The following is a 53,125-nucleotide window of genomic DNA, read 5'->3' on the forward strand; positions in this document are numbered from 1 at the left end:
CCCCGCGGAGAGTATCGTTGTTAACCTTGTCTTAAGTCATACCATAACCACCATTTGTATAAAACCTATGGAAACAACGCAAGTGTACATAGCATTATAATTTATTGCATTATTAATATGAAAAAAATAAACATTTGATAACATGTACAAAATAATACATCTCTATACCAAAATCATATTTTGGAAACCCTGCTATTTTGATTACTCTTGCAGTGATTGATTAATTATTACATTAATGTTGTACAAGAGCACCACCATTGAATGACGTAAACTGTCAAATCTCAAAAAGAAAACCATATTGTAAAAAAAAGTTCACTTCGCTTGCTGATGTTTCTGCAGAATTTAAGTTTAATAGCCTGGAACGCAACTACTCAAATTGTCGGATGAGTACCAAGAAGATTCTATTTAATACCCTTTATACTTTATTTATGATACATTACTATAGTAACCCAGCTTGTTCCACTCACTCTAATATCAAACCCAGTGGGGCTATTGGATTACCAAGTTATAGAGAAAAGGGAACTTTTAAACAAATTTGCTGATGAATAGCAATGATAAAATAATGTGATGACTAGGTTTTTTTTTTAAAAGATGATATAAAAGCTGCAATGCTCAGGCAAAAGTAAGAATTTCTGTGGTGAATTCAGGGGGACCCCACCCCCCCCCCAACACTCTTAAAATACACTTATTAAAAACAAAATGAATAAAATATGAAGATTATTCAAATTTAAGTTTGAGGGTGCCATTGACAGGCATCTAGAGGTGCTATAATCTTATTTTTTTATTTTTACTTCCATCCCAATCATGTTTGGGATGATGTGGTCTAGATCATCATCTATGAAAGAAGTCCCTCTGTGGGCCCCCTCGATTTTACATTTCTGGATCCACCACTGAATAACAACCACATTATGTAATTACTTTAGAGTTTATAAATAAAAATGTCAACAATTGATAATTTGTACCGTTAATTGGCGTGAATTTTCGACATGCGACGTGTTGGTCGGTGATTAACGTTTGACCCAGTACTCTACCGTATTAGTTAACCATAGTCTGATTGCAACACTACCCCAAAATTAAGCAAAGTATATAACATTGAATCAGAGGTTTTGCAGTTAATTTAAGTGCGTCAGTTGGTCATGTGACCACCATTTGACCAACACGTAACATCATATCCTATATTATTTTTAAGGAAGACTAGTATAGCAACGATGTGTATAGTCAGTCCTATGCATATTATTAAACTCCTGCACCTATTTGGAAGACATGTATTAATAGCAATGAACAAAATATGTATGGACCAGGTCTTAAGTCTGGTTTTAATAAAAAAAAAAAAACATTTTCACTTGCATTTTTATATTTTAACAATTAGAAACAACATAATAGTTTTTACTGATAATAAAAATTATGGAATACAAATATTATGTGTATTATGTTTATTATTTACACATATACAAAAGTCAAAAGGAATTTACTTAAATTTCTATTATTGCATGAGCACCATATTTACAAAGGTCATGTATATAATGTTATATACTGTACATAAATACTAGCAGCAGCCATGGGATGGTAAAAAAATTATATCTAAATGCTAATATAATGTGTTCAGGTACCGAACGTCATCAGGAGATACTAAAGGCGCGGCAGGCTTCCACGAACTTAGGTCATGGACCATGGCCACGTCATCTTGAAGTCTGCGTTGTCTTTCCTTCACAACATAAGGCTCTCTAAATAGAAATAAAATGGTGACTTGTTGATAGTAAGAAGAAAGTAACTGTGTAGTTGAAAATACACTACTTCCAACCTCTATTCAGAAGACAGCCTTATTAAGAGGACATTTTTTTTGCCCCAAAGGTGTCCCCACCACAATAGGGGTTCTACTGTAATCTTGATTTTATACATGATGGAAGTATATTTCATATAAGATGATGAAAAAATAGTATTTTATACAATGTCTGGGTGTAGGATGCACCTACTCCCCCATGGTAGCAAATTAGTTCCACTAAGTGACTTAAAATACTAAAACCATTAAGTTTTCATTGGAATAGGGATTTTGTTTTGCATTCTCGATTTTCGCACCCCTCAGTTTCGTATCCTCAATTTTTGCACCCCTGAAAAAACCAGCCTATGCTTCTGCAATGTATGTCGGGCATCCAAAGTTTAAGCCATACACGACGAAGACATAAAATAAACTTCAAAGTTTCCTATACATAGCCACCAAAAGTTTTAATGTAATACTGAGAAGAATGTAGTTTTACTGTACCTTGTGATTTCTGGCAATTTTTGAAGAGGAACGAATGTGTCTGGCTTCTTGGTAGGTGGCCCACTATTAACATAAAAGTAAAGTCAATCAGTTTTTGTTTTTGTAACAAATAAACCTGGACATGTTGCAATATTAAATTGGACAATCCTTGGACACCTAAAATGTTTGTCATCTCTGGCGTCACGACTCTCCAACAGGGCTTTTTCCATGGACCTCACTGACATTTGTTGGGAACTGTCAGCCACCCTGTTGGATAGCTTAGTGTTGCCCTCGAAAATTCCTAAAGGTGCTGCTGCTAAACAAATATGCCTCTCACACAATAATTGTTAAAAAAATAATGCCTGTAAACTCACCCAAAGTTGACAATAGGCCTGCATGATCCCCTCTTGTGAAAGTTAGGAGAGTACTCAACTACCTGGTAGTTTTTATCCCCAGGGGATGCATATGGAAATTCCCTTTTCTGCCATATTGAATTGTCTATGGAATAAACAACAAAATCAGTAAATCTAATAGAAGACATTTAAATATGCTTCAAGGTACCTCTAAAAGGTAGTAGATTTTAGATTTTGAAATCAGGAGTGTGCAGGGGCAGATCCACAGATGTCCGAAAGGTGGAGGTGGGGGGCGAAAGAAGGACCAAAAGGGGGTCGAAAGTCGAGATAAATTAACATTACTCTAGGGGGTCCGAAATTTTTTTTTTTGACACCCGAAAATAACCTCTGAGGCATTTTGGACGATCAATTATTTTTTTTTTTTTTTTTTTTTTTCTTTCCAAAAGGGGAGACCAGAGCCAGTCTCCCCCCCCCCCCAAATCCATCCCTGAGCAAAGCTATGGCTTGGAAAATCTAACAGTAATCAGAATATTCATACAGTCAAACCAAAGATTGGGGTGTAGTCGGGGAAGCATACCATGTGTTCCTGGATCCGCTAACTGACATTATAAGACACTATAAGAAAGTCACATGCATTAGTCTCAGAACCGTTACTTGGTTTTAAAAGACCATGATAATTAATTATTATGGAGGACCCATATTAATCATAATGAATTTACAGGACTACGTACATTTCCGCCTTTTACCATATAACATTGAATGAGTTATTTCATTGGCCGATGTTAAGTTGTTTATATGCTGAATTTCTCCACTGCTGCCTGTAAAGAAACACTTCTTCCCTATTGTGTTGTCAGGATAGTAGGTCCACTCTCCATATGTTTGTCTTGTCATGTCTAAAAATAAACATGAATGTGGGTGTAAACATTTAGAATAATAAACACATGGATACTGTATACTCTATTGCAAAGCATTTTGTAAAATCAGGGGGTTGTTTCATGGTTGTCAGGGGTGGATTTAGGGAGGGCCGGGCTGGCTATTTTTGGGCACCTACAACACAAACGTTTTGGAACAGGGGTTTCACGGTCTTTACCAGCTTTGGTCTTTAATTAGAAAAAATTAATCTTATAAAAATAAAAAGATAGACAGCCACTCGGGGGTCGCAGAAACATTGGGGCCTGGGTATTTCATTAGAGTGAGGCATGTAATGAACTTACCTGGGAATGACCTTTGTCCTATTGGAAGGCATTGTGGATGTTTAGCCTCCGGGTCTGATGGATGTGGTATATAGCTAATTCTCGATTCCCAGTCTGGTCCATTGCTGAAATTAGTTTGAAAACATGGTATGTATTATAGTACTGTAATGTAATGTTTTAAAATAATCTTTAGAAGGTTTATTCCAAAGTGACAAGTAGTTTGAGAAATATTTTATGTGCATAATATACAATAAAATTTGATATTTCAATTTTTTATTATATATTTAAATACGTTTTTAAGCTAATTAAATTAGGAAATACTTTCTTGAATGGGCCTATTAAAAAAAAAAAACAACAATGATAAGTAAATATCTAATTAGCAAAATACAGTAATACCATTCTTGTATATTTCATCTCCTTGTTAACCATGAAAAAGTAACTTACTTATACTGATGTTATATAAAAACTGATTTTTTTTTTCTCTTAATAATCTGTGTTTTATGTAAAGTTGTAAGACTATATTTTTATCATCAATGTATTGGCTGGAAGTTTATCTTTAAATAATATTAAGTCTGTATTAATTACTAAAACTAAACTGATTTATGTCTCAGACTCTCGTTGGGAGTTGAAAACTTATTCAATTCTTTGATTTTAATGTTGGTCACTTTTATTTTATATTTAGGCCTAAGTGTTGATTTTTTCATGTAAGCCCCTAATTGTCTACACTATCAAATTTGATATGACAAAAAAATGTGATGTGTCCATATAGGGCCTATGAGCATGATGACGTAGGCCTTATCAAATTGTATCAAAAAAAGTTGAACATGTTCAACTCTATGTTCCATCAAATTTTATGTGACGCTTTTTTATGATGAAATTTGATAGTGTAGACAAAGCTTAATATTTTTTAAGAGGTCCAGGCTCTCATCCAGCTGATTGGCTTTGTCTAGGACAGTTTACAGGGATGGGTATAGGGATACACTTTCATAATAAATAAATTTAGATTAAGAAATTATATATTTTGATTGATTTTTCTTAACTTTAAAACACAGTACAGTTTAACTCATAGGCCTAATTATATGCATGACTTATCAACAATGAATGAGAAGCCTAATATTACTATATAAAGAAGGCTAAAACAGAGAATTTTGTCTGATTTAAGGGCAAATAGAAAAATGTATTAGATTATCACTCAAGCCCGCGTCAAAAATTCGGGAGATAGGCCTATTGATGCGGGAATAAAAAAATTTCCGCATCAATTATTTCAACAGCATAAAAATAACAATACAATTTTGTGACTTCAAATACAATTTCTTTAAGAAAATATAAAATTAAACCAATTTTTATACAATATTTACTATTACAGACCAAATATAAACAGCCCCTCTTGTCGATAAAAACAAAAGCGAAATAATCTATTGTTCGGAAAAAAAAAAACCAAAAAAAAAAAAACCGCCCTCCCTCATCAATTTAAAAAAAAAAGAGTGATAATCTAATATTAATAATTTTTTCTATGTGCCCTAAATATAATATTAATAGAATGTTCATAAATATGAATGAACCACCTGGAATACTTGACTTTTATAGACTTTCCATGTGGTTTCCAATCTGGCTGAGTTCCGTAACCGGGATGAATATAAACACGCCCACTTGGTTTAATCTTTGTTTTGCCTTTTTCCTCTTGAAAATGTCGCCTTTCTCTTTCTAAAGAACCAAGAAAAAGAAGTAAAAATAAGGTTAATATTTCCAGTAATACTAATAATAGGCCTATTTCTATTATTAGGCCCTATGTAAAAGTCAAGTTCAAGTGTTTTTGTCAAGTTCTGTGTTTTTAATTAGGGATTAAAACCACAGGAAACGCCCTTAAATGTTGAGGTAACGGGGTGACTAGATCGATGGAGTGTTGTTACTAAGTGCACTGTGCTGTGTCTTTTTAAGTATCGCTGTACCGTTTACGTACGTACAACTTACTAGTTTATAGATGTATTTACACTTCAAAAATGTTGCTTACCTTTCTTTCCAGGAACCCCAACTTCTGTTATAATATGTTGAGCCATTCAACTACTCAATTCGTAGTATACTCTCTTCACTTGTGGAAATGTTTATACCTTTGTTACTTCTAATACATGTTTAGTACTTAGTTTTTCGAGTTTGTTCTCATTCATGCTTATTCAATAATATGCTTCATGTTACCTAGCAACGCTTGGCTCGTTCATAGCTATACAATTTGCATTACTCTAAATTTCTTATATGAATGTTTAATTAATACATTTGCTATATTAAAACGTTTAATCCTCAATGGTAAATTATTAAATACGTTTCATTTTAATATAATGTTTTATAAAAAAAAAAATAATGATATTATAACCTGAACATTTGGACATTAATTACTTCCACAACATCAACAACAAAGTTTCCTGCTGTAGCTCTGTGAATGAGAGAGTCGCGTGTCGTTTCACTTCATACCTCCCTGCAATATGTAAGGAATATTTACAAATATTACTAATTTATCTGAGTTCAGTATGTTTTCTTTCAGTTATATAGGCCCACGTAACTATCGGTAGTGTAGTAAGCAGCCCCGGCTGGTGTAAAATGGCTAGACTGAGGGCCCTTCCTGCGTGCGGTCACCCATCAGGCCGGATGCGATCCATTCCTGGCAGGCTAGGCACAGGCCTAGGCTTAGTAAATAGGCCTAGGCCTAGATAGTAGAATAACTAAACATATATTTTGTAAATAAATGTCTAAAACACCGTGACTTACTGTGTACATGAATTCCTCCTTTTTCAGCTTACTATTCTATTTGGTAAGAACCACCAATTTGGTGACCAAAGATTAGAAGTAAGGAAGATTGTCAGTGACAGTGTTGTTGATATTGATTATTATTAGTTAATTAGCAAGTATTATCACTGAAAAGTGCCTAGGCCTAGGCCTATTTTGTTTTTAAGAAAAAAAATACTATATAGTATTATGCTGAATAATAATGAGGAACTCTCAGCTTCATTTGTGATGATCTATCACATTTAACTAACACATGATAACTTTTAAAAAGGGCAAATAGAAAAATTTATTTTAGAATAGATTATCACTCCCGCTCGGGAAATATTGATGCGGGAGTAAAAGCAAAACATTTTTTTTTTTGCCACATCAATTATTTCAACAGCATAAAATAACAATGCAATTTTGTGACTTCAAATACATTTTCTTTAAAAAACTATAATATTAAACCAGTTTTTATACAAAGTCCATATTTAAAGGCCCGGTACAGGCCAAAATATAAACAGTCCCTCCCTCATCGATAAAAACAAAAGCGAAATAATTTATTGTAGCGATTAAAAAAAAACGAAAAAAAATATAATTTTGATTGTTGTTTAAGGTGATTGTGATATTTTTGTGATAGTGGTTAATTGCCCTCAATCGCTCAAGTAGCAATGCATAATTGAATTTTGAATCTTGAACCTCTTGAATATTAGGCCTATAACCTACCAACAACAAATTGCAGTTTCTAATTTAACGGTTATTGCTGATGTTTGTTTTTTTTTTCCCCAGAGATTATGGTGCGCCTGTTGATTAAGAAAGCTGATGAAACCCAATTCCTGTTTGAGACAACAGTGACTGTTGTAGTACAAGACCTTCTCAATGAATTGACAGAAATTTATAATGCTAGACTTAAAGTTGATAGGATATGCACAGGTAAATATCTCAAGAGCATCAAGTTTATTCCACAGGTGTCATAATATTTAAATCAAGACTATCCAGGTTACCTATAATTGAATCCAAGGACACCAGTGTTAAACACTCAGTACTTATCCTTGATAATGTGTTAATCCAATTAATATAGTGAGATAACGTAACATTAGTTTATCGAGGGCGGGTTGAGCTAATGATAACCAATATGGCTACGTCATCCCCTAATGTAACATATCTGTCAAAATGTAGTCCATCCATGCCTTTTACACGAATCAATGATCATATTCATCTATTTTCAAGGAATGTGTTACGCACAAATGACAATAATGTAGATGACTTATTTGTATTCGTTACTGTTTTCGTAAGGGTATGCAACTCGCTATTATATAATACTTAAGTAGTTTCCTCCATCAAAACACATCTTTACCAAGAGTTTAATATTGGTTTTCTTACTATATTGTTAGAACTTGGTGAACTTGCAAAACATGGCATATCGTTACCCCCAAATATGCAAGGCCTGGCTGATGAACAGATTGCTGATTTGAAACTGAAAGATGAATGGGCAGATAAATGTATTCCAAGTGGTGGCGCTATTGTAAATCTAGACCCAATCGGAAGACGGAATGGTCAAGGTACAGTACACTTTGCTATCTCATTTTATTTGTTATATTTAAATATACATGGGGTTGAGTTGACTTGGGGTCGAGTTGACTGGAGCCGAGTTGACTTGGGGCAGTGTTGACCTGCTTTCTCCTGACTACTTGAGACCGATTTGACTACATGGGGCTGAGTTGATAGAGTATATGGGGTCGAGTTGGCTTGGGGCTGAGTTGACTTGAGGCTGATTTAACTTGGGGCCGAGTTGAATTCAGTGTTGAGGAAGTCAAATATTTTATATTTTCATTGCCCACCATGGATAGATAATTAAATGTTTGCATGGTTTTTTTTCCAGATTTTATCAGAAGAGAAATAATAAAACTATTAACCTTTAATAATAAAGCCAGGTTTTCTACTGTGATTGTAATAGGTCTTTATACCAAAGTCTCAAAAACGCTTGTGCTGTGGACTAGCTCGTACAGTAACTATTGCCCTATGGGTCACTTTGTGTCTGAGCTACCCGGTAAACTGTTACAAGCTACTCTAGTCTGTCTACAACAGGGGCTGTGTGGACCAGTGCCCCAAAGTAACACCTGCTTATCTTGAAGGATGTACTGTACTGGGTTCTGCAATGTGCACAAGAGTCAGTTTGTGTACACATGGGGGTGGGCATATAAAAATCGGTTGGAGGGCCAAAGTGAATTTTTGATTTTACACTGAGGGGACACACCCAAATTTTGATGTTTACAGTGCACTTCCAAAAGCCACCAAGCATTGCTTTTATACCACTTTATTCAAAGTTTTAATATTACTTTTTACAGATGATCGGTGTCGGGCCATGAAAAAACAAGGTGTTTTCTAGCAAATGTTGCTTGGTGCGCACATATATTGTTTTTAATTCATTTTCGCGTGCCGCACAAAAGTCACTGTCGGGCCGCACTTTGCCCACATGTGGTGTACATTGGGTCTATGGGTAGTCCTTATCTGAGAAAACGAGTGTGGCATTCGAACCATTGCCGATATGGCTGTACATATAGCAGCCCCCTGCCTTAAACCCTCGACCATTCAAACTCACCACTGTCACACACTTTAAAGAAAAAAACTAAATCTCAATAATTGATTGTTCTAATGTCTTGAGTTATACAGTATCTCTTTTATTTTTAATTATTTAGTTATTTAATTTAGTTTTTTTTGTAGAGTATGTAAGCTAACAGATAAATACAATTTTGATTCATATTCGTTTTTTAGCACCAAACGAGAAGATGGCTGATGTCATTTCCAGAACTGTCAGTGAAGCCAAGAAGATAATATCAAATGTAAGTTTTTTTTTTTATAAATTATTGATAATTATAAATTTTGGATTGTAATTAATTTTTCTATCATTTTTGTATTAATTTTTTTTTTAAATACTATTAGTATATTCAGGGCGTAGGCTGATATTGGCCAGAAGGGTTGCAAAAATTCAGAATTCGGATCTTATAATCCCTATTCCAATGAAAACTTAATGGTCATTTTTGAGTACTTTAACCCATGTAGTGCAACTAATTTGCCACTATGAGTGAACCCCTCCACCCTTAGCCTACGCCCATATTATTATGGATATTGTTACTGTATAATTATTAACATGGCTAAATATAATTTTTTAAATAAGTAATGATGATATTATTATTATTATTATTAGTGTTATAAAGGAGAAGTTTACCAATTGTCCACCCCCTGGATATTGTTGCTAAAGTCATGCTTGTAATACACTCCCATATTCCTGGGCCTGTTTCTGATCGGTCAGTTGTTAAGTTTGATTGACACTTCGGAAAGGTCCATTACTAAAATGGGGTGTTTGAGTATAGTTCCAGTGTTTAGTATTAGAACTGTGTTAAATCTTACAGAAGCAAGCTTCAGCCAATGTTTGCATGACAAAGCAGATGGTACAAGATGCCTTGGATCAGCTGCGTGGTGCCGTCATGATTGTCTATCCTATGGGACTACCTCCTCATGACCCTATCCAGATGGAAATTGAAAACCAGGAAGATCTGCAAGGCCAACAGGTAAAGTTTCCTTACAAGGCTATGTTTTTTATTTAGATTGAGTTCTTTAAGATGATCAGTGTATAGTTGTTTTCGTTATTATGTGCAATAATTTTATGTTCCTAATTTTACTAATTTTCAATTTATAAAAGTCTATGTTTTTAATTAAGATTGATTTCCTTAAGATGATCAGTGTATGGTTGTTTTCGTTATTATGTGCAATAATTTTGTGTTCCTAATTCTATTACTTTTTCAATTTATAAAAGTCTGTGTTTTTAAATAAGATTTGAGTTCCTTTGATCAATGTGAGGTTGTTTTTGTTATATGTGCAATTGATCGAGTTCCTACTCCACATATCAAGCACCCTGAGCATCTTACATTAGATGGATATGTGCGCTATATAAAACTACACTGTTATTATTATTGTTATAATTTTATGTTTCTAATTTTATAAAATAATATTTCAATTTTATAAGTCTTTGTTTTTTGTTAAGATTGAGTCCCTTAAAATAATTAGTGTGTGGTTGTTTTTGTTATTATGTGCAATAATGTTATGTTCCGAACTTTAATAATATTTTAATCAATTAATTTAAGAATAATTAATTCAAATATTTTTATAGTGCATCACAATTTGTTGTAATCAATGAAATAGTTGGTGTGTAATTTTTGAAGTGATATTACTGTTTATGTTTTTCTTGTTAATGTTTGTCTACATGTTTTTTTTTTGTTTCCATTTTTAAAATTGTATTTTTGTGTTTGTGTGTGCAATATTTTCTTTTTCATTTTAGATAATTTCATTATTATTAATATTTTATTTTTATATTCCTATTCTACTAATTTTAATGTTTTGTCCATTTTTATTGTAATTTTTAAATTTTGTATAACAATGTATAATGTTTCAAGGATGTACTGTTTATATATTTTATATATTTTTGTAAATGCAATTATTTCAGCACTGGCTGCCTTTTGTAATTTTTTTTTGCTTTGATTATACCAAATAAATAAAAAAAATAATATATTTTGTTGATATCAGATTTATTTATATCATAAATAAATCTGACCAAACATTTTTTTAACTACTATTCTGGTGTCTATAGTTTTTTGTAAATTGATTTTTGCACTGTTAACATCAATGCATATATTCATCTACTGTGTTTTAGGCATCCTTACAAGTTCTTGAAACACCAAATACTTCACTCTGGTTCTCTGGAAAAGAAATGAAAGGAGATAAGAAACTGCAAGACTATGTTGGAAAGAATGAAAAAACAAAGATTATTGCAAAGTTACAGAAGGTAAACCCAGTTTCAAATTGATTGGAATTCACAAAAGTATCATAATGACTAAAACTTTATTTACGTTGAAGCAATGAACTGTTCAAGTGAACCCCACCCTCTTGGGTATTGATGCTAAAGGTCCCAAAAATGACTGTGTAAACACATATTCATGGCCAAGTTCGGATTAGTAAGTTGTTCAGTTTGAGTGACTTGCCAAAAATGTTTTTATTCAGAAGTTTTTACTGTATTATTATTATTTTTATGGTGTATTTATTTGAACAAAAACATTAACAGTGCATTATGAGATTAAACTATGAAGACAGAATGTCAAGGCAGAAACCCAGAAAGCAAAGTTTATTGTTAAAATGATACTTCCGGTTGAGACTACCATCTGCGGTAGAAGCCTGCTCCGAAGCCTTCATTTTGAAGTTGGCGCTAAATCCTGAAGAAGAAGAAGAAATTAATAGTAATGGTAGACTTACATACAGGGCAGTTTTGCGGGAGAGGGCCAAGCCAGCCCAAGCTGCCCTTTCCCTTTCGGAAATAAAAAAATATAAAGAAAGAAAAAGAAATTATTGAATGCCAAAAGGCCTCAGAGGTTATTTCTGGGCATCTAGAAAACAAAAATTTCCCCCTAGGGTTCTTTTACTGCTACTTCTACAGTAATACTGGAACAGGGCTCGACTGGGTGTACTGGGGTATTGTTGTTCTTTTACCACCCTCCCCCCCCCCTCTCTTTGGATATCTCTGGGACCGCCCCTGCATAGTACATAATGCTAAACTTGTGAAATGTGAAATCTTGTCAATGTTATTTTTACAGAAGGGCCAAGGGCCTCCAGGGAGGGAGCGGATATTTTCAGAAGAGGAACAAAAGGCAATGATGGCCCATGCATACAAAAAGCAAGAAGAATTCAAGGTACAGTTAAATAATAATATATTATAAATATAATGAAATTAATTAGTATTATTCAAAATTGTGGTGATAATGGTGATGATGAGATGGCGCTGTGGAAGAGTGGCAGACAGTGGTGCAGATGACAATGATGATGAAGAAGATAATAGAGAGTGTAAAGATGGTGAAGATTATAAAGATTATGATGATTATATTGTTGATGATAATGAAGATAATTGGTGATGATGGTGATGATGAGGATAAGGACAGTGACAGCGACAGTGACAGCAGCAGTAATGATGTTGGGATGATGATGAAGATGATGGCGACTATAATAGCGATTGGGGAGGTGATGGCAATGGTGATGGGGGGGGGGCGTGATTGTCATGGTAATGGTTGTGGTTGTTGGTTGATGAAGATGGCAATGATGATTATAAGGATAATGAATATTATGATAGAATGCTCTAATAGCCTACATCAGTGAATTAGGAAAACCGGTCTTAAAGATATATATATACTGTATATATATATATATATATATATATATATATAAAACACTGTCAGTGTAATAATAATATAACGTTTATAATATGCATATAATATAAAAATGGTAATAAATTTACTTTCAGCTCTGTTGCAACTATCAAGCTTTCTTTGACAAAAACTGTTGTGTGCCCTTATATAGTCATGATATGCCCATTTATGGTCATGATGACATCAGAATTTGATAGTGTGGACAGGGTGTTACTTGGCAGAGGAAATATATTCTGCTTCTATTTGGCAATTGAAAGCTATTAACTTTCTGAAGCCCTCTCCAGATTTAATTTAACAAAACATGTTGTATGCCCATATATAGTCATAATGTTGCCTAATAGTCACGATGTGATGTCATCATGATGATGGGCTTTAGTTGACAGTGGAAATATATTCAATATATAATAAAGATAATAACTTTCCTAAATGTACAAAGATATTAAGATATTCAGATATTGAATTTTATTGATCTAGTAGTTTATTAGGATCAACCAGGGAGTTGTTATCATCATTCTAACAACTCCCTGGTTCAGCATACAGTTTGCTGTATCGTTTTAAGGAGCTTGGAAATTTGTCAGCTTTGTGTATTTATGTGCTCGTTATTTCTTTTTTTCATCCAGAAACTAGAACAAGATAACGATGATGCCTATTTGAACTCCCAGTGGGCAGATTCAAGTTCTTTAAAGAAGCAGTTCCACGGTTTAAAGAACATCAAATGGTGACAAAGTTTCAGCAATCGACGGTGCAACGACACATAGACACACGATCATAGACTCAGAGGAATGACGGACCCATAAACAGATGGCAGACCCACAGACAAATGACAGAACCAGAAACTAATTTTATTTTATTTTATTTGGAATCTCTAATAACACATTCACATAAATATACATGTATAAATTATTACATTAATTTATTTATTTATTCACTATATTTGAATAAGTAACCCTTGCAGATTAAATCAAAATACAGGGGCCCGCTTAAAAATTCATAGTATAATACAAATTTTAAAATATGTTACTTCTTTAATGCACTTTTAACTTAAAATACAGCAGTAAATCTTGCCTTGAATAAAATAAACTGAAAAAAAGTCAATGTCAAATGAGTAAGGTCACAACATTTAGTTTTTGACTAATGATTTTATTTATTGAATTTTACCAATACTGACATATATATATATATATATATACGGTAAAGTTGGAATATTAAGAAAGTGTATGTCAAAAAAATACTCTAAAATACATAAAGACTTAAGATTGTTGATGGTAAATATAATTTTTTTTGGAGTGTTCACCGAATTATGAAATAATTCTGGTTTTTTTGAGATGCATATCATGAATTTTGAGTGTTTCTAGCTTTGTGGAAGCGATTTGGCGCAGTGGGATCGGTTTGGTTTCTCCAACCTCGAGGTCGGGGTTTCAATCTCTCACTGTGCATTTTACTTGTGTCCTTAAGCAAGGCACCGTCTTTATCTGCATTGCTTCCCTCCACACAGGAGTATAAATGGGTACCTGGTCAGGTTGCCGGGTACCTGGTCAGGTTGCCGGCTCCTGCGTTGATTACCAGCAGCACATAAAAGCCTGTGGAACCAATAACCAGGGAAAAGAACTTCGCTATATAACCTCATGGAAGAGGCCCATTATAGTGCCTATTCCACTACCATTAACAGTAATATAATTATTATGTGTGAAAATGTATTATTCTAGTTTCTCCAGCATAAGTCCACTTCCCTTGAACATAAAATTGGGCAAGTTTTCGGAAGTGGGTTAATCCCCATTTTTTTTTTTTCAAATGCTATTTTCTCAGCACTATATGTCTAATTTAAAGACAGTATTTAATTTTTTTTTTTCTAAGAATATCTGTAAAAGCCATAGCCTGCGTTTTTAAAGAGGTGGGATTTTAGCCGACGTGGGCTTATACCGAGGAAATACGGTAATTGGCTGAAATAGATAATTGAAATATGTATTTAAAAAGTTCCATTTTGTGTTAATATAAATCGACACTATAGTATTTTTAAATTGCGGTTGAGAGCTTTGTATTCCAGCTTTGGAAGAACACTTTTTCTCCATTGTTGGAAAATTAGTTCCAAAGGAGTTATTATTGCAAAATATTAAAAGTAGTACTGGAATTTGATGGGAAAATTTTTTTGATTGTCGAAAGATGATGATATGATTGTTTTATATAATTTGTAAATTTTGTATGGTTTTGACAAAATCCGTAATATGCAGATATTTTAGACATCAGAATTCACGGTCTAAAAGTACAGTACCGTACTCGCGCGAATAAGCGCCCGGGCGCTTAAAATATTTTGTTGCACTTTCTCAGGGGCGCTTATTTAAACGGGGCGCTTATTTAAATGGAGCGCTTATGAAAACAGAGTGGAAATTGAGGGGTTCTTATAGGAAATTATTAAATTCAAGAGGCACCTTTTGAATGAAAAAAGATTATATATAAGGACATTACGAATGGTGGTTAGAAAAGATAATCGTCCAGACATGGCACATGACAAAAATGAGTGAAAATTTACATAACAGCAAAATAGCAGATGCAATTAGTGGTGGTGGGTAGTGGTTAGCTTGTTGGCCATCGGCCGATTGAGATGAGCAGGATCGTTGTATTGTTTTCTTGAAAACTCAGATGAGAATGTGCTAAAGGTCGGAAAAAGAAGAGGAGTAGGGCTAGGCATAGACAAATAGTGTAAAAAGAGTAAAGTTGGAAATATACTGTCTGTCCGGGGATCGGAGCTCTCATCTGTCCAAGAGAAATATCCTCATTTTGATATCGACCGAGAAGAATGTTATCCAATCTACAGCTCAAATCATCCCAACAACCACAGTCCCAGGATTGATTGGATTATTGACTTGCTAAAAAGAAAATCTTATGAGGGAGCGCTTATTCAAATTAGAAACGGCGCTTATTCAAACGGGGCGCTTATTCGCATGAGTACGGTATACAGAGTAGTGTTTTGTATTTCTGTAATAAAGTTAGCAGGTGAGATGCAGAGTGTTTCTGTAATAGTCTGTTGCACTTTCTTCAAATAAATAAATGAAAGATAAGTATTCTATTCTATGTGTTGTGTGTCTATTCATAGTTAATACAGTATTTGAATCATTCATGTTAATACTGTACCAATGAGAAATTGATTGATTGAATGATCATGGATCAATTGGATCATTTCACTCTATGTTCAACCATTAAAGTTTTTTATTGAACAGCATAGCATGGCCTTTTATCTGAGATTGGTTAAAAATTTTTCAGGGGTGGCGCCTACGGGGTGGATGAATTAGTTTTTAAATGAATGGTTTGATTTTTGATTAGATGATTTGGTTTTTGTATGGGCTTCTTTTCGATTCTACTTTGCTGGGGGACTTCAATTAGAGAGTGGCTTCTTCTCGAGATATTTTATGGGGGTTCTATTCGAGGTTTTACGGTGTTTCTTGTCAATTGCATTAGTTGTTCTCCATCTCTTCATTCACTTTTCTCAAATTTCTGTTTCGTCGTCATTGGCTATAAACATTGTATCAATCCCCCAAACATTTTATATAGTGGGATGATAAAGCTTTTTTAAAGTGATCTACTAGTACACCGGGCTTTTCGTTGCCCAGTCCGACTCCTACTAGCATACAACTTGTGCGTGATTATTATGATTACGGTGGGCCTATTATTATTGTAGGCCACCTAATATTTATCAGGGTCTTATGAGTTTAACTTACAAATAGTACATTATTTATACACAATTCAATACACCCACAAACACACGCACACAACAAGCGTTAAAATGGATCAAGATTGTAATACTAATCGACACAGCTTATAGTAGAGAATTTTGAGTCTTAACATGGTTAATCATATAGGTATTCATTTTATATTTTATTTTATTTATTATTCCTCCATGGGTTTAAGTTTATTTATTTATTATACCTCCATGGGTTAACAAGTTTATTACGGCGACTCAACAATTACGGTACTTAGTTATCAATCATTTGCACGGCACTATTCAACTTATGTTGGTTTGTTCAGGAATCCTTGATTGTTTGTTTTGTTTTTTTAAATTTTTTTTTTGTTTTTTGTTTTTTTTTTCCAAATAGAATTAAGTCTGCATTGCTAGATTTGGATTGTCATGCAAATGGCTCACTTTAGGTCACCTCTCCGATCCCTTACAAGGCCAGGCTCCATCCCTCTTTTTTTGAGATTTACTACTATTGATGATACATGATTCCATTGTGTTTGCTTCGATGGTTTCATAGGTTTCATGTATGTATGTATGTAACGTATGTTTTATGTATATTTTTTAAATGTTAACGCATCCTGTAATCGGCTATCATGGATGTATTCATATAGTTGTGATGTAAGCTAAAAATAAAATACAATACAATAAAAATAGTAATAAATCATTTTATTCATTCTTAATATCAAATGTAAAATATAGGATCTACGCAAAATATCAAGGTCAGTATTTGCAAGCTATAATGAAGGATAAAAATATACAAAATAAACAAGTTTTATTTTTCTTTATTGCCGTTTGTTTTATAGGATTACTTTAGAGGCTAATACATAATAAAAATACAAAACGACGAAGTTCCATTATCATTTATTATTGCCATTAGTTTTTATAGGCCTAACAATGTTACTTGGAGATTTACTCCTATAAATGGTATAGGATTCCAGTGTGTTTGCTTCGATGGTTTCGTAGGTTTCATGTTTGTACCATAAAACCTCGAATTAAAGCCCTGGGCTTTTTGTTTTTGTAACCTTTGGATGGGCTTCTTTTCGAGATTGGCCACTTTTCGAGATGGGGCTCTTCTCAAAATACAAATTCAAAAACCGACTTACTTGCAACTTGCAACGAAAACATAGGAACGACCATTATAATAATAATAATAATAATAATAATAATAATAATAATAATAATAATAATAATAATAATAATAATAATAATAATAATAATAATAATAATAATAATAATAATCATAATCATAATCATAATCATAATCATAATCATAATCATAATCATAATCATAATCATAATCATAATCATAATCATCATAATCATAATCATAATAATAATAATCATAATCATAATCATAATAATAATAATAATAATAATAATCATAATAATAATAATCATACGGTAAGAACTTATATAGCGCCATTTAAAAAACCGAAGTAATTATTCAGCCAAACATATCACAGTACATTTACAAACAATGAAAATTGGACAAGCAAAACGTATGTCATCAAAACTGTTGCGTTCTATACAGTAATACACTAATTTGTTAATTAATTTATCTATTGGTTGCCCAAGCGTGACCAATGGGACCACGCGCGCGCATGAGTGATATGGATGAATGGCCTTGGGGTTGTCTGTGAAAAGACTCTCGATGAATAGTCAACAAAAGACCTTGGAATTGAAATCTTGATTTTCTTGAAGACGGGAGAAACAGATTGTCTTCAAAACACGAAGGACCGACTCCAAAAATACTATGTGTCTAAGCCCTAAATCTATCAATGTTTAGGCCCCGTGTTTGACAACAAGGTAAGTAATAAATCCGCGTATTATCTAATTGTGTTTGTTAAAAAGTGCATCCATGAGGCCCACTGCACATTGATCGATTGACAGTGCTGCTAGGCCAGTGGTCAATCATATCATTGTATTCAGAGATACGACGGAGATATCTGTTTTTGGCAGCCTTGTCGGATTGAACTGGGCTAGGCCTAGGTTTCACTCAGACCAGGCAGGGACCAAGTAAGGCCAAACCCCATCCATATACGTGATCTTTACGACGATGCTTATTTAAAAAAATCCTATCAGCCAGGCTGTCTGATTTGTCAAAAATTGCGAGGAGTCATTCAAAGAACATCTTCCGTACCGTACAAAGCTAGGCCAGGCCTACTGTTAGGACAGACGCCCCCCCCCCCCAAACCTAAGATGACATGGGAGGTGCTGTATGCTTCTGATGCCAAGCCTGCATTGTATAGAAATTTATTGGCCCAGCTGTAGCAGCATAAGTTCAAAGAACAAAAACATAATTTTAAAGAAGTAGGCACTGCTGAATGAACAAATTAAAAGATACAGTATATATTACTATACTATTAACAAAAACAGATTGATGATGATTAAATTAATATTATCATCCATTACATTATCATCATCATCTTGTGACTGTTAAATTGTGTTTATATGTCAGTATTTAATAATATAACATTTGAAGACTTTGTGTGTAAACACATGTTTATTATTTAAGGCTGTTACTGCGTTTCAGTTTCATTTGTTGATGGGGTCTAAAGATCCGGAAGTGGATTTTGACCAATCGCAAAACAAAGCGCATCTGTTAAGCGATATTATATGGTGTGCTGTATATCACTCAACAGTCTCCATGTGCCAATCGCAAACCTTGCAATGTATGGACTTCTTCCAGAAGCTACAGTGTTTTTATTATCAAATTCAATTTCAAATTTTAGTAGTTGTTCACTTAAACATGATAAGCATGAAAATTTATGACAATAATAATGACCTGGTTTTATATAAAGGTTTTACAACTGATTTTTCCTTAGACATATAATGGGTGTTTGAAGAATAAAATCTTGGGAACAGTCAATGAGATATAGATTTTAATATTTAAATTGAGGGAAAAAGGTGAAAAACGCTGGTTGCACCTTCCCCCCTGTTATATCTCATTGACCATTTCTAAGTTTTTCCTCAATGTTATCAATCATTTTTCTATCTGCATGTTTTTTTTCCTTATCCCAGTGATTATCAAAATTTGGTACCTCAAATAATTATTTAAAAATAAATTCAATCTATTATGTATTGAATTTCAATCAACTCTTTTTTTCAATTTTTGCGGTGTCTTTTTATTTTTTAAAAGAAATATTCTGTTTTTTTTTTTGTGTGGGTATTATGTTATTTTATAACAAAACATTTTGAGGCAAGATTTGTTAAGTTTATTATTGCAGTAAAATTAGTATATTCAAATATAATTATAAATTAATGGAAGTAAAAATGGAAAACTAAGAAAAGCATACAGTGTATTTTCATGAAAAGTCTAATATCTGAACAAAATTCTTGTTTTTCACATTTTTTGTTTGTTTTAACTTTGCTTCTACTGGTCCAATATTTGTATTGTTCTGTCATTTTAACTTTATACAATACTGTAACACTACTCAGCACCCTACCTCCCTCCCCACTTTTGAATATCCAACCAGTGTTTAGGGTAAGACTATGAGTGATGGTTATTTTTACACCTCCCTGGTTGGACCTGAAGCCACCAACCAAATCAATATTTCACAACCTTACAGTAGTGCCTGACCATCACTTGACCCATCAAAATTGTCTTGCAGGTGCCAAGAGCATACTAATCTGTAGGCCTATTTTCCTTCGTATGTTGGAATTTTTTGTAAAAGGAAAATGAAATTTATTTGTCATATCATAATCTTTGCTCGGACATTCACTCGCTATACTTCCTCGGCGTGGTTTAACACAGGTTATGGCTTTTAAAGTTAATGGAGGCTGGTGTATTATGGGATTTTGTTCATAAAGATTAGTCAATCAAAAAAAAAAGACATGGATAATACTTATATTATATAATGATCCAAATATAATATATTATGACCCAAAGTATGCTTTTTGCAAGTATACAAAGTATGATTATTCAGGAAAATCGCATAAAATAAACCTTCAATTATGTTGCTACAATCATGCACATGTTACTACAAGCATCCACTGCTTGGAAATGTGTCAGTACAGTATACAGCAGATTGCAGATCTATATGTTTTGTATTAATTGAAGTTTACTAAATGGTGATATTTAATATACACACTCATTTATTGATACTGTAAATAAATATTATCTTATCAAACAAACCAATGTACCCACCTCCTTGTACTAATATAGAGTGGTAATAAGGTGGACCCGCTGGGATTGCAAATTGAGAAATCGTAATTAGCCTCAGTGTCAATAAAAACAAATTGATGTTTTGTATAAATCTTTAGTCTGTTTTCATGGTCAATAAATGTGCCATAAAAAATCAAGTATAAGATGTACCCTAGAAGATTGTATATTCCATCTTATATGATTTTAGTAGATTTCACAGTAACTTGGTTGAAATAGAATACAATGTACAACATATTACTTCACCATATACTGTAACTACAGTACAAATTGGTTCTGGTAATCAATCTGAATTTTTTTGATGACGATCTTAATAATTTAAAATTGCAAATGCCACAAAAAAGAGGAAATCATCTGTAGCTACATCATGTGGAAGCAGTTTGGCACAGCGCGAATGGTTTGGTTCCCAACTTTTGAGTCGAGGTTTCAATCCTTCGCTGCATGCAGATCGCCTGTACTGAATCCTTGAGCAAGGCACTTTATCTGCGTTGTTTCTGTCCACCCAGGATTACAAATGAGTACCTGGTGGGGTTTCCTGTATCGTGCTGATATAGCAGCAACATTTTGCTAGTGAACCAGGGAAAACATAGCACTTTCTAACTTAGAGGAATAGGCACTTTATAAATACCAAGTAACAATAACGAAAAAAAAAAAAAAAAAAAATTTACCATCTGTACTACTGTTGTTTACAACACATTGGACCTTTCCACTATGTCCCACTCCTTGGATATATTGCTGCAGTGGTGGTGCCAGCGGGAGGAAGGGGCTTACCCCCCCCCATCGGTTTGGTCAACCCCTTATATCGGCCTAAGGTTGTCGGTCAGTCGGACCAAAAGAAAACAAAATAGGCCTAGTTTTACCATCCCAGCCACTTCCGGCCATCTACTGTAGAAGTCCCAAATTAAAAAAAGAATAATCTTGTTTTGGGAAGGAGGACACCCCCTCCCATACCCACCCGCGCGGCTCGGGGCTTCGCTGTGCGCTATAATTACACCCATAAATACTTAGCCCCCCCCCCCAGTCAGCACGTTTGTTTGTAGGACACTGTGTATTGCAGGGGCTGTTCGGATTGGTTGATTGTTAGTTTGATTGACACTCCGAAAAGTTCCATTCAGACAGTTTGTTAGAATACGAAAGTCACGATACCACTAGTATTTCATTAAATAGCAATGGCTGTATTCAACTGGTCGTTCTTCGCTAAACCACGCCCACTGCGCAGTGATTAAATCCCACTTAACGAAGACGACCAGTCGAATAGAAAACTGGTAAATACTCGACAAAACAAAATGTCTGCATAGTTACCGCGATACATGCTGCATAATCAAGGCTGCTTCGGATTGTTTCATTAAAAAAAAAATTTCATCTAGTTTTTTTATTCTGTCTCTACAATTATTTTTTAACTTCAATGTGGGTAAATATTATAATTTTTATTTTCTGAAATTTAATCTAAATTATATTAACGCAGATGTTGTAGCTAAACTGACCAATCGATCATTTTTTTTTTTTGTTCATGTGGATAACTTAACGCTGATTAATGCATTGTAGTTACGTTGAATGAAAGTACAACTCAGCAAAAATTGAAATGAACCAGTCTAATGAAATGAACCAGTCAATGAAATGAACCAGTCTAATAAAAGCCCAATAGTCTTCCAAGCAAATATCCCAGTGTTATTGAATTAACATTGGTTTTGAGCAAAAAACTTGAGATAAGCCCCCAAAAAATTGTTTGTTTGCCCTTTAACGCTGAAAATTGTATCTTTTTTTTTCTCCTGCACTGAAACCAAAATTAACATATTAAATCGCAATGCTTGCAATTAAGCCTGTCTCACTAATTTGTTTTTCAAAGGTTATTCATCAGACTGAATAAAAATAACCCATAATCAATATTTTGTAATGAATATTAGGCCTAGAATGGTGAGACCTTACATCAGATACCAAATTTATCCAACTTGCATGCGTAAAATGGAGAAAAATAAAGATCACTTTTCTTTATATTTTGTGAACAAAAAAATCGAAAAAAAAAACAATACCTCTTTTAAAAACGCTGCCTTTATTTTTCAGTGAGCTAGGGGATGGCCGCTGGAGTGCAGACAAACAATTTTTTTTTAGGCCTTAGGAGGCAAGGAGCTTGAGGCCAAGCCTTAGTAGGAGGCTATAGTAGAGTTGTTTGTAGGGCATGGTAGTGAATATAATTCTGATCTATTTTTACCTGTATTTAAAAAGTTCCGCATCTTGATTAATACCAGAAACACCTAAAATAAAAGCCCAGAGAAGAAGCACATTTCAAATTCGCGCCCCACCTCTTTAATTTCCAAAATTATCCTCGAAAACAAGCCCAGGGTCTTCTTTTCAAGATAGCATGGGCTCCTTTTGCGATAGTCACTGTATACACTGTACAGTACATGAATTTGAAAGAAACAAAATAAATTAAATCATGCTTGGTTTATACAATAGTTTTGGTGATTTAACATAAATACACTCTCGTGATATAGAGACTAATGTTGTAGTGGCCCTATTTATGGTTCCCGAAATTTACAGCATTCATTTTTTTAAAAGAGCCCCTCTCTTCAGTTTACTTTGCAAAAGTAGCCTCGAAAAGAAGTTTATTTCAAAAAGAAGACCATCTGAAAAAGAAGCCCATCCAAGTTCACAAGAAAAGAAGCCCGTCAGAGTTTACAAAGTTCATTAATGAGTCTTCCGATATGAACTGCAATTTGTTTTTTGTTGAATAGCGAGAGAAAAAAAATCTTGGCCTTTCTGTATATATGGAACTGTAAGATTTACCATCGTCATAGGATTTGAAGATGGAACGTCATGCTTTATAAATGGCTTGATAGAATTTAGAATTTGGCAGAATAGAGGATCATTATTAAAGTATTACCATTAATAATTATCATCAACATCGCCATCATCGTCTTTAAAATTTAGAATTGTATTTTAGTATTAAGTAAAAACATTCTTTAATTGTGTATACTTGAACCAGACTGAGATTGTAAATAAAAGTAATGATGAAGATGAAGATGATGATGGGGATGTTGATTATAATTATCAATTATTAATAATATTTATAATAATAATAATTATTAGTAATATTTAATGATGATGTTGCACAAAATTGCAGTGAACTGCCTCTATGGTGCATATTAAAACTAGTCACTGGGCAGGCATCCTCTTGTGCTTTAGGGGTGGGAGGGGGATAGGGTATGGTTTCCAATGCAGCAAAAATGTGTCTGTATAGAAGGACCCCACAATGTAATTGTACACTTGGATGGAGAGAAAAAAGTGTTTGAAGTGCCCAATTACCCAAGGAGTAGTTAAAACATTTTGCAAAGCAAAAAAATTCAGGATCTACTGTAAAGCCTCATTTTAAAACATGCAGTAGAAAATTATTTCATTTTCTGGCATTGAATTTCTGAACCATGACCTTAGAATTGTGAGGCAGGCAATTTTAAACCAGCAAGACATCTTGGTGTTTATAATGTTTGGTGTTTGATGTTTTATTATATATTTTTATTTTGTTCATTTTGTAAACCCAAAAGTATTTCAACCTTTGTTGCAGTTAGAGTATTTTATACCAAATAAATAAAAAAAAATAAATATAAAAAAAATAAGTCTATCCATGGTGATGTGGCATGCACTACAATCATAATTTTGTAACCATCTCTGTCATAAAATTTATTTTATGATCATTTGGTTTCTTGAGTCTCCTATCCAATTATTGTCAGTATCAGTTATTGTGTCAATGAGATGTTCTTGTACGTCTATTGCAGTGATAATACAAATATTAAGATGTTTAAAGCCTTAGAAAATATGAAGATGACGAATTAGTCATTTTCATGAGACGAGAACACAGTTAGCGGTAGAGAAGCCAATCAGTAGGTTGGATTGGTTGAATACAGAATAGCATTGTTGATTATCAACAAAGAGCCCTTCATCATTATGTTAGATCGTACACACACATTACAGTTTATTGTGTATAGAATTATGAGTACAGACCTTATTATTATTGTGCTTTAGTTGCTATGGTTACCCTTGAGTTGTTGAGTAATAATTTGCCGTCATACAAAAGTCAATGTTTTGATTTCAGAAATTATGTGAAAAAATATGAATATAAACTTACAAATTGGTGCTTATATTACTGGCATACATTGAATATATTTTTCCCTTCTGTACTATTCGGCAGTATTCAGTCTGTAGATATTTTCATTTTTATTCTTATCGCATACAATTTATATATAATGTAATTTTTAAAATTATAAATTATTTTATAAATTGTAAGACAATCTTTTTAATACGTGCAGAATTTATAAGGTACAGGAGAACTTTGTAAAAAGGAAAACATGTAAAATATGACATTTTTGTTTTGCCTGCTTTAAGATGTGGTACACTGATTCTTGACTTAAAGCCTGGTTTCCTGTCGACGTAAGAAGGCAGATTTACTTACGACTACGTCGTTTTATCGTAACAATGTAAAATATGACATTTTTGTTTTGCCTGCTTTAAGATGTGGTACACTGATTCTTGACTTAAGTTGATTATTCCAGGAAGAAGCCAGACTTCAAGCAGACAGGAGTCTGTGGTTTTATATACAGCACAGTAATTAAAAGTTGATTCCAAATACTATCTAAACAAAACACACTGTAAAGCAACACAATGAATAAAAACATAATTTTTTCATTTATTATATTATCAAGGAACAAGTTCATTTAGTACAGTAGTTAGAAATAAAAAAAATATTTTGATTCTAATATGAACATGCTAGAATATCAGTAACCATAACAAACTCTACCTGAGGAAGATAAACATTTTTTTCACCAATCTTGCCAAGAAATAATTTTCTGCACACAGCTGAAGTAACCCCTCCTACCGCCACAAACCAATGCTAACTGGACAGTTCAAATCAAGACAAAACCCATCTTTTTGTTTCCGTCTTTGGTGAAAACTAAATTCTCATTCTTACTTTCTCTCTGACTTTTAAATACTGTACACATGTGACTGCTCTGCCATCGTGGGTTTCGAGTGCTAAAGCAAGTAGTGCCTAGGTATACTCCCCAGGGAGCAGAGAAGGTTTCACTTTGCTATTGTATGTTATCCAGTGACCAGGTGTAATAACGTTCAGCACCTTTGATCATTCAATTTGGAATTGGCGCTATATAATTTCAGTATTATATTATTATCATTATTATTAAATAGATGTACAGTACAGTACTGTAGCTTAATTCAATAGCTCTTTAGATCTTTTTATTGATCCTTTTTATTTGCATTATATTGTTTTTTTTTGAGCTGGCTAAATTATTGTCTACTGTATATCTCTTCTTCTTGAATTTCCAGATAGAATTGGGGCATTTTTTTTTTTTGACGATATTGATTTTCTCATGGTGCAGGTACTTCATTCAGCCTATAGAGAAATAGTTTGACAGGAAACATACATTTGTCTACATGGCCCATAAAAGGTAGGTGTCATGTTGTTTTTGTGTACAAGTTTATGTGTTGTGCTATGAGTGGATGGTCTGTCACGAAACCGTGTTTTACTGAAAATGTGTCAATACGTGAATATTTTACATACTGAAGTGGGATGAGTGAACTCTGGCATGTTTTAATTCTGCGCTGTACTCAAAATTTTGGCATTCGCTACCTAGATCTATATATTCCATCGTGAAACCTCTCAAATTATGCACTGACCAACTTATTTTATTTAAATTTATATTGAATTTTATTTTTTAACGGTGATTAGAGAGGACGAGTGAATGTGGCCAGCTTTAAATTTATATTGAATTTTATTTTTTTACGGTGATTAGAGAGGACGAGTGAACGTGGCCAGCTTTAAATTTATATTGAATTTTATTTTTTTACGGTGATTAGAGAGGACGAGTGAACGTGGCCAGCTTTTTTCTAAAACAACTGTCAAAGCAAATCCACCAAGAATGAAGGGTGTAATAGCTGACATTGATGCTGATAAAGGAGACTTCCCATTGGCCATTCAGCAGATGTGAGGGTGTAATTTGTACATGCCATCTGTTTAACTAATTATTGATAAGCTATGTTATAGCACTACCATGATATCCCTCCACACATCTAGTGCAAACTATATTTGTTATACAGTATTATGTAAACTTGATTTATTGCCATATTTCATTTATGATAATAATGATTATAATTAATTATTAATTATTTAGATTTATAATGTTTGATTTACTATTATCACGCTGAGCGGATTAATTCCTTTTGCGAACTGCGTCAGAGAATGCTAGGGTTTGGTATGCTTGCCCTCTTTCTCTCTCTCTGGACCAGTTAAACTGTCAAGACGTGATATGTTAATTGTCTGATGTTCATTGCTTTAGATAGTGTTATTTTCATCGTTTTACGTCATAAGGGTGAAATTAAATGTATATTTAAAACAGATGTTTTTGTTGTACCAGTAAACATATTTGCAAGAAACACTGAGCTTTTCAAGTGAAAAAAGATGGAAAAAAAGACCGTTTGAACTAAAAATATATGTTGATTGAAGGAAAAAAAAAAAAAAAAAAAAAAAAGGTTTTCCCCAAAAGTGATGAGGGAGCGGGTGATAAACTAATAATTTTTTTTATTTGGCCTAATGCAGATGTAAACTGTCTTGTTCCTGTCTCGTTGTGGCAATAGATGCAGTGTTGTGTTGGGTTTCACCTCCTTTTATGATGGTGAAACATTGATTTGATGTTAGGTTTATAAATAAACACAATCGTGACAATAATTGGATTTCTGTCTCCGGGTGCCTTATATGTGTTTTATGAGTTTGCTCTCCCACTCTCTATTTCGTACTCAATACCTACGGACACGTTCCGAAGGTCACACATACTGATAGCCATACCTGGTCGATGGTATGCTGTAGTGTAAAAAAGTTACCAATTTTGAAAGTTGGCGAGCTGTCGTTCCGAAATTCAGTTGAAAATCACTAAAAAAAAAAGGCTACTGAATATAATATATTGAAACCGCGAACTTTTAAGGGCTGCGAAAAAAAAGAGCTGTAGCTGTATTATCCAGATAGGCTACACAACACTATGAATATTTAAGCAAAAAATAAAAAGAAAGATAAATAAATAAAATAAAAAGAAAGATAAATAATAAATAATAATAATATTCTGTACTAAACTACAGTATCACTTAATCATAACATTTTTTTATGTGAAAATAATCGAAAGAAGTATTTTCTGTGTTGAGAATATTAAATGAAGTGCCCATTGTAAAGTTGAAAATTACTAAAAAATAAAGGCTGTTGAATATAATATATTGAAACTGCGAACTTTTAAGGGCTGCGAAAAAAAAGAGCTGTATCTGTATTATCCAGATAGGCTACACTATGAATATATATAAGCAAAAAATAAAAAGAAAGATAAATAATAATAATAATAATAATAATAATAATAATATTCTGTACTAAACTACAGTATCACTTATAACAATTTTTTTATGTGAAAATAATTGAAAGAAGTATTTTCTGTGTCAAGAAATAAATGAAGTGCCCATTGTAAAGTATTTAAATTGGTATTAAGGTATTTGTTTTTTTAATTTTGAAAATGTCTTCATCAGCACAGATGCATATTATATACAATCATTAATTCATTTCTCTATTTTCTCTGTAAACTCAGTTTATTAATTTAAAGATTTTAGTAAAATGTTTTGTAAATCATTGCTTTGATTTTTTTTGTCTCATTGAACAGAATATTTGTATGTTCTCTTATATGGATTAGCAATTTAATGTTTTGATTTAATTTTATGAGGTTTTCAATTGATAATAAACATAATTTATTTCTTTCAACAGAATGAATTAGTGATTATCAACCATTAAATGTCTGGAGCAAATTGTTGGCATGGCTAGAAGCCTGTTTCCACTTAGGTATCAAAATGAAGTACCAGAGATTATTAAAGTAAATCATTGCCAAAGGTCATCCTAGGAATACATATCAGCCCTGGACAATGAAGTACTTTAAAATATTAATTGGTTATGCACAGTAATATGTATGATATTCAGCATAATGGATTTCGAAGTGATGAACCAATGTATTAAATGCAATTTCCCATCAGCAGCATGACCTATGGCCCCACAGTTAAGAAGTGTGTAAATGTCAGTATGATATAAGATGGTTGTGTTGAGGTAGAATGGAATGGAGAACTCTACAACAAATCTAACAACAAAGGAGTCGGAACTTAACAATTTTCCTTTAGACGTTATTGTACCTGTTTCAGTTACCATGGTTTTAATCATGGTGATCTGTCTCCTTGGCAACAGTATTGTGTGCTTGATCGTTTACCAAAAGCCAGCAATGCGTTCAGCTATCAACCTTCTCCTGGCTAATCTCGCATTTGCAAACATTGTTATTTCCGCCGTTTGTACGCCATTTTTTATCCTGTTCCTTTGTAGTGTAAGGACGCCAGTCATTGCATGTAAAATTCATGCATTTATATATTATGTATTTAGCATGGAGGCTACATTCATTCTCACAGCTATAAGCGTTGATCGATACTTTATTATTGTACACCGTAAAGACAAATTGAACCCGCGATTGACTAAGATTGTGATTGGAATAACGTGGGTGGTAAGCATTGTCTTATGTTTCCCGCCAGTTTTCGACGGTTTTTCCAGTTACACGTTCAGTAACGTACACTGCTTTCCTCGTACATCGAAGGGCATTGCTGATACAATTTACCTCTCAATACTAGCTTTAACACTGTTTGTCGTACCAATAATCATTATGCTTTGCACATATTTAAGAATCTTGGACACCGTACGTCGAAACACATGTCGTGTGCAAAACTTTCCTGAGTCGTTAAGTGTCAGTCAAGCCAGTAAGCTAGGACTGAGGCGTATAGTCTCGCCTAAACCAATGGTTGATATGGCATTCAAGACCAGAGCTTTTACAACAATTCTCTTAATTTTCTTTGTTTACCTTGCTTGTTGGTTGCCATATTGTTTAGCAACGACCATATATTGGTTTGATGAAACTAAAACGTTGACACCAACGAAGGAAATTATTTTTGTTGGGCTGACGTATTTGAACCCCGCGATAAATCCAATCATTTACTGTTTGCGGATTAAAAAATTCCGTGAAGCGTGTCTGGAAATCGCTCCAAAATTGTGCAGTTTGTTTCCTAAAGCTCCTCATCGAACAAAACGACGAGTAAAACCAAGTGCTATTTATGAGTGTACTGACAAAGTTCAGTCTTCAACTGTTCTTTAGTAGAGTCGGCCAAGTGCTTTCGGAAGGAAGACAAGTCGAAAATGTGTAGAAAAATATTGCTTTTATTCTATGAATATTATAAAGAAAATAATGTGAATTTATAATGCTTGAAACCATGTATTATCAAGTGTATAGCATTGTTGACTCATTCATAATTCTTTTTTGGTATATTGTTGTGGTTGTTAATTTTAATTCTATTAATTATTTTTTAAATTTTAGTATTATTAATTCTAGGTTTTTATACGCTAGAGAGGTAATAGCCAGTCAGCCTATTCTCAGCTAAAACAAATGACTAATAACCATTAGCCAGTTTTTGATCCGTGAGTTTGAAATAGAGTGGCCCCCAGGAGGGACTTTCTCAGATAGATTGTCCACCCACCTTTTCCCCCAACAATGGTGGGAAAAAAAAAGAAATATTGTTATGGCTGGAAATTGGAAACTGACTCTCCCAATTTCCTCCATATAAAAAAAAAAAATTTCGAAAAATTTAGGTGCCACTGTGCAAAGTTTGCATCCATTGCAAAGTAAAACAATGTAACTGCACAAAAATATAATCAGTTACGTTGTTTTGCCATTGGACAGCCGTGGGCTCTCCTTGAATTGGCCGCTGAAAACATATCTGTTGCTCAACCGAGCACACAACGTTTTGTTATTCATACTTCATCAGCGATGACAATAAAATTTCACTGTTTTGTTTTTCTCATCCTGTTCTTAATGGAATTAACTACGGCAACCAATTGTTTCGAAAACTAACTGGATATTTTATGATTATTAGAACATCATTTGTAAAACGCATCATGGCATTATTCCATCTTCAACACCATTTTCGTGTCATATTTTTTTCACTTATTTACACATTGCATGCTATGCGTGGCCTTATATCCCATTCAGTTCGACAAAGCAGCTACCAATTTTGTGTTTAGCTCGCGGTGTTTATTACATATGCCTGCCCTCTTGGCGTCTTTACCGTGCATTGTTTACACTAAGTAGATACATTTAAAATAGCTTTTGTATACTGTAGCAACAATCGATGTTGGAATACGAACAAACTTGCAATTTATTGCCTTGAATTTTGATATAAAAAAATTCATAGTGGTCTAAAAATCAGTAGGCTTGCATTATTTTCTGCATTTTGAACATTAAGTGAAGAAATGATTGAAATTTGAATGTTTAAAGGCAAAGTCTTGGGATTTGAATAGAAATGAAAAGGAAATTTCTGAAATTTCCAAAAATAAAAAAAATGAAATGTCAAGGATTTTAGGGAATAGAAATATTGAGAAATTGTGAAAGAAAAAATGAAAGGGAAAGCTCTATAATTAAAAGAAAAAAAAAACTTTTAATAAACAAAGTAGAAAGAAAATTTGAGAAGATAGGAATATGTAAATGAAATGTAATTTTTTAAAAGTGCAATGAAAAAAGTGTTACTGTATATAAAAGTGAAATTAAAAAGATGCTCAGGTGCTGAAATTGTGTTTTAAATTAAAGGCTATATATTTATACACAAGTTAGTAACGAGTGTTAATTAAGTGAACGTATAACATAATGCAATATTAAGTAATGAATTATGTGACCGGCTTGGAAAAAGGCCCGCCATTTGTCGCATTTTATAATTTCGAACAAACACCCAAAACGTTATAAGATTCAGAATTTTGCGTTTTACATTTTATAAAAGAAGATATATTTCTGAAAAATATCAATCACTGAATCTAACAGTAAAGAGTATTAAAATTATTTTTAGATACAAATCTTAATAATAAACTATTGATTAGAAATCTTTGTTGGCTGTTTTCTTTAAAACCTTTCATGATTGATATCCAATGAATTTAATATTCATAACTTTGCTACTGTAATACTCAATTTCCATCAAATAAACACTGTTCTAAAGAACTCATGCAGAATCTAAAAATACCAAGAAGTCATTTTTGGATTTTTACAAAATAACTGGTTTTGCCTGAGCCGGTCACTTATTTGTAATTAGTTATGCAATCGTTCTGTTTTTAAACATAAATGTGATTTATTCAAAAACTAAATAGTTGGATATCCCACCTATGTACTGTATGTTATATTACTGTATTGTGCTAGCAGGGGCAGTTCCAGATTTTCTTTAATGGGGAAGCAAAACATTTTCAGAATAGAGCGAGTAGTACGTAACATTCATATGCATTGAAGTTTTTGAAATTTAGTGGCAAAACAGGGAGGGGGATGCATGCCCCCGTGCCCCAATCCCCTGCTGGATCCGCCACTGGCTAGCAGCAAGTCTTAATTCTTTGGTGCTAAACTGTGAAAATGTAAGTTATATCTTTCTCAAAGAAATGGCAAAAGGGTATACCAATAATGTTAATTAACTCATCAATTAGTCATTTTTAATGTACATTAAATTATGCTTTGTTTTTGTAAAAAAAAAATGCAATTACTGTAAGATGTATTTTTTAAAATTTATTTTTGTTTATTTTTTTAATTATTATTTTTATTGAATATTTATCTCACTGCTTGAAAAAAAATGACAACTCGTACTGTGTGCTAGTAGCTATCTCTTTTGATGATATAGTATATCAAAGGTTTTCAGGCCTACAATAGCAAAGTAATTTACCAGGTATTTTGAAAATTGTAACATAATTTGTGATTTTGAAATCATTTGGTTTTTTTTTTATTAATGGCAGAATTATATATTAAAAATTGTAAATTATTAAATCATTATTATTATAAAAGATGTTTTTGTTCTATTTTTGTTTGCTTTATTTTTATACCTCTGTATTTTCAAAACATTTCCTTTTAATTAAGTAATTACAGTGATTATTATTTTATTAATCACATTAATTATTCAGAATCATAAATTATTAAATTAGAGAGCTTGTGATATGTTATCAGTGAGATGCTGTGTGTGCCTGGCTTTTAATAATAAAAATAATAATAATAATAATAATAATATTATTATTATTATTATTATTGTTATTTTTTTTTTTTTTAATAAATCGCACGTATCCCCTGCAGAAGTGCTTAAGGCACTACAGACAGAAGGAACCAAAAATTACTAAGAACATCAAAACTACAGTACCAGAAGCGAAACACCACACTGTTTACAGGCAATTTGAGGCACAGGTGCTGGCCTATTCGTAACTCACAGGTGCTCAAGTAATGAGGGTATCTACTTCTTACTGTTGTTAAAATTACTATTTTGAAAGGCGAGTGTCATAATATATATATATATATATATATATATATATATATATATATATTTTAGAAATCATTATCGAGACATGGAGTGTTTGCAAAACATATTGAGGTATAAAAGAAGTCCCGCCCAATGAATTGTCAAATTAATTTACTGACCAACTGATGTTAATTTTCAAATGTTGCAGTGCATGGGCAACAGAACAATTTATTTTTTGGCCTTGTGTGCTGTAGTTAATATGAAGTTGACAATTTGGTTGATTGCACGTAAGGTGTCTCTTAAATTAGTAATGGATTGTATAGCGGTTACTGCACTGCAGCGAGGTTGCTGCAAAACGTAGAGCTTCATACACAGAATCCACTAGAGTGTAAAAAAAAAAAAGTAATAAAATGTGCTGACAGTCCACTGAAATTTGCTAAAACTTAGCAGTTTCGGTCAGTCCTCCTCTGAAGGCTTCAAGAGTGGGACTGTATCAAAGGGTGTTGGTAGGGTGTTAAAAATTCTGATAGTGCTTGGGTAAAACATTGATGTATAAATTGTTTCATTTCATTTCGTAAATCTGTTGTTGTATGACCAATCATTCACATGCTGTTGTAAAGCGAAAGTATTCCCTTCAAAATGATACTATACGCTATCAACATAATTCCTACATTCGTCTTTATAGGCAATTTAAATTCGCTGAAAGATTTTTATAGTAAAATAATTTTGGAAAATAAAACTGATTTTCGTTTCTGTGTAACAGCTTCATGGAGTGACATTGCATTTAATAAGCAATTTGATTTTATATTTGAAGTTTTTGCGATTTTATTTAGATTTTGGTTATGAACTGTATGTTATGACAACTATGTACTGTAAGTTATTGTTTATTAATTATAAGTTATATAGTTTTCTCAGACTGTATACAAGGTGAGAACAAAAATTTGAACATTATTGTTTCCATACAAAATGAGCAACTTGGTTGTACTGTATAATATTATTTTGTGCATTTTGATGGATAGGCCTAGTGTAACTTTGGTGACTCTGTACATAGATTATGCAACTGGCAATATAGTCTGTATTGCATCTTTACTCCACCTTTCAGCTAGTTCCCCCTGTACTTACAAGCACATTAATTAATAAGCCTAGTGTTTCTCAACGCAAAATATATTCTAGATGTTTTATTTATTTTATACAGTATTTTTTTCAAGAACAAGAACAAGATGCACTATGCATTGTTTTTTATTTGTAATTTGCTACGTAATTATGGAATCTGTTTTTTTTTTCTGTTTAATAATGATACATTACGTCATCATGTCATATTTGTAAGTGACGTACCATCTCAAGCTTTGTTTCCATAAAATCGCCTCACCCTATCACCCACAGAATTCGACACTGATTAGTCCATCAAATCTCGGTGTGTTCCTGAATTCATCGTGGACAGCCACACACTTATGCAATGTAGAAATTGCAGCACTGTAGGAAGGAACAATGTAGCGATTTTATAGAAAACATAAGTTTAAATGGAGTACCATCTATAATAGAGTGACAGCCGGTTTGTCTAATTCTACGCACATTGGTACACAACTTATCAAACAACAACAGAGATAATTGTTTGTTTTGTCCTGTTTATTTGTTTGCTTAGCTTTGACCTTAATCTTTGGTACGATCTCAGAAAAACCTTGTATTATTTATTAACCAACCAAAGATTAATTTCATCCGATGTATTTTTTGTATCAATGTTATATTTGAAAACAATTTAGTGGTAATAAAATAATATAGGCATTCATATATGTTGTGCTTCTGAATTTATTGTTTAGTCATTCATTGTCATTTTTGTGAATACACGTAATAGCCCTATGTAAAATCTAATGGTTTAAGGAAATGTATACTGTACTGTATCTCCATTTTTTTATTCTCCTTTGTCCGTTATTTGAGAAGAAGCCAATTATTTCGTCTGGAAACTCTGGCATTTTCCAGTCTAGTGCCATTTCCGGCATTTAGAGGTGCCCTCTCTGGTACTGTGGGACTAAGATGGGTGTGGTCTGACATTTTTGAGTAACTTGAACAGTTGGCCAGTGATGCGAATCAAATTATGCCCAGGGCTGATGGAAAATTATGCAGAATTTTGAAATTTCAATAAGCGGCCTCCTCCTCCCCCCCCCCCCATATCTACTTTTAATACTGTTCTGTCCAGTGATGCCGGCTTTAAAAGGGTCAATTTCACATTTTTGCTTAGTGTACCCCGGTCTTAATAGGAGTACCCTATTCAGGTGACATCCCTATTAAAAGGACACTTTTTTTTGGTTCCGAAGTTGTTCCCCTATAATACAGTAGAGGTTCTACTGTAATTTCATCTATAATGTCAACAGAGGGATGTGTTCTAGCTAGATGTTCTTTCCCGCATTCTATGTTATGGCGATGGTGATTAAGTGATGATGACATAGGCGGTGGAATAGGTGAGTGATGAAAGGACTAATGACATCAAAGTAAGCCCATATTAGGGGCGAAGGTCTTTTTTGAAAGGTAGCGGGGGGGGGGAGGTGGGGGAGAAGATTTGTGACCTACATTCATCTGAGCACCACCGTGGTGAGGTGCGAAATTTTGAAGAAATAGTACCTCTAGATGTCTGGAAATGACACTAACAGTTAAATTCCTCAACATCATGTCACCATCATAGCCGAAATAAAGCTTCAACAAATTTAATTTTTTTTTATCTGAAACTTTTAATAAAACTTGTTTCATGGCATAACATCATGTTCGCTCTTATACAGTTCAATTCAACAATTTTCAAGAAAATATTTGACAGAGGATCAGAAAGTTTCTATAGTCGAGGTGCAGGGCAAAGACCTTGGCAAAAAAATTTAAAAAAAAGTAATTTTGAGGGGAATAAGGGCCCTCCACGGGAAAAATTTTATTTCATAGATGCTCGGAGAATATAGTAATTGAAGTAATTGAAAGGAATTATGTACAATGAAAATGAAAATATATATATGTATTTGTATATTATGTATGTGTGTGTGTATGTGGGGTGTGGGGGTGTGCGTGTGTGTATGTGTGTATATATATATATGTATGTAATGTTTGTATGTGTGTGTATATATACATCTAGATGTGTATAAGAGACAGATATGTAGACGAGCAACCATTTATATATATATATATATATATATATATAAGAAGTAAGTGGAAGAGATTAAACAAGACTTTTCAAAAAATTAATTTACAAAAAAAAAAAATTAGTTACAGAAAAAAATATATATATATTCCAGCGAAAGCAATGAATTAAATCAAATGCTTGATAGAATTGATCTAATTAATTTCATCAGTCATTTTAATTGTATATAAGCATGAGTACTATATCAGATTTGTAAGATACTGTGCATGTATATAAATAAGAATTGTGTATATACATTGAAATGACAATAAAAGGTGGGAAACACCCACAAAAGACAATAAAAAGATGCTCGGAGAAAATGCGCTTTCCTGCTTCTGATCAATGTTGAAGGGTAGGCTTAATAAGAGGTTTTCACAAGAGGAAGATGAAATAATTTTAATTAATTTGGGTATCCAATGATGTTTGGTTTCAATTATGAACATTTTTTTTTGCAAGACCAGTTGAGATATTTTTCTTCTTGGACAACATTATGCTACATTTACCAAATTTTTGCCTAGCAAATTATGCTAGAGGTGTCTAAATTATGCCAAACAGCATAATTATGCCAGGTCTAGTCACTATCCCCCACCCGAGTGAAATGTATGGTGCTCCACTGGTCAGGTCAGTGGTTCCCAACCTTTTTTTTTTATTTGCGGACCCCCTCGGGTCCATAAAGACATGTCAGAAGTCTTTATGGACCCCATGTATATGTAGTGATCATTGTCAATATCCTAACAATAGGATTATAAATAGAAAGAAGATTTGCCACGAAAGTACATCATTAAATAGTGGCGGGTCCTGGAATTCGAAATAGAAAGTAAATTTACATATAGGGGTTTTACACTACCTCAGCCCCACAAAATGTTTATGGCACTTCAGATTTTCACCAGTAAAATAATGGAATTAAATATAATGCCAATTAAAACAATTTACATGTACTCATGCCTATGTCAAAGGTATTTCATCACTGACAAGGCGTGGTTATCATCACACTGTTGTAAGAAAAATAATGAAATTATGAAAAATTGATCTAAAAACCTAGCAGACTCAATTTTTTTGCGGATCATGCCATGTCAGTTTACTTAGCTCAGGTGATGAACTTGGAATATATATATAAAAAAAACATTAATTAGGATTAATTAGGTGTTTGAAAACTATAGTTAGGGTATTTTTGAAAGTGATTACAGTACTTTGTATCGTATTGTATCGTTATTAAATATAATTACAATTTTTGAAACTACAGAACATTGAAATATAGAATGTAAAAAGAAAATTGTGTACCTATAGACTACAGTTCGAACTCCAGTTCGAGACCACTTTGGGACCTTACAATGGGAGTGGTATTGGGGTTTGGTCTGCACTCAGAGGGTTTAGCTTTGTGTTAAAGTGTTTAGAATTCTTATTTGGATTCAAATTAGAGGGGTCTCGAATTAGAGGGTACTCTGCCGCTCTTTGTGCAACATTTTCTGCTCATGGGACCTACTCTTAGCGTCCATTAAAAGATCGACTTTTTGCAAGGACACAAGCTACTGTTTCGACGACATTGGTATCTTGCCCAAAATTGATAACAAATAATTATTAAAAGCGCTACAGAGGTCCTTGGTCCCCGTCCCGTTGTCCGACGCCACGACAAGGTCGTCGAATCAAAATAAATGAATAAAGAAAAATCCTATCCAAATACGTTATTCTGATTGATAATCCCTAATATTGTGGTCTAAAAGCACTATGTGGGCCATGCTAAACCATAAAACAGTTCCCGTGAACCCTACCAGGCATTTTGTTTTTGTGTACCCAGACCGAGCCTCTAGTCGGTCCCTTGGTTTGGACACCCAACGGATATGTCAGACACCCTGGCAAACATCTGGAGCCACGTGTGCACGTATAACCTCTATTAAGAGGACATTTCAGGACCAAAATGTGTGTGCCTTTAATAAGAGCGTCGCAGAACAGGGGTTGGACGTAGTGTTTACGTTTTGCAGTCTTCTTTAGGCACGTGTTCCCCCAAAATGAAGGCTTGTACTGTATTTTGTTCTAAAATAATACGGGGACTGTGTGACCATTGACAATGTCCAAATGTTGGTGTGGTCTGGCCTTGAATAGGCTTAACTGACGTCATGATTATCTTTATTTCCGAATCTAGGTCGAAAGCAAATAACCAACGTGACCACTCACAATTTTTTATTACCCAATGACTGGGTCGAAATTACCCAAGATTCAGCAAAATTTGCCCAAAATTCAAAAGCTTCCTGAAAATGCATTAAAATTTGAAAAAACCCGTGTTTTCATGTATAGTTCTCCTTTTTGTTCAATTTACAAACCATTTTTTCATTGTTTTTGTGTTAATTATTAAAATTAATATTCATGAGGTGATAATACGGATAGAAAAAATACGCACAGTCCGCCAGTGTTAACAGTAGATCAGTGATCAAGTTTTATTAATTACGTAAGATCAATGGCAACGCAAATCACAGTAAACAACTCTGAGCCCATGTTCATATAGCAATTAACAGTCAATTTAAGAATGTATGTACACTTCGTTGAGTTTTGCTTACTTGAATGGACTGAAAGTATACTTTGTTCCGTTATGACAGAAATATTTAATTTTCGTAGTAAAACTAAAATACCCAAGGATTTGAACGGAATACCCAAGAACCCAAGACCAAGTCATATTACCCAAGATCTTGGGTAAATACCCAAGCAGTTGTCACGTTGCAAATTATGGGGTGCCATACGCAGCAAAAGTCAATGTTAAAATCAAAATGTAATTGCAAAATTCAATGTCTAATTTATTAAAACGTAGGCGTAAATTTCTCAAAATGTAGATCTAGTTTTTCAAAATGAAGTTCTAATTTTTCAAAATGTAGTTCTAATTTCTTTAAAATGTAATTCAAATTCAAAACGTAGGTCTGACTTGATCAAACGCTCTCTCCAAATTATATTTCAAAACGTAAATCAAAAACCAGCCTGGTTTGAAATGCATTTTACAACAACACTAGAAATAGACCTGTCTCTTATACACATCTAATATAATTTATCTAATTTCAAAACAATAGCATCTACAGTGCTTCGGTTGCCTAAAATCGTTCCTAATTATCGCGAAATGCTATAGTATGCATTACATTTTTTTGCCCGCTCTTTTACCCGTTGATTTTTAATAATGTGCTGAAATTATCAGCTCCAGTGATTGCAGATTGATCCATGTTATCCGTAGGTCTACAGATGTAAAGAACATGAAAAATTACAATTTCACAGTGGTGGATTCAAGGGAGAAGAGCCCCCTAAAATTATAAAAGAAAATTGAGAAAAAAAAAGAAAAATCATAATTGTAGTTTGTCTGAGAGTCCCCTTTCCGGGCATTTTAAGGTGCCATAATCATAAATTTTCTTACCTCAGCCCCAATCATGGTGGGGCTGAGGTAGTATTGACTTTCTGTCTCAAGTTCCTCCCTTCACCCCCACCCTCTATTTCTCCTGCTTTTACTGTAGGTCCCTAGACAATACTCAAATGAATGAAAATTTAAATCGCGATATTACAAATTATGGATTTTGAGAAATCCATTAAAAAAGGCCCTCAAAATGCTAATTTTTCAGAGCTTCCAGAAGATTCGCCCCACCCTCACGGGGACCCCTAGGCAGTCGCCCATCGTAAGGTCCACTTCGGTTGCAAAACGCACCTCCCCATCGAAAATCCTGCCTACGGCCCTGCCCTGCTAGGGATTATAGGCTAGGCTTATGTGGGCTGGGATTTGCAACAAGGTCTTGAACTATATAGGCTTCTATACTATAGTAGGAGGCCTGGGTCTAGTCTAGGCCTATAATATAATAGAGCGCCAGGGCCCCAGGCGCGGGCGGCCCCGACATTGTACTTAAAAAAAATATAATATAAACTATAATACCGTAGTTTCATTCAATGGGGCCCCGACAGTTTTAAACAATAAAAGCTGGGTTCTGATGTTTGAGATCATGCTTCTGATTTTGTGATCAATCTGCTTTGCAAAGTTAATTTTTCAATCTCCAGCAAATTTTAAATAGCATACTCTTTTTGGGAAATGTAAGGAAATAGATAGTGCTTTCCTTTGTTGGATCGATTGTAACTCCTGATTGTAGCAACACCAAAACGAATGGCACTTCAGAAATACAGTACAGTATTACCAATTATTCTCTCAAACTTTATATCCTATCGTGTTGTTTGTGTTTTAAGTTAACTTTATTTTTTTTTTAAGCGTACAGGTTTGGAATATTTTAAAATCCTTAAGTTAAATTATTTAAAGTTTTTTTTTTATTTTCAATGAAAAATAAATGCGATCGTTAATATCGATCTTGGTACAATGTAAACCTGTAATCATATGACTACGGTACTTATACAGAATTTTACTACCGTATATTATAGGCCTAGACTAGGACGAGGCCTCCTACTATAGTATAGAGACCTAGTCCAAGACCTTGTTGTAAATCCCAACCCACATTGCCTATAATGCCTAGCATAGGGCTCGTGATCGAGGTACCCTGACCATTAAAAATTAGCAGACGCACTGGGAAGCGTTGTTCACGGCATTGGACTGCAGCGAAAAATGATTCCCCCATCATTAATGGAACAGGCCCACGTCACGCTTGGCTGACTAGTTTTGATTTACTTTTATTTTGTGTGTCTGTGCCATAAGCAGCAAAAGTACATGTTCTAGTGTTGTTGTAAAATGCATTTCAAACCAGGCTGGGTTTTGATTTACGTTTTGGAATAGAATTTGGAGAGGGCGTTTGATCAAGTCAGACCTACGTTTTGAATTTGAATTACATTTTAAAGAAATTAGAACTACATTTTGGTAAATTTGAACTACGTTTTCAAAATTAGAACTTCATTTTAGGAAACTAGATCTACATTTTGAGAAATTTACGCCTACGTTTTAATAAATCAGACATTGAATTTTGCAATTACATTTTGATTTTAACATGGACTTTTGCTGCGTATGGCACCCCATAGCAAATAACCTTGTTTTGCATAGCGCATGAACATGTAGTTTCTCAACTGGGTGCCGTGCCAAATTATGTTGCACATAATTCGCTTGGATACGGCGCCACCAACGATTGTGTTAACTGCCTGTAAAATGTTAGTGGCGCTGCGCTAATAAATCGTGAACAGAATAATCTTTCTTCATATTCTACTTACTTTTTCATGAAAAATAATGCTTGCCAGAGACAATTTGTTGCAAGTCTAGTTACAATTTTTAGCCGTAATATATTGAACGTATACATTCGTAATTTTAAATAGGCCTATCACTGTAGGAAACCACTAAACTGATAGCAAAGTTTAGGTACAACTCAAGGACAGACTGCTGTATTATTTCCAGAGAATAGCAAAATAACTGTTTCCTGATTATTACCGTTATTTTCCCGAAAGCTCAAAAGATTGAGACAGTCAATGATTTTGTTCCTAATAGTTTCCTTTGAACAAATTTGTCAGATAACCTGGTACTTTCATCAAAATGTTTACTAAACTTTTCAATTTTTCACGAAGAAACACAAACTTCCATTTCGACCAAAACAGAATTTTGAGAAAAACGCGTTTGAAGTGGACTAGTTCATAAAACCGTAAACTTGACTATCAAATATCGAAAATTTCAATTGGCCTATTTGTTTACATATGTTTAAAGATAAAGCAATAAACAATTGAATAGTTCAATTTATTAGCTTTAATCAGGCAACCTGCTAATTAGCGGGAACCGATCAGAATACACACAGCATAATGTTGTTTACACGTGAGTGAAGTTTGTCTTTTTGTGAAAACGAAAAACTCATAAAGGCACAAACTGTATTTTAGCCTATGTTTAGCCATTGTAGTCAAGGGTTAGAACAGGCGTACAAACTCGGCTTATCCTGCTTAAATCATTATGTTTTTAATAATAATCCTACACTTGATGCATGTGTATATATAAGACCTGGGAAATGTTCCCTGATAAGACCTAGTCAAAGTTTTACTGCAGGAAGGGCGATATGTCTAGGTAAGTTAAATAAATCTAACCTTCACCTCTAAGACTATAAACTAAGCTAGGCCTTATAATTATAGCCAATCACAACGATTGTAACGCTGCACGTGTGTCTTTTGATATTTGATTATAACCCACTTAGAGTTTGTGCCTGGTCGTGAAAAAAAAAATCCATTTTGCTTAGTGTGCAGTCTAATTAATTAAATAATATATTTTCACACTAAATCTAAAAACTAGCAGAAAAGGTAGTAGAAGTACATAAGCGAAATGTCAAAGAAAAAGGTTTTTTTTTTTTTTTTTTAGGTTTGTGTCACTTCGTGGTGAAGGTGACAAACTGTTGGATTACAACTGCACTGGATTACAATTATAGCTCCGTCTGCAGAACATCCTTGTTTCTCGGTGACTCATTAACTTAAAATCTGTATTTATGCACTCTTGTGCAATATAAGAATATACTTCAGTATTTCAATACACTCTGTTTGCGTTACTATATAACAATCTACACTTTACCATGATAAGCATACATGTACCACCGTTTCCTCATTTAATTTAAGAAAGAGAGAAAATACGAAGACTGTTGATGAATTCATACATATTTTGAACAATCATAGCTCATTGTTAGTTTGTTATTAAGTTATAAAAGCTTAATTTTAATTTAAAACATTTGCAAGTGTGCTACAACAATTCCTTTAGGATTTAGCTAAGACTTACCACGTCACTGTTGTGCTAGTGATAAGTTTGTCAACAAAAAACATACCATCATTCTTTGAATTTATTCGTGTGTCTGTGTTTAGGTTTAAACACGTCCGTTGCCCAGTAATAACCTCGGCTTATTTTGACCATTTGTAATACGCTAAATGTGCTATGCGATTTAAAAATGTACAACAGGTGGAATAAACTTTTATATTTTGACGGTTCTGGTTTTTTGGTATGGACAATTAGATGTGTGGAATAAAATTTGAATTGGAATAAAATTTGAATTGAATTAAATTGAATTGTAAGTAATTTAGGCCTATGTAATATTTATTTATAGGGCTAATATACGTAAATAAAATACTTTAAAAATTCTATCATGAAAGGAAAAGCTATTTATAAAGAGCCTTGGGCTGTCGACAGCCAATTACCATCTGCATAAAACTATTCATACAGTTATATAGATAGTTTGCATATATGCCCTCCGTTGAAACAATGACATAGAAATTAGCATTCTCCTCATCTTCCAGCTCATTAGGTTGATCTGTACTAGGATTACTACTCAATATACATTCATTTGAAAAAAAAATTAAACGAAAATGAAAAACACAATTCCAATCTCCCGCATTCCAATGAGCATGCGCCGGAACTTACTGCCAACAAGCTTCTGACTATGTTTCCAGCTGCCGGTGATTGTTTCTTGCAGCTATCGAATACCTTTCATAGATAACAGTCGATGCTGTAAAATGAATACGGTTAAAATGCTCAGGTGGGAGAGCCGTCCTTCTAAGAACTCTAAAAGTAGAAGTTAAAGATATTTGTCTCTGATATGCGAAAAAAAAAAACACATTTGAAATAAACGAAAATATTAAATATTTTTGTTAATACTTTTATATTAGTTTGTTGAGTTTGCTAAAATATTTAAGATTTCAGTCATTTTGTCATTCGATATCAGGCTTTTACGTCAGTGACACAAGTGCCTTGATGGTGTATCCTAACAATGAAAATACATAATGAAAACTTTTCTCGTATTTTTTGACAAAAGCTCATTCAGATAAATTTGATCTACATCTTATAAATGAACGCGCTAACCGCAGAAAACTCGAAATTCGTAGCTGCTATTGGCCTTAAGCGCGTGACGTCATTCATAGAGCGGGTAAAAACTGTGCTAGTGATAAGTTTGTCAACAAAAAACATACCATCATTCTTTGAATTTATTCTTGTGTCTGTGTTTAGGTTTAAACTCGTCCGTTGCCCAGTAATAACCTCGGCTTATTTTGACCATTTGTAATACGCTAAATGTGCTGTGCGATTTAAAATTGTACAACAGGTGGAAATTAGAGGTGGAATTAACCAGAACCGTCAAAATATAAAAGTTTACAATTTTTTGTTTGATATTGCTTTTTTTGGTATGGACAATTAGATGTGTGGAATAAAATTGGAATTGGAATAAAATTTGAATTGAATTAAATTGAATTGTAAATAATTTAGGCCTATGTAATATTTATTTATAGGGCTAATATACGTAAATAAAATACTTTAAAAATTCCATCAAGAAAGGAAAAGCTATTTATAAAGAGCCTTGGGCTGTCGACAGCCAATTACCATCTGCATAAAACTATTCATACAGTTATATAGATAGTTTGCATATATGCCCTCCGTTGAAACAATGACATAGAAATTAGCATTCTCCTCATCTTCCAGCTCATTAGGTTGATCTGTACTAGTATTACTACTCAATATACATTCATTTGAAAAAAAAATTAAACGAAAATGAAAAACACAATTCCAATCTCCCGCATTCCAATGAGCATGCGCCGGAACTTACTGCCAACAAGCTTCTGACTATGTTTCCAGCTGCCGGTGATTGTTTCTTGCAGCTATCGAATACCTTTCATAGATAACAGTCGATGCTGTAAAATGAATACGGTTAAAATGCTCAGGTGGGAGAGCCGTCCTTCTAAGAACTCTAAAAGTAGAAGTTAAAGATATTTGTCTCTGATATGCGAAAAAAAAAAACACATTTGAAATAAACGAAAATATTAAATATTTTTGTTAATACTTTTATATTAGTTTGTTGAGTTTGCTAAAATATTTAAGATTTCAGTCATTTTGTCATTCGATATCAGGCTTTTACGTCAGTGACACAAGTGCCTTGATGGTGTATCCTAACAATGAAAATACATAATGAAAACTTTTCTCGTATTTTTTGACAAAAGCTCATTCAGATAAATTTGATCTACATCTTATAAATGAACGCGCTAACCGCAGAAAACTCGAAATTCGTAGCTGCTATTGGCCTTAAGCGCGTGACGTCATTCATAGAGCGGGTAAAAACAGTTCTGAATACAAAATTTTAAAGAAAAATGATCAATAGTTATTTAAGCAACCAGCATGGAAGTTACATGGCAAGAAAGCTTAATTTATGAGGTACATTTGACCGTTCACCCCGAAGTTTAAAGAGCTGTCGTTGCAGAGTTATGGTAAAAAGAAGCAGGAAGTAACCAAAAAAACACTCTAATTCTAAACTTTTTCCTATGCAAAAGCATGAGAGGTAGTCAACTTTGAAAGAAAAATGATCACTAAATTTTGCATTAATTGTAAGAATATGTAGATGATTATAAAGCTTAAAACATCTAGTGTTATGATCCGATCGCCCCAGATTGCCAAATGAAATCATTCAAATTATATAGTCGATGATATAAAATGGGGAAGCAATAATTACAAAAATGTTCTGTTCTTATAAAGTAAAAAGGAGAATGGACCATTCCAAAATGTCAGTCAAACTGCAGAACTTTTCAATCAGAACAGGGTCAGAAATACGCGAACAAAGGTCTCACAGATACAACAGTATGTGTTTAAATAGTCGTTTTATGGGACCTCAACAACAATATTCAAGTTGCTTGACTTGGTGGAGGGTTCATTGAAAATTAGAATGAGAAATTCTTGTCGATCTCACCTATCAGATACTTCCTATTCATATACCTTTAAATATTGGCGGGTAAGCGAAAATCTATTTAGTTTGATTTGAAGTTGATAACGTATGATGCTTTTAAATGTGCCATTAGATTTAATTGATTTTTTTTCAATTATTCCAGATTTTATGACAGGCGGTACATCTCGTAGTAGAAATGCATAGGTATATATGAATACAACAATTATTTTCAAGCTTAATGCCATATGGGCAAGGCCTAATACTTTATTATCAAAACTATATAAACAAACATGTTTCGGCAAATCCTTTTACCATCTTCAGTGAAACGATTGCTAACATGCAATATCTTATTTCCTTTGGATGGCTGTTGAAGCGGAGCACAGTATACGAAAGCAGGCCTCGTTGCATGAGGCTTGACATTATAGATAAACTTTTAAGATGTTTAAAGATCTGCGAGTTCCTGTCCGTGGTGATCATGTGTTCGTCAACGCGCTTTGCAAAATGTCGGCCGGTTTCGCGTATAAATAGGCAATTCAGCCTGCGAACATGAATTTGTACCTAACGTTCGAACGTAGACCATTTATGACAGAATATTTCACTAGAAAATATGTTTCGTACAATATTTTAATTGAAGAAAAAATATTTGATATTTAAAATGCAATGTCATGTTGTTTGTTTCAAGTATCTATGGCTCAATTCTCATTTATTTAAAATACAATGCTTCACAGTTGTTCACTTTTAAATAAATGATGTAGTATCATGTAGAAATCGTTTCACTGAAGATGGCGAAAGATTTGCCGAACATACTTTTTTTATACAGATAATAAAATCTACTAGGACTTGCCTATGGTATTGAGCTTGAAAATGATTGTGGAATTCTTCAGATGTATTTATTGTCTGCTGAAATACTTCCCTTTTTATATTACCACAATTCTTAAATAGCGGATAATTATAATGTTGAAAACTAGATTATAATTTGGATAAAAACAATATGGTGATAATAATATACCTTCGACTCGTCCGTGCAGAAAATAAGTGAAGCTGACACACGATCTAAACAAACTGTTAACCTTTTTCGTTTCATGAGTAAGTACGGTACTCCATACTAATTTTAATTCCTCAAAAAAGTCAATATGTTATGACTTATTTTTTTAATTTTTTTATCGCCTCACGTGCTTTTTATTAGACATGTATCACCAATAAGAATAAGCAGTAAATTGTTTTTGTGTCTGAGGGACACAGAATGTACGTGATATTTACACTGATCTAATAAATAGTAAAAAGTAAGTTGATATTTTACAATTTGTAGCTTACATTTCAGTGTGGATAATACAATGCCTGATGCCTACAAGATGTACTCTATCCAATGAATGTTTTAGGAATTAATTTAAAATCAATATTAACATATATACTATTATACGTTTATATGAGGCCATGACGATCGAATTGTGTCCAATTGCTAAAAAACGTAAAAAACAAACTAATGACATATTGATTATTGATTATTTCTGGAAAATTTTTCAGCCGCTCTAAATTTCTTTCTTGCTCTTTCTTCTTCCTTTATTCTTCTATATTTCACGTTATTTGTAATCATAATTAACAGATTAAAAATTACACGTTTTAAGGCCTAATATGATAGGCCTATTGATCGTTTCTGTATCAGTATTTTTCCATCTTTGTCAATTTAAAGTTGGAGGTGTGTCCTCCCCAATCCTTTAATGTTCACTTGGATAGGCTTATCTTCATAAGACTTCTACGAATGAATACCTTGTTCAAAGCAAAAAATCAAGTTGTGTTTACCCAGTAGGCCTACCGTTAGTATAATTAATTCGTGTGTGAAATTTGTTAACCTATGAAGCACTACTACATTATATTCGAGACGTCTTGAACTACCTGATCTCGGAAATACAACGAAATGGTGTACTAAAGTGTTGTACTAACTAGGAATACGTTAGGACTATACTATTACTGCTATTTCAATACTATCTGAAAAATGACTACAGACTAGGCCTATTTTTAGTCAGCACCATGGATCATTCCACAGAGAGGGGGCGCGGGGAAAAGTACTTTAATACTATCTAAAAACTGACTGCATGCTAGGCCTAGTCAACACCATGAATCATTGCCACCGAGGGGCATGATCCCCGGAGCCCAAGCTTACCATGGTCCATAGAAATTGCAGGTAGCATTTTCTTTTTAATGTTTTTTTTTCAAAAATTATAATTACTATCATGGACCCTCAATAATAATAATAATAATAATAATAATAATAATAATAATAATAATAATAATTGCATAATAAGGACATGATGGAACATCGTAGGCTACCCTGTAGCTTTTCAACGAATGAAGTCCTATAAAAATCATTGTTAATCCCGTCGGAGGCATTTTATTACACACATTTTTACATTACATTTTTATAGGACTTTATTCGTTGAAAAGCTACAGGGTAGCCTACGATGTTTCACCATGTCCTTATTAAACACTGTATATGTACCTTTGATGATTTATATTATATTTATTCAACAGTGTTGACGGCTAACTTCCTTCAATATCATATATATACATATACATATATATATATATAGGCAAATGGAAAAACCCATAAAACAGCAAACGGCCATATAATGAAAAACAATTTAAAAATTAAAATTAAAACAAAACAGTAGATTATAGATATTATATATTATAATAAATTATATTAAGCTCTATCTGAGATATCGAGCACTCTACGTCATAGATGATCTGGAACATGTGTGTGTGTGTATATATATATATGTGCATGTGTATACAACATTGTGAGTTTGCATCTGTGTTTCAGTACGATAACAAAAGAATAGGAAACGAATACGGTATCATGTATAGACTTCAGAAACACTTTATTGGAGAAAAACCAATATTTCGACCTATCCTTAGGTCTTTATCAATGTAGAGACTAAAGATAGGTCGAAATATTGGTTTTCTCCAATAAAGTGTTTCTAAAGTCTATACATGGTATAATTCGTTTCCTATTCTTTTGTCATATGTATATATGTATGCGTGTATATATGTATATATATATTATATATATATTTGTATATGTGCATATATGTATATATATTTATATGTGTATATATGTATATGTATGCGTGTGTATGCGTATAATTACCTGGGCACCCAAGAACTTCAAATCGTAAACTTCGGTGGTTATACCATTTGATTGGATGGATTCTGATGAGTTTGGCATAGACGGGACAGTGAAAAATGTGCGTCATGTAGGATTTCTGATCTGAGTTTCAAACAAACACCTTGACATTCATAATAAGAGGAAGCGTCGTTGAGTATTGGAAAGTAGTTAGGTTTTAGTCAAGCGTATAAATTTGCAAGAGGTCCGACTCCCGGGGTTTCTTTGAAACGCAATTTTATATTAAAAGGTAAATGTCGTTCGTATCGAACGCGTGCTGGGGCTATTTTCGAATTCTAATAGGTCGTGCCTCTATCTCGAGCTAGTGTTTTTGTTTCGTTTCATTGTGTACATACAACAGTCGGTCCTCTTGCTATTATGTGCTCGTTGATAAGAAGATTCAGATACAACCAAATCAGTTAGTCAATTCGCTTATTGCAGAAAAAATGAAAACATATTTTTGGGGGAAATAATGGAAACTTACTGCAGTCTGACCTCTAGCTTCCATGATTGTTGTATAATTTTTGATATTAATACTATGAAGAACTTCATATGATGTCACCCATTGTTGGCTATCATGTCGACCTTGTGTAATCACCCCAGTTACCTTCAACAAGGAACCTAGGTCGGCTTGTATCCATGGATTTTGGTCGTTGTTTCCAGCCGCCCATGCGCCCTCGTAGTTAAGTCGCCATTTATAAGGCAGCATACGGTCATTCTATGCACTGGATGCTGTCAGTTGTTCTGAAGGAATTGCTCCATTTTCAATAATTCCAAGAAGGTCAGTGCAAGACTCTGAAACATGTTTTTATATAATTAATTCTAATCAAGTAAATCTACTTTAACTCGTTCATATTGTTCGTTTGTAGTTGCGAGATATATCCCAAAAAATTTACCCCAGATACAAATACTTTTATAAACATTATTAGCTTGCTGTTAAATGTTAAATATTTTCTAATGCTAGGCCTATATAAAATTTGATTTAATGTAATTATAAATGATCCGTTTGCGGGAGAATTTATTGAAATATATTTATTTATTATTTTATTCATTATCAACCCAACAATCTATTTGCCAACGGCCATGACGTAATTTTAATGCCTGAAGCGAGGTACATATTTTCCTAATATTAATTTTTTATATCTTTGAAGAAATTTGTAAAAACAAAGTCAAATGCTTTATAGTCGGTTTTAACGAACTCATGTTTTGTTATTTTCATGGAGTTCCTATTCGAGTATTGTTTATTTGTCATAGGAAATTTACACTGTTTTACGGTAGTCAGCTCTGATTTTGGTTTCTCAAAATCTTAAAAAGTGTCAATATAGTATGGTAAATGTTTAGGCACCGAGTTCCTGCTGTGCCATTTTATGCACCAGATTGATGGGGTTGCTGTGTCTCAACTTATCAATGCCACATCAGGTGAATAAAATCACCATGAAATATAATAAGACGTTAGGATTTAAATAATAAATTGTTACGTTCTACCCCTGTTTTACTTTAACTTTACAAATGTCTTGTTCTGCCTCATGTTCGGTATTGTTCACTTGTTTGGATTTAGATGTTGTCAACTTTAAGCATTGTTCAAAAGTGATGCTTATGCAAATAAATTATTGGTTATTGTATTGGACATTTTGTGTTTGATGCTTATTTATTTTCTGGACTTGACAGACAGTTAGTTATACCCACAGGGAAGTTAACAGAACTTACTGCAGACTTGCCATTATCGTCAGTGATTTTTTGAAATCGTCTCGATCAAACTGTGAAGGACTTCATATGACGTCACCCATTGAGTACCGTCGCTACGACCTTGTGTTATCACTTCGGTGACCTTAAATATAGATATTAGGTCATCTTGAATAACTGATTTTCGGCCACCATTTTTACTACACCACGCAGACTGGCTTCTTTTTGAGTGCTGAGTCGTCTACGATGTGCTAGGTAACGTTCATCAAACTCAGTTGATGCTGCTATATTATTCCGTCTTTTATCCCCAAAGGGCGATTGCATGACTCTAAATGTCAAAGTTCAATATATTTGATCATTCGTATTAAAGATTAAAATCTATCTTTATATTGTTGTTACTATTGCTGTTGTCGTTTTTATTACATTATGAATAGCCCTACTCTTGTAGTCAATCATGACTCCAAACAACAATTCTGGTTCGATTAGGTTAATCGATATAGTCGTTTTTTTATTTAGATCGTTAACCAGTCGATCCAGCTGATCATTACGTTTTAATTTGAATATAACTCACTTCTATTAATAATATTATCTTCCATAATTGAAAATGTTGATAATGTAGTGTAGAGCATGAGCCAAAGGTGAAACAGGACTTGTCCAAGGACCGATTCCTCTGGAATGCCTGATTGGGAAGCTGGCTTGACAAATCAAGCATTATCATTATTTTGGTAAATCGTCATTAAGAATAGCCTCTTCTGGTATTCTGCATGCTCAATCAGTGAACGACTGTATTCAGATGAGAAATTGATTGTTTTCAAAGAGTTTTTTTTTTCGATTGTCTTTGAAAATGTAAGATTAAGTTTAGATATTGGCCTGATGTTTTCCCATCTAAATAAATGTGCTTAAATGCTGGTCAATCAATTCTCAGTCTTGTTTTAAATGTTCATTCTTCTACCTGTTTGTTCATCCTTTTAACTCTCTGTCGTCATGTCTTCATTACTTAATACTTAATTTAGGTGTCTCCAACAGCCTAAATTATGAATTGTCTTAAGTTTAAAGCTGCTAAAGTTTAAAGCACTTAATTAACTTTTCAATGTGTTATATATTAATTTCCGTGTTAATTATTTTAACTATGGAATATTATTATTTTTGAAATTTTAATGATCCTAACTATGAAATATTTTAAATTTTCTCATATTTCGTTCCATTGTATATTTGTGATTTTTATATAATATGCATTTGAATTGTTTTGAAGATTGCGCTCTTCAAGTCAGCACTGTTAATAGAACCATCTTCTCAAAAAATGTCGAATACATAAATTCATTCATTCATTCTCGACTATTGACACGAAAAAAGAAACTAAAGATCAAAACCACATGGACACTCTTACGGATAGGCGAATCTTAACGTTATCATCAGGCTATGCCATCTCGTTGAGCATGTTATATTTTAAGTAATGAATAATTACATTAGACCTAGGCTATAATTTAAGTCTACAAATTAAAATACTTGACGACAAACCTGTGTTTGGGATGACAGTTGGGTAATATAATATTGTACCTGCCAAGGCCTACACAAGAAGTTTGGCTATAACATTTTTTTTCCCATAACGTAAAACTTGCGAATCAACCCGGTTCAAATACGTACAATGAATTTTATTATTCTCAATAAAGCATAATCATTATTTCTTTATGCATGTGACCTTTATAAATCTTTTTTTTTCAATGGTTTTTTTTTCTTTCTTTAATCTGTCTATAAAAGTGAATATGATCAGATTGTCACTGAGATAATATGTTGATGTTGGAAATATAAAATTGATATTTTTTTACTGCCAGTACATTATTTGAATAAACTTTTTCGAACTGAATTAGGATCCCTAACTGTATCACAATATTTCAGGATATACCTAATACTGTAGATATTTATGTAATTTTTTCAAATAATGTCAATAATTATTTTCCTATCTGAACCTACACTTACGGGTAGATGAGCATCTCAGCAATGTAATTGTACAGATCACCAAGATAAGCGTTCGAACCATAGTTTGGCAGTAATATCGTAATATTAATGTAAAATCGGTACAAGTATGATTACAGTATATAGTTCGATGTTAATTGGCTAACACTATGAAGGTGCCTTATGTGATTAGCTAACTGTAAGGAGGAGCCTGATATTGAATGGCTAACACAAAAAGAAGGAGCCTAATGCAATTGGCTGCAGTTAAAGCAATCGGAAATGGCTGTGGAAATTTCATCATCCATCAAGTTCCACTGGAAACAATGGAACAACGCCAATTATTAATTTAACAGCTCAAAAACTGACTTATCTCAACATTTTAAATCAGTTATAATCGTAAGTAATATGTATCAATAATCCCAGGCATATATATTTAGCTTAGATATTTTGTCAATAATAATACATACCAACATATATATATATATATATATATATATATATATATATATATAT

At 33.3% G+C, this 53,125-nt stretch overlaps 3 protein-coding genes across 7 annotated transcripts; 2 read left to right on the forward strand and 1 right to left on the reverse strand.

The window, feature by feature from the left end:
* Window positions 1-85: 85 nt before the first annotated feature.
* LOC117113286 (spermatogenesis-associated serine-rich protein 1-like) lies at window positions 86-5,953 on the reverse strand. Its single transcript, XM_033256590.1, has 7 exons — window positions 5,797-5,953; window positions 5,351-5,489; window positions 3,807-3,910; window positions 3,324-3,485; window positions 2,614-2,737; window positions 2,261-2,323; window positions 86-1,724 (listed from the first exon to the last, which is right to left on the reverse strand). Exons 1-7 carry the CDS (start codon window positions 5,840-5,842, stop codon window positions 1,589-1,591), a joined length of 774 nt encoding a protein of 257 aa, XP_033112481.1. The 5' UTR covers window positions 5,843-5,953; the 3' UTR covers window positions 86-1,588.
* Window positions 5,954-6,173: 220 nt separating this feature from the next.
* On the forward strand, window positions 6,174-14,321 carry LOC117113294 (cilia- and flagella-associated protein 298-like). Its single transcript, XM_033256603.1, has 8 exons — window positions 6,174-6,264; window positions 7,332-7,475; window positions 7,937-8,104; window positions 9,318-9,385; window positions 9,956-10,114; window positions 11,254-11,385; window positions 12,188-12,283; window positions 13,414-14,321. Exons 2-8 carry the CDS (start codon window positions 7,337-7,339, stop codon window positions 13,513-13,515), a joined length of 864 nt encoding a protein of 287 aa, XP_033112494.1. The 5' UTR covers window positions 6,174-6,264; window positions 7,332-7,336; the 3' UTR covers window positions 13,516-14,321.
* Window positions 14,322-18,144: 3,823 nt separating this feature from the next.
* On the forward strand, window positions 18,145-32,610 carry LOC117113302 (high-affinity lysophosphatidic acid receptor-like). 5 transcript variants are annotated; one of them, XM_033256625.1, is made up of 4 exons: window positions 18,146-18,329; window positions 26,017-26,138; window positions 26,548-26,674; window positions 28,484-32,610. In XM_033256625.1, the coding sequence occupies exon 4, from the start codon at window positions 28,827-28,829 to the stop codon at window positions 29,898-29,900; it is 1,074 nt and encodes a 357-aa protein (XP_033112516.1). In that variant the 5' UTR covers window positions 18,146-18,329; window positions 26,017-26,138; window positions 26,548-26,674; window positions 28,484-28,826; the 3' UTR covers window positions 29,901-32,610. The 5 variants fall into 5 exon arrangements, 4 of the variants coding, with proteins under 4 accessions (XP_033112516.1, XP_033112520.1, XP_033112505.1 ...); XM_033256629.1 differs by having other exon boundaries at window positions 26,070-26,138; XR_004446191.1 differs by lacking the exons at window positions 26,548-26,674; window positions 28,484-32,610 and adding an exon at window positions 26,484-26,509 and having other exon boundaries at window positions 18,145-18,329.
* Window positions 32,611-53,125: the final 20,515 nt, after the last annotated feature.

This window comes from Anneissia japonica, unplaced genomic scaffold (genome assembly GCF_011630105.1).
Source record: "Anneissia japonica isolate Jap-2015-1 unplaced genomic scaffold, ASM1163010v1 scaffold287707_len98911_cov140, whole genome shotgun sequence".
Lineage (NCBI taxonomy): Eukaryota > Metazoa > Echinodermata > Crinoidea > Comatulida > Comatulidae > Anneissia > Anneissia japonica.

Bases quoted from the DNA above. Each gene is read 5' to 3' on its own strand.
- LOC117113294 (XM_033256603.1), top strand. From the start codon at position 7,337: ATGGTGCGCCTGTTGATTAAGAAAGCTGATGAAACCCAATTCCTGTTT. The intron at 9,386-9,955 runs GTAAGTTTTTTT...TAAATCTTACAG, and splicing joins CCAAGAAGATAATATCAAAT to AAGCAAGCTTCAGCCAATGT. The intron at 11,386-12,187 runs GTAAACCCAGTT...TTATTTTTACAG, and splicing joins TTATTGCAAAGTTACAGAAG to AAGGGCCAAGGGCCTCCAGG.
- LOC117113286 (XM_033256590.1), bottom strand. From the start codon at position 5,842: ATGGCTCAACATATTATAACAGAAGTTGGGGTTCCTGGAAAGAAAG. The intron at 3,911-5,350 runs GTGGTTCATTCA...AACTAATTTCAG, and splicing joins ATAAAAGTCAAGTATTCCAG to CAATGGACCAGACTGGGAAT. The intron at 2,738-3,323 runs GTACGTAGTCCT...TTTATTCCATAG, and splicing joins ATATGGTAAAAGGCGGAAAT to ACAATTCAATATGGCAGAAA.
- LOC117113302 (XM_033256625.1), top strand. From the start codon at position 28,827: ATGGAGAACTCTACAACAAATCTAACAACAAAGGAGTCGGAACTTAAC.